Here is a 72,089-nt window from a genome sequence, read left to right on the forward strand (position 1 = left end):
TTTTTGAGGGTTTGGGGAGAATTTTTGCTGGTCAAATTTTGTGGCTAGATTTTTATTTTTTGTTTTTGTTTTTTCATTCAACAGTCAAGTTTTATTTTTTTCCAGCTTTACTGAGGCATTGATATAATTGACAACAAAATTGTAAGCTATTTAGAGTATACATCGTGGTGATCTGCTATATGTACAGGTTGTGAAGGGATTCCCACCATCTAGTTAATTAACATATGCATCACCTTATATATTACCTTCTTTTTTCAATGAGATCATTTAAGTTCTACTCTCAACAAATTTCAATTTGATAATACAGTATTATCAACTATAGTCACCATATTTGACATTAGATCCTCAGACCTTAATCATCTTACAGCTAAAAGTCCGTACCTTTTTACCATGTTTTAATTTTAAAAAATTGCATCTCTGTCTTGAATGCATTTCTGTCTAAAATTATCTTAAATCTATGTGACTCAGATCTCATAGAAATGGTGACTACTTCAAAGCAATCAGTGGGTAAAGTTGATCTTGGATCAACCTAATAAAGATTCTAATTAATTATTGCTTTATAACCATATGTTATTATGAGTTGTTTTGCTTTTAGAAGTTATAAAAAAATAATTGTGTCAGAGTCATCCAAAGGTGTTCTAGTTATTAAGAAGGAGCGTTATATAGACACAAATTTTCATGCTAAATTAAGATCAATTGTAATAACAACTTTAGACTTCTGAGCTTTAATATGACTTTAAGAATTATAAATATAAACATAAGATATATTTTAGTTGTTCATTTAAGTCTTTAGAAAATGATATATAAACTAACCATGGAGTATTATTAGATCATTATTTTTTTCATATATGTTGTTAGCTAAAATAGTAAATTTAGATTTTAGATTGTAATTATTTTGATAATGTAGGTATTAGGTTAAATTTCAGTTGAAAAAAATATCCCCCAAAGTGAAAAATATTGATATAAACATAATTCAGTATATCAAATTTTATATTGGTTATATTCTTAGAGGTCATAATCTATATAAGGTAAATTTAATCATAAATTAGTCTAAAATAGTCCTTAAGTAATTTTAATTCTCATTAACTTTAACTTTTTCCCGCTTATTTTGAGCAACATTTATTACAACAAATTCTCCTAAGGAGAAAGGAGACAATAAATTTCTTAATATTTATTCTAATCCCATTTGAACTCTCCCTCTCTTCCTTTCTGTACACATACAAATACATGACATTCTTCCTACCTTAGTTTTTGTCCAGAGAATTTCTTACTAATACTTTAAGCATAAAATAGATAATATATTAAAGTTTGTATTTATAAGCTTTTTTTCTTTTTTAGCTGCTTCATTGGCACGAAAGTTGAAGAAGCTAATGCCAGATTCTCCATTTTAAAGCAGCTTTTACAGATTGCCATTTTTCCTATTTGAATTTAACTTTTATACTGAGGAATATGTTATTATAAATCAGATTTGATTAATATTAGAAGCTTCTAATAAGGAGTGCCCCTCTCTCCTAACACCAGCACACTGGGGTGACTCACACAGCTGACTGTGGAATACGTTACCAGGCTCCCATACACAGGCCTGGCATTCTGTCATAATCATTCTTTTCTTAGCACAAATTTGTAGGTCTCTGTGATATGAAGCTATTGGTAGTTCTGCCTGTACTCAAATGAAGTGATATTGAATTTCTATTATGCATGTGCCTTGGAAACCTCACAGCTCTCCATAAAGATTTGATTCGCACAGCAGATTTGTTGTGACTTAGATGGTTTCAGACAATTTTAGATTTGAATGGACACGGCAGGATCTGACAGTATAAGAGAAATATCAGGAAAAAGAAACATGTAAAACCAAATGATATATTAAGCAACCTACAGAACAAAGCAAACTGGATTGTAGTAACCAAAACCAGAAAGCACGTCTTGGAAGGACCTCTCATGGGGGCTAATCTTTTCATACTGAATATATGAGTTGGTGATGGAACTTGTCAACTCCTTTCATCCTACAAATTAAGTTTTGATAAAGCTCTGTTCCTTATATAACCTTCATATTTTCAAAATAAATTGTTCATAATAAGACAGATTCTAGTTTTCATTTATTTTCCCAACAGTCTAGGCCACAAATACAGAATGGAAAATAAACACAATTGCAAACAAACATTTATTCCTCAACCAGAATTTAGAGGACTTAATTGGAAAAAGAAGAAAAAATTTTTAGTGGAAATATAAATATGGAGTTCAAATAATGGTGAATTACTGCATGACAAAAGGGGGAGAGAAATGAGTTAATATACTTATGGCAAAATAATGAATTTAATATGAAGTTTCTGTAATTATTGAGAGTGCGCTATGCATCAGCAATAATTTGGGGACTTCCGAAATAACACTGAACAAAGTGCATAATATCCACTATTTCATGAAGCTTATTTACTAATGGGGGAAGCAGTTAATAAAGAAGTAAATCAATTAGAGAAAGAATAATACCAGGTAGTAATAAATGCTCTGAAGAGTAATATAAACTAGACTGGTGGACAGAATTTATCTGTGATTTTAGCAGAGTATGAGGAGGCAGCTACTCTATTTTTGGTGGCTAGGAAAGACCTCAGAAAAGACATGATGTGAGTTGAGATATGAATGGCAAAAAGAAGGTAGCCATGTGAAGGCCTGAGGGTGGGGCATTCTAGATTGACATATAATAAATATAAGTCCCTTCTTAGGCTAATTAATGTTCTTATCAGATGGAATTTCTGCATATCACACACATTTACGTTATTTTAAAAATAATTTACCTCTGGACAGCATGGAGGTTCCTCAAGAAATTAAAACTAGAACTACTATATGATTCAGCAATCCCACTTCTGGGTATACAGTATATCTGAAGCAAAAGAAATTATTATCTCAAAGAGATATCTGTGCTCACATGTTCATTGCAGCATTATTCACAATAACTAAGGTATGGAAATAAGTAGATGTCTGTCGATGGATGAATCATTAAAAAAAGTTACATATATCTGTATATATACATATATGTATAAAAAATAGTATTTTATACACACATACACACACAAATACAGTGGAATATTCAGCCTTAAAAAAGATGGAAATCCTGTCATTTGTGACAGCATGGATAAACCTGGAGAGCATTATGCTAACTGAAATAAATCAGACAAAGAAAGATAAATACTGCATCATGGTATCACTTATATGTGGACTCTTGGGGGGGAGGAAAGGAAAATATGTGAGGTGATGGATATAATAATTTAGTTGACTGTGGGAATCCTTTCACAACCTATACATATATCAAACCATCACATTATGCACTTTACAAATTTGTTTGTCAATTATACTTCAATAAAGCTAAAAATAAATGTGCATACAAACATATACACACAAATATTTCACTTTCGGAAGGAAAATTAGATAGAGATTAAGGGAGAAAGAAGAGAGAAATAGAAAGGTAAATATGTAGTAGCTATATTGGGAGAAGCCAAAACACATTTGTCCCAAGAGATATTAAGAACCAGATATACCCAAGCAAAAAGCAAAATAAATAGCACATTTAATCATATACTTTTGGAAGCTTTAGTTCCAACCCAAAATTAATCATTTTTTTACCATTGTCAGTCTCTAATTTTACAAATAATGCTAATGCTTTTGATTTCTATGAGTATCCACTTTGTGTGAATTATTTAATATAATCTCAACAATATCTATTAGTTCTACAGAAATCTTTCAGGAACTGCACTCTCAGCATTCTCCTCCCTCTAACCCTCTGTAGCCCAACTTCCCAAATTTCCTATGATACCCTGGCTCCCTCATATTGCAAAGGACTATATGATGTATTATTTCATACTAAGATATAAACTAATTATCATATTTGAGAAGAAAGTGAAAGAAAGGTAATTGTTAATACAAAGTAACATATGTCTACATATGGGATTTCAATCATCCAGTAACCCTGGTGAAGATATTTCTAAGTAAAATACCATTTTATTACCTTCCAAATAACACCATTATTCATCCTGCATGTAAACCTGGTTTTGAGTGTAAATTTGCGCTGGGTTCTGATCCAGAAACTTTCAGATAACCATCATCAGTCTGGAAGACCTCTAGAATATCCAAGTTTGTAGATAAATTCAAATGTAAATTAAATGGAATCTACAATATACATTTGAAGCTTTCCTTGAAGCTGCCTTTACATTCAAGGAATAGTTATAACATTAATAATTTGTAAGATCTTTGAGGGCAAGGACAAGACCTATCCCAAACATATCTTATTTTTATTCCCTATTAATACAGGATTTGGAATTGTCAAAGAAAAATTACATTGGACAAGTTAAATAGGGAAGACTATTTTCAATACTATTGCAAAAGGGGAGAGAGAATGAACTCACCTCAACTGAAACAAAAAAATGGGAGCGATCATAAGTACTAGCGCAAGCTAGAGGAAAAGTACTGAACAGTGTTAGGGAGGAGGGGGAGGAGGGTGGTTAATGTGATTAGGCCACCTGTGTCTGCTAATTGGCACTTATCAAAGTGAAGCTCCTAGCCTCCTACAAAGACTGAAAGATAGGGATGCTATCTTTCCTTTTACTCAAATTTTAGATTCTTCTCTGGAGTAAAACAGGTTCTTTACTCTTTACAGGTTATTTCTGAGTTGCAAAATTTCTGTTTTTTATGGATGCTATCTTTCTTGATGATTATATGTCAAAGAGACGGCTGCCAGGTTTTGAGAAAGATATTCCTGGGTTGTAAAACTGGCAAGAGCTGGGAGGAGGGTTACATATCAAAGGGACAGAGAAAGAATTTATAACTGAAAGTTTTCTAAAGTAAATGCTCCATGAAAAGGGAGGTCAGGGGCCTATAGTCAGAAAGAAACCTGTCTAAAATTTTGTCAAGCTAAGGGGAACTTAAAGGCCATTTTAATCAGGATGTAGTACTTGCTTAATAAATATTTTCTGAACAAATGAATGGATTTATCTTCCAAGTATTTTAGAAGTCTAATTAGACTTTGAAATCTTTCAACTACAACATACCTGAATAAGTCAGTATAAAAGAAATGTCCCCCTTAGACTATTAATTCCATAAAGTCTAAATCTAAAATTTTCACATAACTCTATCTTCATATATTGTAATAGTCATCATATAGTATATGCTGATAGTATTTAATAGCATAAATACATATACAATGTCAGAAGCTCAAACTTTTGGGGTATCTGTTAAATGCTTGCTTGTACGTAGGCCTTCTTTTTTTGCTTGCTTTTCTGTGTTAATTTGGAGGGTGGGGGGACATTCAATTATGAGATGTTTTAGGACTAGGGTGATTTCAATTCTCATTTCAAATGAATTATTTTTCAACAAAAGTTAATGGAGGGCTTTCTAGGTGGCGCAGTGGTTAAGAATCTGCCTGCCAATGCAGGGGACACAGGTTCGATCCCTGCTCCAGGAAGATCCCACATGCCACGGAGCAACTAAGCCTGTGTGCCAAAAAAAAAAAAAAAAAGTCAATGGAGAGAAAGAAACTTTATTAAAGTGACCACTCAAGCCAAGAGTATTTTATTTGCCCTTTTCCACTGAGAACTATGCCCAATTACTTAATTAAATCTGAAATTATCAAATTGAGTGCACTCTTCAGGGTTCAGATAGTCCAAAAATTTGCAGTTCCCATTCAAAATTCAAAGAATAAATGTTTATTTTGGCATGTTAAGACCTCCTTACAAACTCAATTCATTGTTTCTTAGAATGAGAGTTGCCCTGATGGCAAGACAAGGAAAGCATCTTAAAAAGCCCTAAGAGTGATTTAACATCTCCTTCCTGCCTGAATTCCATGGAACAGAACCCTATGTGCCAAGACCTTCAAGCTCTACCTTCCCAGTGCTGCATTTGAGAAGAAATTATGGTAATCACAAAATCCTATTGATGCTCAAAGATATTTCATCAACTGAAAAAAAAATTAGGAGTAAGTGCAGATTTTTTTCTATTTAGAGGAACTCAGGTTTACGTCAATAGGTCTCATGTGAGGAGACTTCTGAAGCTAGGGACTTCAAAACAGATCACAGAGTGGGGAGATGGAATTACCACCATTCAGTCAAGCTAAACTGATCCTTTTCTTTAGAGAGCAGGCAAATGCCCATCTTTTAGTTCCCAACAGTACTCCAGTTGAATACATGTTTGTGAGGTGGCTTTGCTTGCAAGCTATTCTATGTAAGTTCCAATGGAAAGAATTTCTAAATGGCTACTAGTAGCATTTGATGCACTGCTTCATTCCAGGGGCATCATCTTTCCCTTTGCTGCAAATCTTAGGGTTTAAGCATTAAGACACACCTATTTTAACACATAGCAGATAACAAAAAAAGAGCAAAAATAGTTCATAGAGTTAGGTTAGAAAAAGAGTTGGACTTTCTGATCACAAAAACAATAAGAGTTCTGCATAATGAAGTTCCTTTAAAATTAGTATAAATCATCTAGTATGCTTAGAAACTAGTAGGAGATGGAAGGGGTGGGTATTATGTCCACTGAACTCACATACCATTGTTATCAGTTTCTTAAAAAAAAAAAATTCACATGGCATGCTTAGAAGTGAATGTATAGAAAATCAATAAGCCTGTGAAAAAAAAGGTCATGTCTTCCAGCTTCATAATTTGGTGACATATTGGTAACAGTAACAATAATAATAATAGAATTTAATCAGATATACCTCAGATAAGTGCTTAGATAGGAGCCAGGGGTAGGCTGTGGATGGACCCCATCTTCCAGATGTACAATGATGACTATGTGATATCTTTGGTCTCTCAGATGGTCTTCATGAAGGATGAAACTAAGTTTAATAATAGTTCATAAAGACCACCTAAGAATGACCAAGAAAAAGAAGAAAGACAAGCATCCATTAGACATATTACTGCTAGACCTGCAAGGAAATTGTAATGAAAATGGTAGTTGGGTGACAATGTAATATACAATAGAAAACTATATGGATATTATAATTTTATATATTTAAATTATAAGTGTTTATAGTTTATTTTATATAACTATTATTTACAATGTATAGAACATAAATGAAAAATTAAAGTGGAAACAGAATAGTGGTTCTGTGCCTAGTACTTACTTCATACATGTTTTATTAGTTAGGGTTAAAGGCTAAACCACAACAATAGAGACCCAAAAACTTCAGTGGCCTACATAACACAAAAGTTTACTTATCTCTTTTTTTTTAATTAATTAATTAATTTATTTATTTATTTATTGGCTGTGTTGGGTCTCCGTTGCTGCATGCTGGCTTTCTCTAGTTGCAGTGAGTGGGAGCTACTCTTCATTGTGGTGCATGGGCCCCCTCATTGCCATGGCTTCTCTTGTTATGGAGCATGGGCTCTAGGCATGTGGGCTTCAGTAGTTGTGGCACACGGGCTCTGTAGTTGTGGCTCACAGGCTCTAAAGCACAGGCTCAATAGCGGTGGTGCACAGGCTTAGTTGCTCTGCAGCATGTGGGATCCTCCTGGAGCAGGGTTTGAACCCATGTCCCCTGTATTGGCAGGTGGATTCTTAACCACTGCACAACCTAGGAAGCCCTACTTATCTCTTACCTCATATTCCAGGTATGAGTAGTCCTGCCTGGCTGGCTGGCTCTTCTCCACAAGGTCATTCAGGGGCTAGGTTTTTTCCATCTTGTTGTTCCACAATACCCCACGTGTTGTCCTTATTTGAACACTCAAAGTAGAGTCCCTACCATATCTGTGTTCAAGCCTGTGAGAAAGGAAAAAGAGATAAGCCAGCATATTCTACCTTGTCTTTTAAGGAAATGATCTAAAAACCTCACACATCCCTTCTGCTTATATTCCAAACTCAATCCCATGACCACTCCCACTGTATTAGTTTGCTAGGGCTGCCATAACAAAGTACCATCGACTGAGTGGTTTAAACAGCAGAAATTTATTTGCCTCATAATTAGGAAGCCTAGAAGTCTAAGAACAAGGTATCTATAGGGTGGGTTTCCTCTGAGGCCTCTTTTCATGGCTTCTCTGCTGTCTTCACTCAGTCTTTCCTCTGTTTGTCTGCATCCTAGTCTCCTCTTCTTATAAGGACACCAGTCATATTGGCTTAGGGCTCATGTGAATGACCTTGTTTAACCTTAATACCTTTTTAAAAACCCAGTCTCCCAAAACAGTCACATTCGGAGGTATTGGCCACGGGGTTCGTGGGCGAGGATAGAATGTCAACATATAAATTTTGAGAGGACATGATACAGCTCATAATACCTAGCTTCAAGGGAGACTGAGAAATGTTGTGTGTAGTTGAATGGCCATTTACCTAAGAATAACTTTACTCCTATTTCTAAAAGGAAAGAAAGGAGAATAGATATTGAGGAATATTTAGAAACATCTGTCACATTGTTCTAGAATTAGTAACTACATGGCCAAGTGTACACTAGGTAAAAACTCACCAAGAAAAAGAATGGGAAGAATAAGTAATTGATGATGGAACTCAAAAGCAGTTGAGCCCCAAGACAGAAATCCTGTTTTAATACAATAGCCTGGTTATATTAAATTAACTCAGTTTTAGGACTGGTGAGGCTATTTCAAGTGTGGAGAGTATAGCTTAAGATAAATATAGTATCTGGATAGGTTTCTTAAGCATTAGGAGAAACAGAGTTCTCAGGATATTATAACCAGACTCCTTTGACTACCACAAAAAGGTGGATATCATTGAGATATTTATAAAGAGAATTAGATCAACGCAATCACTTCCCTTTTTTAGTTAAATGTTTGATCATGCATGCCATGCATAATATTTTCTCTTACTCTAGAAATAAAGAAAACAAAAGGATTTTACTAAATGAAATAAAGTTCTGTAGTTTATGTAAACCTGATATATAAGCAAGTTATAGGGATTTGTTGTTTATAAAAATTATTGGGTTTATATAGGATGATGGAAAATGGTAAATAAGACTCTTCTGAATTATTAAGCAGAAGACTTTCTGGCTAAATTTTGGTGTTTTTTAATGCATGTTCAAATGTGTTCAATGATTTTTTTAAATTCCTCTACAAAGATAAGTCTGAAGTATTATTCAGAAACCTACATATAACCTTCGATTCCTATTCTCAATTCCCATGGCAATTCTATACCATGAAACTATAAACGTGTAAGCATAGTTATAAACGGTTAATTTATGAAATTTATTTGAGTGGATATTTTCTGGCTCCTTTCTGCTGCGACTCATGTTTGGGTACATGTCAGGAGCACCCATTGCCTTTGACTTCACACATACAGGAAGAAAATGGGAGCATAAGGCACTTTCACTAAGAAATATTGTGATTAAAAAATAGTTATACAGCAAAAAACAGTTGCAAACACATAGTATCATTCATTGCTAATGAGTTAAAAGGATACCACAGTGCACATATAAATCACTATACAGTATCTTGCAGTTTATTTAAATTCATTGTGCCTCATTATAACTGAGCTATGCACCTTTAGGTCTGAGTTGATTAGGAACGCGATAGCTCAGAATAGCTTTTAATTTGGAGAAACATGGCCTGACCTTTACCATAATCCTGTGTGAAACACACTATAGTTTAGACATTAATAATGATGCTACCTCTTTTTCATACTGGTGAGATGCTACTTAAAATTTGGTATTATTAGTTAACAGCCTTGAGCCAATACATCAAAACCAAATCACCCTTCTGTGTATAACCACAGTACTTAATTCTGAGTCTTCATCTCTCATAACTATTACTTCCTCTTTAAAAATGCTAAAAACCAAAATGTAATAGTGTCATGTCATAGCAATAAGTCACAGATACAAACTAAAGGCACTCCTCCCCATTCCCCGCGGACTGCCACTGTAGGCAGTTAAGGCTCCGTGCTTCGTGATATACGTTTTAACAGCTAAGGCATTGCTTGTCTTTGACCTTTGTCTCTCAATTTAAGAATGCCATTTCCTTAAATCACCTTCTGGTAAGTCAACTAGCACAAACAATAGGACTTTCTTACCATTCTCACTCGGATGCAGTAGAAAATACAAATCACGGGTTTAAATATTCATTTCTTTTTTTTTAAATAATTGTTTGTGTTTATCACTATAAATATAGTAAATGGCAACACATTGACAGAGTTTAATTGATCTAACGGTTCACTAGGACTCATAATGGAAATAACATTCCTCTGTGCCACCTATTTTCACCCCTTTCCACCTTTGCTTCCCACTCCCCAGAGGCAACACATTTTGACCCTCTTAGATGTTTTCTCTGTTATTTTAAACTCATATTCCTATATAATATGTTTATATTGCTAAATCTCAAAGTTCCAGTTTCAGATATTACTTTTGACTTTCTATCACAGAAAATAAGATAGAGCCCTTTATGAACACCACACCCTCAAAACCTAAGATCTCCCTTCATTATCAGTTCTGGAGGTCTCTTCTGTCCCTGGTGTTCAGTTCCCTTTCACAGAATCCTGGCAAGTGATTACCTTTGTTTCTGAGAAACAGAAATTCAACATGTGGGATCAAACGAAATAAGAGTCTACTTATCACTGGCAAAAAAAAAAAAGTGGCCCAGGGGTAAAGTGATCCTCTGATCTCATTGCTTTGCCTTGCTTGCTTTTCATTTCCCAGGACATCAGGTTACAGTGAAAGATGACTGCCCGAGCATCCGCCGTTGTTATGTGTACACTACAGAAAAGGAAGAGGAAGGGCAAGTCCATTCCCTTTCAAAACACTTCCTGGAAGTTGTACACACTACCTCCACGTAAATCCCATAAGCAGCACTTCATCACATGGCCACACCAATTTGTAAGGAAACAGGAAATTGAGGTCTTTATTTTAGCAGTTCTATCACTAAGAAAGGAGGAGGGACAATGCTGTGGGTTACTGAGAAAGAGCAAGCTAGAGATACATTTCTTAAGGCTTTGCCTCTCTTTTAAAAAGTCTTTATTTTGATATCCTCACTTGACTAAAAGACTGGCTGGGACATGAACCAGACTGTAAATGTATTTTATAGAATTTTGAAGGCGTTTCATTGTCTGCTAGCTTCCAGAGTTGATATTGAGAACTCCAGATCTGTTGTGATTCCTAATTCTTTGTCTGTGATCCTTTTGTACCCCACCCTGGGAGCTTTTAGGATAGTCTCTTTATTCTGCTATTCTAAAGTGTCACAGTGGCATGCATTATGTTGGTCTTGTTCCATTCATTTACTGTTCTCAGCTCTAGGAGGGGCTTTCATCTGGAAATTAAAGTCCATCAATTCTAGAAAATGTTTTTGCCTTATTTCTTTGACCACTTTCTCTCCTTCTGAATGTTGGGCCCTAGCATGAGTCATAATGAGCTGTATTGTGTTGCAATAAAAAGCAAACCCAAATATCAGTGGTTTAATAATACAACAAAGGTTTGTTTCTCATTGACACTGTAAGTCTAAAACAGAACAGCTGAGGACTTTGCTCCATGTTGACCTTATACAGAGGCTAAGGTGAGAGAGTCTCCACCCTCCAAAGGATCTCAAGACTGCACCAGAGAAAAGGCAGTATAGCAAGTTATATGCTGACTATTAAAAACATCCACCCAGAAGTAACTTGCATTTGTATTCACATTTTATCAGACACAGAAAGTAACATGCCTGTGCCTAACTGCAAAAGAGTGGGAAGGTGTAATCCCACAAGGTCCCTGAAAGGAAGACAACCAGAATATTGATTAACAACCCTAAGAACTATAACAGCCCTAGAAGGATACTCTGATTTGCTTTTCATTTTCTCTCTTTTTTCTTTTACTGTTGAGACTCACCTTATATGAGATAAAGTGCACACAATTTAAGTACATATATTGATCAATTATTGCATATGTATCTATGCACCATGATCCAAATCAAGATATAAAATATCCCCAACACCCCAAAGACTTCTTCCTGTCCTCTCTCAGTCAATACACCCAAAGGTAACCAGTAATCTGACCTCTATCATCACAGATTAATTTTGCCTGTTTTGAACAACACATAATCATATATCCTTTTGTGTCTGAATTCTTTCACTCAGCCATATATTGGTGAGTTGCATCAATAACACATAAAGTAGTTTTCTTTATTTCAGTGTTGCATTTGATTATATGACTATAATACTTTTTATTTATTCATTCAACTGTTATTGGACATTTAGCTTATTTCTAATCTTGGGCTATTATGAACAAAGCTGCTATAAACTTTACTGTACATGTCTTTTAGTAGAAAATTTTGAAAACTGAACAGATTTTATCACGTTTAGTGAATTTCAGTTTTTAATTTTTTAAATAGTTTCAGTTAGTGCTTTGTGTCCTAGTTAAGAAATTTTTGATTATCCAAGTTATGAATATACTTTTCTAAATCTTTCCCAAAACCTCTTTTATTGCTTACATTTAGGTCTGTGATCCATGTCAAATTAATTTTGTTGTATAGTGTACAGTAGGGGGTCAAGATTTTTTTTTTTTTAGATAAGTAAATGAAAGGCATCATTTCCTAAAACCATTTTTAACAAGTGGATTTTCAGTGGTGCCCTTTTTTGTAAATCAGATGATCATGTATGCTCCAATATTGTCTCTTTGGCTTTCATTTTCTTTCCTCGATGATTTCTTCAGCTTTGTATTCTAACCCTTATATAGTTATATTCTAAATTTCTGTTATCACATTTTTATTTTCAAGAGCTCTTTTATTCTCTGATCATTCCTTTTACATTGTAGACTTTTTAAATCAAGGATATATTATATTCTTTTACCTATGGATCTTGTATCTGTGGGGGCTGATTATGTTTTTTCAAACTCCAGAATTGGTTCAGCCTCCTCTGAGTTCTTTTTTTGGTCTCTGTCTTTCATGTAAGAGATGTTTTCAAATATCTAGTGATCATTGGCTGCCCTGTTCAGTATCCATGACACTGACTAGAGCCTTACTTTAGGTGAGGGGAGCTTATTAATTGAAGGGCCTCAATGTGTAGGACTGCTGAACTAATATCTCACTAGCTTTCTCTTGGTTTTGCCAGTTTCTGCAGAGGAAACCTCCACTCTCCACCCATGGAGATACAAAGCCATGACTTGAGTTTAGCACCATCTTGCTCAACAAGGCCCACTGTCTAAATCCAGAGTCCTTCTGGTTCATCATCCCAGAAAAGTAAACATACAGACCTCTGCTGGAGTTGAGGAGGGAGTAGTCTGTGAGTTGTTTGGAGTGGAGAAATAGAGTAACTCACTTAATTGCTTTACATGAGCAACTTGCAACATTCTTTGCTTCTACCCCTCCACCCCATCCATATATCCCATACTCCAATATGCTGTGATATGCTGCCAATCCTGAGATCCTATGGGATAAATCAGATTATTTCTTGATTGATCTTCACTACAAAATGTAAACTAAAATTTCAGGTTTTTCTAGTTTGCTAAGTGAATTGCCATTTCTCCATTTTAGTTATATTTTAAAATATTATGTTGATCTTCATTATCCGCTATTTTTCCCCCTCATTCCTACCCATTCTCTTTTGCTTATGGGATTATGATTTTTTTTTTTTTTTGTACTCTTGCCATCATTTTAGTGGTGTTTGGGTAGAAAACCATGTTTTCTACATTCATTGTCTGATTTGGATTCACTGTTGGCTCTCTTTGGCACAAGATAAATTACATTCTGGAAGCAAAACAAAACAACAAATGAGTTGTTTCTCTTACATAGAAAGTGAAAAATAATTAATCTCATTGCCTAAAATTCAACAAACTTTAGTTTATCTATTTTTTCTTTCACACTTGGAAAGCATCTGTACAAGTTTTGTGAACAACTCCCAAATGCTCACACTGACTAATTTAAATGTGACTTTAACAATTTAAAATGTGACTTTATTTTTAAGTAAAAGTTTATAAAATATTAAACAATTTATATTGATAAAGATCATCATTTTTCTAAACTTCCAACGGAACTTCTCTTTTCTAAGTCTCCTTGAATTTGGACATTGCCCCCAAAAATGTGTTATTTATTGCCATAAGAATTAAGTCAGTCAGTATAGCTGGCTAGGCAATTTTTGCCTTTCATCGTTACTTCATGTTTTACCTCTTCTGGGAAAGTGCCCCTGAATGCAAATTGGCCTCTACAAACAGACAAGAACACGTCTTAAAACTGATGTCAAATAATGGCTGACTTCAACTAACACCACTAAGGCGTTTGAGCCTCATTTTTATTATGATACAAGTATCAAACAATCAATGTGATGTAAAGCTAGTAGAAACATGATGCATTATGTTAAGTCCCAGTTTTCAAATGGGGTAAAAGCGAGGCTGATAGAGGAATCCAGCTTGGCTACTTATAAGAGAAAATTGTCATTTCCTACTCCTGTCTCTCACAATCACCTCATTATATTAATGGAATAAGTAAGTTTTCCTTCATTACACAACCACTTGAGCCAGAAAAAAACTAATCTCTCTAGGAATCCCAGTCCTCCATTTTTTTCCTCTTTCCCAATTGCTTTGACTAGTACACCGGGAATAATGTTAAATAATGGCAGTAATTTGGGTAGCTCTGTTGTTCCTTTCTCTAATAGCAACGCCTCTTGTATTACCAATTAATCATAATTCAGCTTTAGGGTTGAGATGCACATGTTTTGCATGTTAAAATACTATCATTTACTATTTTAATCAACAATGATACTGAATTTTCAGCATCTATGGAGAAAGATAATATGATTCTTCTTTCATATGTTAAATAATGTTAACAGATTTTTGTGTTAAACCATCTTTGCATTCCTGCTGTGGAGGTCAGTTGGTTATATTTAAGTACATGTTTAACATGTTGCTGGATTCTGTTTGCTAATGCTTTAAGGATATTTTTGTTCACGTTTATTAATTTACTATACTCCTTTTGTTCTATTTTCCCAATTTTATTGTTAATGTTTTGCTAGACTTATTAAAGAACTGGAAACTTCATTTATTTAACTCAAAGATTTTAAATAGCAAAGGGATTGTATATTAATTTGAGTTTTGGTAATATTCAACTGTAAAATATCTTGGTATGATATTTTAGGAGGTAGGGTAGCCCTTTGACAGTATTCTCTCTGTCCTTATTTGTTTCTATGAGCTTTAATTCTGATTTGCATAAATTTTTAAAAGTTTAATTTTTTCATAAAATCATCCAAGTGTAAAAATATATTGGCATAAAGTAGCAAAAAATAGATTCTTATGATCCTTTTAATTTTCTTTGTGTCTCTATTTTCTCATTATTTCTTTTCTTTTTAAGCTCTTTATCGGAATATAATTGCTTTACACTCTTGTACCAGTTTTTGAGGTACACGAAAGTGAATCAGCTGTATTTATACATATATCCCCACATCCCCTCCCTCCCACGATACCCTACCACCCTCCCTGTCTTTGCCCTTTAAAGCATCACCCATCACTGAGTTGATCTCCCTTTGTTATACGGCAACTTCCCACTAGCTATCTATTTTACATTTGGTAGTGTATCTATGTCTATGCTACTCTCTGACTTCATCCCAGCTTCCCCTTCGCCCCTACTTCAACCCTGTGTCCTCAAGTCCATTCTCTACATCTGCATCTCCACTCTTGCCCTGTCACTGGGTTCATCAGTACCATTTTTTTAGATTCCATATATATGAGTTAGCATATGGTTTTTTTTTCTCTTTCTGGCTTACTTTGCTCTGTATGACAGACTCTAGGTCTATGCACCTCATTACATGTAGTTCAACTTCATTCCTTTTTATGGCTGAGTAACATTCCATTGTATATATGTGCCACATCTTCTTTATCCATTCATCTATTGATGGGCTTTTAGGTTGCTTCCATGTCCTGGTTATTGCAAATAGTGCTGCAATAAACATTATGGTACATGTTTCTCTTTGGATTATGGTTCTTTCTGGGAATATGCCCAGTAGTGGGATTACTGGGTCATATCGTATAGTTCTATTTGTAGTTTTTTAAGGAGCCTCCATACTGTTTTCCATAGTGGCTGTACCAGCTTACATTCCCACCAACAGTGCAGGGGTGTTCCATTTTCTCCACACCCTCTCCAACATTTATTATTTCTAGATTTTTTCATGATGGCCATTCTGTCCAGTGTGAGGTGATACCTCATTGTGGCTTTGACTTGCATTTCTCTGATGATGAGTGATGTTGAGCATCTTTTCATGTGTTTGTTAGCCATCTGTATGTCTTCTTTGGAGAAATGTCTACTTAGGTCTTCTGCCCATTTGTGGATTGGGTTATTTGCTTTTTTGGTATGAAGCTGCATGAGCTGCTTGTATATTTTGGAGATTAATCCTTTGTCCATTGCTTCATTGGCAAGAATTTTTTTTCTCATTCTGAGGGTTGTCTTCTTGTCTTGTTTATGGTTTCTTTCACTGTGCAAAAGCTTTTAAGTTTCATGAGGTTCCATTTGTTTATTCTTGATATTATTTCCATGATTCTAGGAGGTAGGTCACAAAGGATCTTGCTTTGATGCATGTCATAGAGTGTTCTGCATATGTTTTCCTCTAGGAGTTTGATAGTGTCTGGCCTTACATGTAGGTCTTTAATCCATTTGGAGTTTATTTTTGTGTATGGTGTTAGGAAGTGTTCTAATTTCATTCTTTTACATGTAGCTGTCCAGTTTTCCCAGCACCACTTACTGAAGAGGCTGTCTTTTTTCCATTGTATATTCTTGCCTCCTTTGTCAAAGATAAGGTGCCCATATGTGCTTGGGTTTACCTCTGAGTTCTCTATTCTGTTCCATTGATCTATCTTTCTATTTTTGTGCCAATACCATACTGCCTTGATCACTATGGCCTTGTAGTATAGCCTGAAGTCAGGAAGCCTGATTCCACCAACTCAGCCTTTCCTTCTCAAGATTGCTTTGGCTATTTGGGGTCTTTTGCGTTTCCATACGAATTGTAAAATTTCTTATTCTAGTTCTGTGAAAAATGCCATTGGTAATTTGATAGTGATCGCATTGAAACTGTAAATTGCTTTGGGTAGGACGGTCATTTTCACAATGTTGATTCCTCCAATCCAAGAACATGGTATGTCCCGCCACCTGTTTGTATCGTCTTTGAATTCTTTCATCAGTGTCTTATAGTTTTCTGCATACCAGGTCTTTTGCCTCCTTAGGCAGGTTTATTCCTAGGTATTTTATTCTTTTTGTTGCAATGGTAAATGGGAGTCCTCATTATTTCTTATTTTCTTTTGTGATGGTTCCTTTATCATATATTGAATTTGTGTGTATATTTATGTAATTAACAAATATGTAACCTAGGCTGAAACAGTAATTGTTTAAGTAGCTAGAATATAGTGATGAATAAAAGAAGGAGGAGGAGAGAAAGAGAGACTGTATTTTTCTATCTGTGTGTATCTGTGTGTGTAACTTGGGTGGGATAAATAATCAGCATGTTAAATAGAAGCATTTAGTTATAGCTTCTAAATTTTCTAAAATAAACTTCTAAAGTTATAATACTGCTTAGAGAAGAGGTGCAGAAAAGAGTAGGTATGAAGCTAAGATAATTTCTTTGGTTAAAAAAAATGCTTCCTTCGGTGTTAAACAGTTGTTTTTGAGTAAATGCCTAATTTTTTCTGAATTACCTTGCTAACCTATCTTTAGTATTTTTCCCAGAAGGTACCTTACAGGTGGATTCTCCCTCATAGGAGACATCAAAATTGTCTCCTGATATGACTTCTGGTCCTTCTATAGTTTTCCAAAGTTTTACTGGTTGATCTAGTCCCTGAATACAAATGTCATATAAAAATACTGCTGGTCCTGTCTAGTGCTGAGATTCATGCTGTTCACCCTCTGTGTAAGCCTGCAGATTAAACTTGAAGAACTCTTCTTCCTCTGCAAAATAAAAGTGTGTACTTTGGAGTAAGAGGTGGGTTGTAATCTCAGTGATCCTCTTTCTTGCTAACTTGACTTTATCCAACTTATCTCTGGTGGTCATGGGCCCTCTAAGTCTTAGCCATCCATCAGTTCTTTAACCTATATTCTCTACCCATATCTTTTGCAACATAGTCCACTTTTATCTTTCAAAAATCCATAGATCATTTGAAACACCTGTGAGAAATCTATATCCCTCAAAATCTCTGGCACCCATCTAAGTCCCTCAATTTATTGATGAATTCAGTACTTGATAATCTATCTAGATCTTTAGTAGCCCTAGTTCCATCATAAGTCATGGCAAATTCAACATCCACATAGGCAATCCATCCATTATTTTAAGTCTGACATGTCAGAAATCCTGGTCTGTGGAATGTCACTTCCCCCATTGCAATAAATAGTTTATACTATTGAAAGCTCAAATCAATTGATCTTACAAGTTTTCTTTTTTTCCTTTTAGGATGCAGCACCCCTTATTCCTTTGTCTCTCACCCTCTATCCTTCTCACCTGGCAGAATCTCATGGTTAGTTAAACCTAGTGTTAGCTACTCTGTGAAAAGCTGAATATGGATGGAGGAAATCATACAAATATGCCATTCATTCATTGCTACCTGGCAACTCTCCAGTGCCACAGAAAATCTACTTATCCACTGTCCAAAGCAGACATTTTACAACTTCTCCGTTTTCATACTCCCAATATCCTTGCAACTTACTTTTATTTGATAAACTTGTCTTGTATACTCTTGAGGAAATAAAACCATCAGATAAGAATTATCTAATCTCCCACTAAGTCTACAACTTACCTGCCACACTTCACACTGTGTCTGTCTTCTTGATTCTGTCTTATATAGTTTGTCTGTACAAAGACTTGTTTCTGAAAGTATCATTATTATTACCCATATTAATACATATATTGTCCATTCATTTTTACCATTTTACAGAATTTCATTGTACAAATATACAGTGTTGTATTTGTTCCTTTCTCTGATAATGTATATATAGAGGACTGAAAACAAATAAATTTCAAACTTTTCAGATTTCACTATTCATAAGATGTTTACCTTGATTATATACACAAGTTGTGTCATATTTTTCTCTATTTCCTTTCTTTGAGTAGTGACATCTTTAGATTTTCTTTGTCTTTATGCATTTAAAATTTATGGGAATTTTCCCTTGATAGGCATTCACACTCACCAAACAGCAAGATAATTTTGCTTCACATGTATCTGCCTTTAAGAAGAGAATTCACTTTAGGGCTTATGAAATTGTCCAATACTTTTTTTTCTTACCAGAAATTAAGAGGAATTCTAGAGACTTCTCTTTCTGATAAAGATAGTGTAACAGGGACTGAATTAATTTTCTTTGTTTTGGCTATTCTATTTATTTATTTTAATTAGTTTATGTATGTATGTATGTATGTATTGGCTGTGTTGAGTCTTTATTGCAGCACACGGGCTTTCCCTAGCTGCGGAGAGCAGGGGCTACTCTTCCCGGACCAGGGCTCGAACCCATGTCCCCTGCATTGGCAGGCAGATTCTTAACCACTGTGCCACAAGGGAAGCCCAAGGACTGAATTTACCCTTCTGTGTGAAACAACTAAAATAGAGACAAAGTATATCAAGCAATGGTACTTAAGACATCAGAATTCAGGTCAAAAAAGGGCAATAAACACTAAAAGATGGGGAAAAAGGGAGATGAGCTCTGCTATTGCCTTAACTTACTGCCTGGAGAAAGTTTCTAGGTTGCAACTTCAAGCAGATAAATAACATGCAGTTGGGATCCCTGAAAAGATGTGTGGAAGTTTGGGGGTAAAAAGATATGTGAAGCAATAATGGCTGAAATTTTTCCAAATGTGATAAAAATTATCAATCAGTAGGCTCAGATGTTTAGCTAATCCCAAACACATTAAAAATTAAGAAAACTACACAAGCCTCATCATAATCAAATTGTTTAAGCCAGTGATAAAGAGAAAATTTTATAAGTAGTCAGAGCAAAAGACACGCAACATACAGAGAAACAAAAATAAGGATGGTAACCTATTTATTGTCAGTAACAATGCAAGGAGAAAAAAAAAAGACAGTGGAAAAACATCTTTAAGCACTGGGGGGAGATTTGGCCTATAACTTCTCACCTGCTCAAAATATTTTCCAAATATGAAGGAATACAATGACTTTTTAAGATGTATAACATGTGAAACAGTTCCTCATCACCAGATCTGCACTGTAAGAAACAGTAAAGAAGGTCCTTCAAGCAGAAGGAAAATATTACCAGATTGAAACCTAGATCAACACAAAAACATTAAGGCCACCAGAAATGATAACTATGGGATAAGTGTAAAACTTTTCATTATTAAATCTCTTTCAAAGATAACTGGTTGTTTAAACAAAAAATAAGAACAATGTATCTGGGGGTTTAATAACATATTTAGACACAAAACTTATGGCAATAATAGCACAAAGGTCAGAAGAGGAAAAATAACCATATAATGTTTTAAGGTTATTTACTATACGTGAGGTATTACAATATTATGTGGAAGTAGAATGTGATAAGTGAAAGATACATACTATTAATTTTAAAGCAATCACTCAAATAACACAACAAAGAGTGCTATAACTATTCTGTTATTTGAGACATTATTTTAGCATACACAAACACTAAAATATTGGTTCACTAAAATGACGAAAAGGAGATAAAACAAATCATAAAAGATAAATAATGCAATAGAAGACAGAAAATAAGGGAAGGAACAACAAAGAACAGATGGGACAAATAGAAAAGGAAAAACAAGATAGTATGTTAAAATCCAGCCATATCACTAATCACATTAAATATATGATACCATTAAAAGTCCACTTAAAAGGCAGACATTACCAGACTGATTAAAAAGATCCAACTACATGCTACCTAAGAGAAATGCACATCAATGTCTTTTTTCTCTCTGCTAACAATATTTTTTTCTTGTCTTTGCCTTTAGGTGTGTATTAGTATGATGTGCTTAGGACCTAATTTTTTGTGTATTTATCCTGCCTGGCTTATAGAATTTTGTGTATCCTTGACTTGATGGTTTTAGTTAGTTTAGTTTATAAACTATATATATATTTAAAGTCTGTGAAGAAGAGATATTAATTTTAAGAAAAGTAAGCTAAGCTTGATTATCTTATTTTTAAAGGAAAGTTGAGTAAAAAATTTTTATTTTTAAATGGAAGGAAAAACCATTCTTGTGCATACCACATACTATGTACCATATCTTATTAGATATGGTATACTTTGTATAGACATTCTTGGATAAGATAAAAATGTTATGTTTTTAAAGGGAAAACAATTTTTTTCTACCTACACTATTCAATTTCATTAGATTGATATCTTTTGTGGGAAAGAAAAATAACACAAAAAGAAAAGGCTAATTTAATAGTAAAAAAATACAAAGAAAAATATCATTCTCCATTAAAAAGAGCAATGAAAATATTACATCATTATATCTACAATTTACTGATCATATTAATGTATTGTAAAATATAGTTAAGATAATTATTATGCAGACTTTCCTGAGACCCCAAAATTATTACTTCAAGGGTTTTTCTAGGATAAAAATAGTGAGAAAGACTGTCCTGGAGATTACAGTATTCATAATTATTACCTTCCAATATAAGTTATGTCTTTTACCATTTCCCAGAAAATTCTATGGCTCTAGAAGAGTTTTTTTTTTTTTTTAGAACACTTTTACTGCATGTACCTATCCCATATTTTGTGTTAGTGTAGTAATGCATTTTAACATGTAGACTCCATAAGTCATTTTTGGTACTTTTTTTGTGTAGTGAATATTCATTCATATTGACTCACGTGTTTGCCCTTTCAGGGCTCTAACTTCTTCATGCGTATTTGTATTTCCATCTTCCAGTATTTTCCTTAACCTGAAAAATGCCCCTTAGTATTTTTCAATGTGTAAAATTTAATTTATATTGGAAAAATTCTTCCATTTTTGTCAGGAAATATTTCTTTGTATCTTCACCTTTGAAGGATAGTTTGACTAGTTTATAAAACTCCAAGTAGACAGTTGTCTTCTTTCAACACGTTAAAGATGCCATTCCATTGTTTTCTGATTGCTTTCATTTTTCTTGAAAATGCAGTCCTCAATTTTATTTTGCTTCTGTGAGATTTATGCCTTTTTTTCTCTCTCTGCTAACAATATTTTTTTCCTTGTCTTTGCATGACTTGGGGTTGGGCTGCAGCTTTTGTAAAGCTGATTCTCTACCTCTAATTCATGACTATGATTAAAACCTAGCCCTTCAGATCTAAAAGCCTGGGTCATTTAGTAGGGCCCTTCTTCTCTGGCAATTCCTGACCTATATTTTTTGTCTCCTTGGAATTTTAAACTTGTCTCTCTGCTTTTTAGAGGCTTTCTGCTTACGTTTTAACTTGTGAAACTCAAGAATTCCACAAATTCCTCGAGAGAAAAAGCTGGTGAATATTGGACACTTGGCTATCTCTCCCATTTATCTAGAACCTTGCTCCCTCAAGTCCTGATTGCTTTAGCAGCCCTGAACTTCATTGTTTTGTCTTTCCACACCTATGAGATTATCAAAAACTCTTTTGGATTCTCTTCTTCTTATAATGACACTCTCAGTCTTTTGCTTGACTCCAATCTCTGATCCTTAGAGAGCTTATTCACAAAAACATATAATAGAACATTATCAATAATAATTCTCTCAATGTTTCTTCTCCTCTGGTTTAACTTAAATATGCAGCAATTTATTTTTCCGTACCCTATTACATGGGGTCAACTTTTATTATTTGTATCTATGACTGAATACTTTTTTCTTTTAATTTTTATTATTTATTTATTTATTTGGCTGCATTGGGTCTTCCTTGCTGTGCACAGGCTTTCTCTAGTTGCAGCAAGTGGGGGCTACTCTTCATCGTGGTGCATGGGCTTCTCATTGCGGTGGCTTCTCTTGTTGCAGAGTACAGGCTCTAGGCACGCAGGCTTCAGTATCTGTGTCACTCAGGCTCAGTAGTTCTGGCTCCCACGCTCTAGAGCACAAGCTCAGTAGTTGTGATGCAGGGGCTTAGTTGCTCCACAGCATGTGGGATCTTCTCAGACCAGGGATCAAACCTGTGTCCCCTGCATTGGCAGGTGGATTCTTAACCACTGCACCACCAGGGAAGTCCCTGAATACATTTTTATTGAAGTATAGTTGATTTACAATCTTGTGTTAGTTTTTGGTGTACAGCAAAGTGATTCAGATATATAGATATAGATATAGATATGTATTAGATATGTGCATATATGTACATATATTCTTTTTCAGATTCTCTTCAGTTTAGGTTATTATAAGACACTGAATACAGCTCCCTGTGCTATACAGTGGGACCTTGCTGTTTATCTATTTTAAACATAGTAGTGTGTATCTGTTAATAACAAGCTCCTAATTTATCCCTACCCCCATCCCCTTTGGTAACCATAAGTTTGTCTTCCTTGTTTGTGAATCTGTTTCTGCTTTGGAAATAAGTTTGTATCATTTTTTAGAGTCCATGTATAAGTGATATCATATGGTATCTGTCTTTGTCTGACTTACTTCACTTAGTATGATAAACTCTAAGTCCATCCATGTTGCTGCAAATGGCATTATTTTGTTCTTTTTTATGGCTGAGTAATAGTCCATTGTATATATGTACCACATTTTCTTTAGATACCTCATCTGTCGATGTACACTTAGGTTGCTTCCGTGTCTTAGCTACTGTAAATGGTGCTGCTATGAATATTGGGGTGCATGTATTTTTTTAAATTAGAGTTTTCCTCTTTTCAGGATATATGCCCAGGAGTGGAATTACTGGATCATAGGGTAACTCTATTTTTAGTTTCTTAAGGAACCTCCCTACTGTTCTCCATAGGGGCTGCATCAATTTACATTCTCACCAAGAGAGTAGAAGGGTTCCTTTTTCCCTACATCTTCTCCAGCATTTATTATTTGTAGACTTTTTGATGATGGCCATTCTGACTGGTATAAGATGATACCTCAATGTAGGTTTGATTTGCATTTCTTCAAAAGTTAACGCCACTGAGCATCTTTCCATGTGTCTGTTGACCTCCTGTATGTCTTCTTTGGAGAAATGTCTATTTAAGTCTTCTGTTCATTTTTTTTTTTTTTGATTGGGTTGTTTGTTTTTTCGATATTGAGCTGTTTGGGCTATTTATCTGTTTTGGAAATTAAGCCCTTGTCAGTTGCATGGTTTGCAAATATTTTCTCCCATTCCATGTCTGTCTTTTTGTTTTGTTTATGGTTTCCTTTGCTGTGCAAAAACTTATAAGTTTGATTAGGTCCCATTTGTTTATTTTTGCTTTTATTTGTTTTGCCTTGGGAGACTGACCTAAGAAAACATTGCTAAAATTTGTCAGAGAATGTTTTGCCTATGTCCTCTTCTAGGAGTTTTTGGTGTCTCGTCTTATATTTAAGTCTTTAAGTCATTTTGAGTTTATCTTCATGTATGTTGTGAGGGAGTGTTCTAACTTCATTGATTTACATAGAGCTGTCCAGCTTTTGCAACACCACTTGCTGAAGAGACTTTTACCCACTGTGTATTTTTGCCTCCTTTGTTGAAGATTAGTTGACTATAGATGTGTGGGTTTATTTCTGGGATATCTACTCTGTTCCATTGATCCATATGTCTGTTTCTGCGTCAATACCATGCAGTTTTGTTTACTGTGGCTTTGTAGTATTATCTGAAGTTTGGGAAGGTTATGCCTCCAGCTTTATTCTTTTTCCTCAGGATTGCTTTGGCAATTCTGAGTCTTTTGTGGTTTCATATAAATTTTAGAATTATTTGTTCTAGTTCTATGAAAAATGTCATGAGTAATTTGATAGGGATCACATTAAATCTATATATTGCTCTGGGTAGTATGGCCATTTAAACAATATTAATTCTTCCAGTACAGAGCATGAGATACTGAACACTTTTTTAATTTGATAGTCCTTGCCACAGTAGTCTCTCAGGAGAACCCAACTGTCTGAATTCTTCATAAGCTTTACAAAGATATATATACATTCATACATATATATATATATATATATATATATATATATATATATACACACACACACACACAGAGAGACAGACACACATATATCTGAATCACAGTTCTAGTTCCAGCTTTTATCCATCAACTTTATCCATTTATATAAAAGCCAATTGAATGTAGACTATAGTTGCTCTCTTCATTTCTCTCTATGATATTCTCGCGATTGACTTAGAGACTCACTGATCTCCTGAAATTGCCCTCACAAAAGTAATGAATGACCTTTTTCATCACTAGATAAATGAGAATCTATTTTTTTGATATTTTTAGTATCTTTTCAATACCCACATGGTTAATCTTTATTCCCTTATGAATTCCCTAACATTTCTGGATTTCTGAGGCTCTATTGAATCATAGTTCTTTCAAAGCATTTTTTCTTTTGATTATTTCTACTTCGACCTTGTGATACACAATTACATAAACTTAAATTGAATGTTATATATATTTAAACTCTATTAAAGATCATTACCTCATCCTATTGACTTTTGTATCTCAATAGTGTGTTGTACGTTGCAGGTATTTAATAAGTAAATTTAAATAAATGAAAACTGTGAATCACTAAAAATTTGAGTATCTTCTATGTACAAAATAGTAGCAGAATAAGTAATTTCCATTTAGTAGCAATCTTTATTAAACATTAAAAATACTGAACTGGTAAGTAACATAATCAGAAATGTGTTTTAGAAAAATCAGTTGAGGTGTGGAATGTGGTTAGACTAAAGTTAGAAAGTTAAAAGTTATTTAATGTATTCTTATCAGGACTAAGCTGTGTCTTAAAGATAAGAAATTGCTACTAAATGTTGGTAGCAGTGGCTTTCCAGGAACTAAGGACACACCTACCTGGATGCCTTTCAGGGTCTTGAAGCTTTACCTATTCAGTACTGAAATTATTGTTTTCTTCTTCCAGCAAGCCTGCTTTTCCTATTCCAGTGTCTCTATATTGGTGAATGATACCACAATTCAGACAGTACCCTCAAATAGAAACCTGAGAGTCACAGGGAACAATTTTATCTTCATTACTCCCTATAACCAGCAAATTCTATGAATTTTACTTCCAAAATAATTCTTGACTGCATCTACTTCTCTCCATTCCCACTGCCAACTTCTTTTATAAACTCCAGTAACACTGTACCAGAATCACTGCGATACTCCCAAAATTCATGTTGCTTTCTTCCAATTTTTGCCACATTGAACAGAGTTTTCTTTCTTTATAAATGGCAAATCTGATCATGTTCTACCCCTGAATAAAATGCTATAAGGGCCCCACATTGCTTGTAAAGTAAACTCTACATGTCTTACCAGGTGCTTCCTGATCCGTGCCTCCTTCCCTCCTGAGCCACATCCCTTGCTACTTCTTCATGTTTCAGACTTAACTTCTTTAAGTTCCCTAAACCAGTCATGGTCTCTCTAATCTCAAGGACTTTACACTTGCAATTCCTCTGCTTGCAATTCTTTTCCCTATTTCTCTAATTAATTCCTACTCATTCTTCAGATCTCAACTTATATGTAATATCCTTCAGAAAGCTTTTCCAGACTCCCAAGATAGAGATAATCACTTCTCATGTATTCCCATAATCAACCTGCCCTTTCACATAACTTATAATGCATTATAATTTTCCATTCACTTATCTGTTTCCCTTAGTGACAGTACTACTTAAAGAAATCACCTACTATAATATTTTTCACTATTACCTCCTTAAAATCTAGCACAGAAAAGAGAATGTGGTAGGTAATACATATAACACATGTGATATATACATTTCATTATATAGCTGAATGAATCAACTTCAAACTTCTAATCCATATTTATTATTTTTTAAAGTAATTCAAAAGAAATATATTGCACTTAATTTTTATTCTTCTCAAATTGCAAATTTTTGTTTAATGTGTCAATAATAGTTTAAATTTAAAGTTGTATTTATGAAGCTCTATGCTCATCTTTTCTTTTTGAATCTCATTCCTTTATTCTAGCATAGGTTTTTTCTCCCAAAATGTCACCGTTTGGTATTCATAATGCTTACTAAAATGTTTCACACACAACAAATATGGCTGAAGGGTTTAAGATGCTGTCTTATCTGATGAACTGCCCCCATACTGCAATGATTCTAGACAGAAAGGATAGCGTCACTTGCCAAGTTTGTCCCTTCATGATCCTTCCCCCTTTCGTTTGCATCAAGAGTGGAGATCTGACCCATGAGCTGAGAAGATTCAATTTTCAATTATTCTTTTTCTCCCTCTCCCTCTCCTTCTCACTCTCCAGAATTTGGACTCTCAAATACAAAGCCTAGGAATCACTTGGTGGTGGTCCCCAACCTAGAAGGTCATGCTTCTCAGAGAAAGATGTGCTGTCATTTTTGTGTCGTGTGTGATGAAAAGCTAATTGAGACAGATTTGCAAAGAAAATGAAGAAAATGGGGCACACAAAAGAGGAAACTGGAGATAAGAGAATATGATTTTCCTTATAGAGAGAAAAAGAGAGATCGAGCAGCTATTTTTAGTAAGTAAACATTTCCCAGTTTCTGATTCTAGCATTTCTTGAAATCTACCTGTATTACTTCCACATGGTTTCCATGATGTATCCTGGGTAGCTCTTTATCTTAGACTATTTAATTTAAGCCAGCCCCTTTCTGGCATTCACAACCTCCCTAAGTGCATGTGTATTTTAACCATATTTACTGAATAAATATGGAAGGACGAGGGGAAGGAAGAAAGGGAGAGAGGGAGGGATGGAAAGAGATAGAGAGAAAAGGCAAGGAAAAAGAGAAGGAAGAACGGAGAAAAGGAACAAAAGTTCTTATCTTATACGGCTTGTTAAAATCTAGTTGGAGAACCAAAAATAAACATACTGAAAAGTATAATATCTTAGGCATAATTTTATAGTTTTGAACCAGAACTGTTAAAAAAAAAACTCTCAAGCTATAAAATAGATGTGCTGTATTCTTCAGAATGAGTGAGTCAATGTTTGAAGCAGAGCAGAGTTAAAGGATACATTTGAACTTTATAGCATTAAGACTCAGGAGCTCAAAATATAATTATGGCATATAAATAACTTTCTCACTTATTTTTTGAAGCAGTCATGCTTTCTTTTCAGATTAAATAATTCTATAATTTGAATATTTTCTGAGGGAAATCCCAGAAAAGATAACATGGGGTAAGTAACAAATTAACCTTATAGACAATAAATCTTCTTTTCTAGAAGGAAAGTTTTCTTCCAGAGAGTAGAATCAGAAAATTTATGAAGAAGATAGGATTTGGGTTATGTCTTAAATTATTTTTACAGGCATAGATATGTGAAGACCAAAATTCACATACAAGAAAGCTCAAATACCGTCATGTCTAGAGGGTGCTTCTTTTTGATTGAATTTTAAGATTTATGAGTAAGTGTCAGATTGTGGAGAAACTTGGAAGCTAAACTCAAGAGTTTATTATGCAATAAGGAAACTTTAAAACCTGGAAGGTAGGAGAGAATGACACATGATAAAATACAGATTGAAGAGAGATGACAGTCAACAAATGATATAAATAGAATAAATAAAAATTCTAAAATAATCCTATTTGGAATTCTTTTGATACATAGTATTCCTTCCTTGGGGACTATGCCCCCTTTCCTAGCACAAATTTCTGCATAGTAGCAGAGAGTTAAACAAAAGGCACTTCCCTGGAAAGCCTTCCCCAACTAACTCTCCCTCCACATTGAAAGAGATCCTGTGTTCCTACTGTGTGCTCTGAGCAGCTTGTACTTCCCATGCCATTTGTCAGTTTGGTGCAAGATATTATTAAGATTTATTTAATCCCCTGCCTTCCCCACTAAACTAAAAGCGCCATGAAAACCATCATGTTCTTTATTCCCAGCATGACTCATGCTGAGTAGGTGCATATTACTTTTTTAAGTCAGAGATCTTGTCACTGGGCAAGGTCAAAGAGCTCTAAAGGGTAATCTGGTGTATGCCAGGTTGATGCTACAAGGAGGGGTTGATAAAACTACCGTACCTCGCTGCAGCTAGACAGTCTGCCTAGAGCACTGACACAGTGGCACTTTGCCCAGATTCTTTCCTGCAATTCTTCCTCCTCTAAGATACTTGATTTATATTTTTAAATGAGCTGTTCTCTTAATTATTGAGCATTTGCAGAACATTATACACTTACAAAGTACTCTGACATATCCTGTAAATTATTTTCATCCCCACAAAGATAAATGGTATTCACAATATATCCATTTTTTTTAAGATGGAGAAACTTTAAGTAAAAGATTGCCATCCTGTGATACAACTAGTCAGAAAATGAGTCAGTTATTTGTATCGTCCTCTGAGATACAATATTACTCTGAAAATCACAGTTATGGACTCTGTTCTGTTGCTTCTATATAGCCTCGGAAGGCCATTCTTAGTCTATGAAAGTACGCAAGGAATACAGGGGTGCCTTTCCTGAAATACAAGCTAAACAGAAAGAGCAAAATTTCCCCATTCAGATAGGTAAGCTGAGTCTTCAATTAATCATAAACACTGAAGTAATGATGAGGCAATACATTCATTTCAGTAAATACTAGTGAGAAATACATGCTATAATACTATAAACTTCAATTTTTTTCAAAAAAGTTTTGTTCACATTTTGTATTTACCATGACACTTTTAGTATATACTGTATTTATGAAATACATCTACCACAAAACTTTAAGCTGTCCTGAACCCTAGTTTATACCCACTTGATCAAAAAAGTTATTTCTAAGTTATTATATAATATGTCCTAAGAAAATGTCTATAACCTTTCTACACCCCCAAATATATACATATAATATATATACATATATATATATATACACATACACACATATATAGTATGTAACCCAATATACAATATTGGAACTTCCAAAATAAAAATTTTATTGCTTCAAAAAATCAGATCTCTGGTATGGCTTTCATGCATAAATTGCTGTTCTTTAATCTATACATTTTTAAATGTGTTCCAAAATTTGATAATGTATATATCTGTCAGCATAAGTATTATTTGTCTTCAATTTTCAAGTTACTTTTTAACCTGCATTTTACAGATTTGTTCTTAAATGAATTGAATAATGAGGTTCACTCTCAACAAAATCAATTTGTTTTGATATACATTTAAGAAATACACTGGGGCTTCCCAGGTGGCGCAGTGGTTAAGAATCCTCCTGCCAATGCAGGGGACACGGGTTCGAGCCCTGGTCCAGAAAGATCCCACATGCCGCGGAGCAAACTAAGCCCATGCGCCACAACTACTGAAGCCTGCGCACCTAGAGCCTGTGCTCCGCAACAAGAGAAGCCACCTCAATGAGAAGCCCACACACCACAACGAAGAGTAGCCCCCACTCGCCACAACTAGAGAAAGCCCTCGCAGCAACAGAGACCCAATGCAGCAAATAAATAAATAAAATTAATTTAAAAGTTAAAAAAAAAAGAAATACAGTGATCCTCAAAGAAAAAATAGGCCATTTATTTTAAAACAAAAAAGACAAAAATCTGTTCCCTTGGTGACTAACAAGATCTATTACATGCTTAAAACGTATTGCAGTGTTCTGAATTCAGTTCTTCTGAAAGGTGAAATGAAGCTCCATTAACAATATCCCATATACAATTTCCTGATATACTCAAAACTTCAATGGATTTACCAATAATTAAGAAAACTGTAAAAATAAAATTTAACAATTATGTCATCAAAACTTTTTTTTCCCCAATAAGCGAAGTCTACTGTGCATGTTATCCATACTCACTCTCCAGCCCAAACATGAAGCTTTCCTCCAGTTATGGTCCTTTTTCCTTTTGGCCACTTCACATCAAAAGTTAGACTAGCGAGGAAAAGAAAAAAAAAAAAAAAAAACCTAGATAATTGAGAAGTTAAATTTTTTTTTAATTGAGACTTTTGAGTAGTATCTATGTCCACAAACTTCTAATCCTAGTCCATTCTTGCCTATTCCTGACAATGGCATATTTCAATTCAAAAGCACAAGACATTATTTAGTCTTTCCTTGAGGTCATGGAAATTATTTTACAAGTTTTGATGATGGTCCGAGTTACAGTAGAAAAATATCAGATGTATATGGCTTATTATTTACCTAAAAAATATTCTACTGTTAGCAAAACAGCTTTTGGTACTGAAACTAAAATGTGGACACAAAATTAAGAGACTCCTGCAGCGGATTGATCCCAAATATTTTTAAAAACCTCAAAAAAACACCTGCCATGAGAAATTTCTTTTTCATATTAATATATCTGGAATTTGTCTTAATATAACTTTCAGTTCTTATTTCTATGACTATCCTCTGAAATAACTCAAATGTCTTTTCTTCAAATAAATAATGACAGAAATTATGTCATTGAACGAATAACTATTCTGTGCCTATAGAAATGGTCTCTACTCCTTTGGAGCTTGCTCTTTCAAAACATTTCTCAGTTCTTTCAAGTAAACTTTTTAAACCATGGTTTTTAGATTGTTAGCACAGTTTCTATGTTTATCTTTGATGAATTTTAGTTTTTTATTATCCCTACTAAAGCATTAAATGAAATGAATATATGATTGAATCTCTAACTTTATTAAGTTATGGTGCATTATTTTCTATTATATTATTTATATAGACAAAACATATATTAAGACCTTATTTTACACTGTATATTATACTTTCCATTCAGATATGCATACATTCAACCCAGAATACCAAATCAGGCCTTTCTTCCTCTGGATGCTACTGTGACACATCCAGAACAATGCTTCTGGAAAGACTTGTTTGTGTTGTTATGACCACTGGAACTCAGATTAAATTAAATCACTTCGCCTCTTTACTTAAAAGTAAAAGAAGTCCTACCTTACCTATCTTATTGAGTTGTAAGCAACCAACTAAAGTTAAAATTAAAGAATAATTTTAATTAATAATAAACTAACTTATTACATAACATAAACTAGTTTGCTACACAAGTTTAACAGCAATATAGTTATTGTTGTTGTTATTATTTTTACTTCTTTAGGAGCTCAGTGTACCCTTGACATTACTTTATTTTATATAGTGTAACTGTAATTTCAAATTCTTAAAATAGGATTGGATAAAAAAAAATTTAAGTCCCTGAACCTAACCAATGTAATTGATATCTGTGTGGCTTCCCATGCCTCACTTTACAATTCACATCAACACTCATGAATCATAAATATATTTACATAAATATATATATTTACATAGGATGTTTTATTCTTTTTAATAAGATTATGCAGGGTAAGATTACATAAGCTATTTTAGAAAACATATCATATTATTGGCTTAAATGGAAACTCCATAGCTTATTCTGTTTCTTGCTTTGATTTATTTTTTTATTTTATTTTTTTTTAAGAATTTATTTTTAATAATTAATTGTTAGGTTTTTTTTGTTTTTGTTTTTGTTTTTGTTTTTTTTATTTTTATTTTTTTGGGGGTACACCAATTTCAATCATCTGTTTTTATACACATATCCCCGTATTCCCTCCCTTCCTTGACTCCCCCCCACTCGAGTTTATTTTTAATTAGTATTGATGAACATCTGCTCTCAAGCCAGGTATTGCCCTAACCTGTATTTGTACACTTGACTTTTTGAGCTCAAGTTCAGTATTTACATATATCCTTATAATATTTCCATTTGATTATTTTAGCCATCATTCATCTTCTTGAAATCCTAATTCTGTCCTCAAATATTTCCATTCCCTCTTCAAGCTTTGGTCATCCATATTTTTAATGAGCCTGCATTCCACATTTTCAGCCAAGTCCCTGATGGAACTGTAAAAAAGTACGTCAGCTTAAAGAGACACTTTCACACAGTTCAAAACTCCCTTCATCCAGATTAATACTGCCCTACTAATTGTGTGGTAAGCTTTCATTCTCTTTTCAAAAGTACAGTATTTTTAAAAATAAAACTACAAGGATGACAGGAGTCTGAATAACCACACAGTAATGATAATAGTTGTGTTCACATCCTATCCTGGTGTTCCTTTCTAAAGACACAATGTCTATGAAAAATTTGTCTTAAGTGGTTTCCTGAGAGATTGTGATTAGAGACTCACGATTTTTACACAGCAAAGCTATGGGTTTGGGCAGAGAACAGAGGGCAATGGAGAGCGTGGGGAACCAAATTCCTTTAAAAGAAGTTACACGTTAAGATTCTAGAGGAAGAGCTGATGTCATGGCCTTGCACTGGATGCCATTTTAGACAAGGGAAAAGGGAATTTTTAGAAGCACAGATGAGCCAAGAAGTTACGATAAACTTTCCATGGTCAGAGGTCTGGGCTAGGCTTCCGCCTCCAAGCTCAGTGAACCACTACATCCTCAGTTTCCTGCAGAGCTCAGTGCTTTTGTTACCACTGATCTTGCTCTGTTAGAATCATTTGTTGGATAAAGAGGACGTGGCACATATATAAAACTGAATATTAGCCATAAAAAGGAACGAAATTGAGTTATTTGTAGTGAGGTGGGTGGACCTAGAGTCTGTCATACAGAGTGAAGTAAATCAAAAAGAGAAAAACAAATACTGTGTGCTAATGCATATATATAGGATCTAGAAAAATGGTACTGATGAACCTAGTGGCAGGACAGGAAGAGAGATGCAGACGTAGAAAATGGACTTGAGGACACAGGGTGAAGTGGGGTGCAGTGGAAGGGGAAGCTGGGACAAAGTGAGAGAGTAGCACTGACATACATAAACTACCAAATGTAAAACAGATAGCTAGTGGGAAGCTGCTGCAGAGCACAGGGAGATCAGCTCAATGCTTTGTGACGACCTAGACGAGTAGGATAGGGATGGTGGGAGAGAGGCTCAAGAGGGGGGGTTATGGGGATATATGTATACATATAGCTGATTCACTCTGTTGTACAGCAGAAACTAACACCACATTGTAAAGCAATTGTACTCCAATAAAGATGAAAAAAATTATAAAGAAGAACCATTTGTATTCTCATCTCCCTGCAAAATACATAAATGAATTCACATACAGATAATTAAAGGTTAATATTTTTGTCATAAAAACAGTAGAGACCAAAGAACAAGTACTCTGCATTTTTGGGACAAAGTATGTGGTAAAAATACCTTTAGCAGGGGATAGGGTGGCAGGAGATAAATTAGGAGGTTGGGATTTACATATACACACTACTATATACAAAATAGATAAACAACAAGGACCTACTGCATAGCACAGGGAACTCTACTCTGAAAAAGAAGATACATGTATATGTATAACTGAGTAACTTTGCTGTACAACTGAAACTAACACAGCATTGTAAATCAACTATACCTCAAAAGAAAAAAAAATGGTTTAAAAAATACCTTTAGCCTCTGCTTAGGTAGGGTGGGAAGTACAATTGTAGTATCTTGAAAATGTAGAATGACCCAAAGGCCATAGCTAGACAACATGTGGCTACGGAAAACAATGAAAAGAATGAGAAACTTTAAGCTGAATAAAGCTAACTGAATATGAGAGTGAAGTGTGCATGTATATACTTTGTACCCTGAAATTCCACAATCCCGGGAAAAACGACTTGTGAACTTGAATTCCCCAGAAGGATGAAAAATATTGAATTGGATATTATTCAGGAAGGAACATGGTAGATGAGGACAAAGAAAATCTCTCACTATCATCGGATTACTGTAAAGTCTTCCCCTTCACTTTGCTCCACAGCTTCTTTCCTCCAGATTCAATTTTTGATTAAGTAAACATCCCTCCAGGCAGCTAAGGGGACAGAGTAAGAATCATTCCACTCCTTCAAGTGAGCAAAGAAGGTAACTTCCGCCTTAGTCCCAAAGACAGTGCCCTACAGCCTACCCTGAACCAACCAGATAATGAGCTCAGAGGTGATAGACCCTGGAAAGTTTAGGATAATTTGAGTGAAAGGCAAACATATAATTACTGGAATAGAGAAGACTATTGCTGAACTCTAATGATTTTGTTTAATATGATATACTATGAACTATGTATAGGGACTTGCTAGAAAATGTTGCAGATTTATATGTTGTTTGTATCTACACACACACATGTAGATATAAACTCTGTAGTTTAATAATAAAAACGCTTGAAATCCTGTTTGTTGACTTACACATCCTCCAGGCTCTTAGAATCCTAATGAACAAAGAATTGTAAACGTATAGCTACACCCTTAATGTTTGAAAGACTTTAAAATACACTTCATTACCAAAGAGTTCTAAACTCCTAAGATCAAATATACAGAGTCCAGAAAATAATGCCAAACTGTGTTTTGTTTCCTCTTCGTTAGACAATACAAAACATGTTCATCAAAGGATATTAGAGTATGTCTTCTCTCTTGCTCCCTCTTTTTTCTTTCCCTCCTTCTTACTCCTTTGCCCTCCCTGCTTGGGCTCCTCTATCTTCTCTTAGCCTCTGATTCAGTTTTTGAGAGATTCTGTTGCTATCTGATTTCCATACCTTACTGTTACAATGAGGCATTGGCCTTCAAATCCAGGCTTCAGAGGAATGCGTGAAGGAAGCAGCCTTTCCAAGCTCATCCTGCTGAGGACACACTTATGGAACAAATAAACCTTTCTACTGCCGCACTGAAGCACTTCTCACAACCAGATTCCATGTGCTACCCTATAGAGAACCACCCCATTTTCTTTTCCTTCCTAAAGACTGCCAAGTTGTTTCTTAGCGTAACTCTGGAGCTTTGCTTACAGTGTTTTCTGTTAACGTCTTCATCCGTTTCAATAATCAATTTTTATAATCCCAACAATCAATTAGGAAAGCTGGGAGGGAAGGAAGCAGAACCCTCCACAAATATTACACTTGTACAAAACTAACAACTATTTTTTCTGTCTCTATACCAATGCTTGATGCAGTTCTTAATCACACTCTTCAGTGCAATGTAAAGAAAATATATTTTCCAGACAGAAACAAAGAGGTAGAATAGAATGAGTTATATACTCTCACTTTAAATTAACAATTAACTGATAACGTCAACAAATCCATGTCCGATTCTAACCAAAATAGCCCATTTCCTCCCTTTAGCAAACCAGTGATAATTTCCCAGTGATAATCAAGTGAGATAAAGAGGGGCATATTTTTTTCTCTGTCACAGTACCACATGGCTTTTGTATGCCCTACTTGATGACCTCTCTGTCCCAAACTACACTTAACTCTTAAAAGTAAGAGCCAGATGTAGGGGAAAGAAATCTACTAGCCTGCAAATTTTTAGGTTAGCTAATCCACTAAGCATTGCCAATGGATTTTCATTCAATTTTTAGTAAAAGTATTTTCCATACATATTATGCCCACTCTCCTGCCCCCAGAATACTTATCCAATGGGGAGTATGTTCCATTTTTATTGTTGTGTAACAAATTACCACAAACTAAGCAACTTAAAACAGAACCCATTTGTTACCTCACAGTTTCTGTAGGTGAGAAGTCTGGACTGTGCTTAGCTGCGTCCTCTGCTCAGGACCTGACAAGGCAGTAAACGAGGTGTCAGCCAGAGCCACAGTCCTATCTGAGGCTTGGGATGCTCTTCCAAGCTCATGTGATCATTGGCAGAATTCATTTATCTGCAGTTGAATATCTCACGGTAACTTACTCTTCAAATCCAGTAGCAGAGAGAATTTCTGACTTCTAGGCCCTTTTTTAAAGAGCTTACCTGATTAGTTTGGGCTCACTCATAATTCTGAATGCCTCAAAGTCAACTAATTAGAGCAATCATAATCACATCAGCAAAAACCCATTCACTTTTGCCACACAATTTAATTTACTCATGGGAGAGACATCCTTATACTCAGAAGTTCCATCTACCCTCAAGGAGAAGGAACTATACAGGACATGCCCTCCAGCGAGGAGGACTCTTAGGGGACATCCTAGAATTCTGCCTACCATATGGAGAAAAGTCAAATTACTTTAATAATTCAGCAGCAGAATTTTAAAGCAATAATTTAGCATTTAAGTATGCCGTATTCCCTTGTTCTAAAACGGTTGTTTCTTACCAATTTATTCCATTCTTTAATTTTACAAATATTTCTTTCTTTCTCTCCTCCATCACTCTTTTCCCTCCTCTCCCCTTCCCCCCAAGAACTTGCTATCACTTATTTTCTCTTGCTGTGATCTTGGGCTGCTGAGAAGTTCGCCTGGGAGGGCGGAACATTGGTACTTGCACAGTCTGGCACCATGCCTCTGCCCCCATTAGTCAATACAGTTGTGCAGATTAAAGAAATAAGTCATTCTAGTGACTACTCCATGTCAGAAGTACCTTCACTTACATGAAATCAGAACATTAACATTAATGTGGGATTTGTGAAAATAAGCCTCATTCCACTTAGAATTGTTCTCCACACCAGCTTGCAAACATAATTTTCTCCTTTTAAGAGATCCTTTTCAGAACTGAATAAAATTAAATTAGGACAGTTGACATTTGAGGGTGTACTGCCCAAGTCTTCTCCATTCTGATTTATCTCACACATTGCCTTCCAATTATTACTTTCGAGTCACAGTCCAGATCTCCTCTGACCAAAAGTATCCAATAATCCATCTAAGCTACGCCACTCCTAACCTCTATGGCATCTACAAAATGCACAAAGTCAGCTTCCTAAGGAGTAAGACCATGCTGCCTGGAATTTTTTTTAAATACCCACAGATTCTAGCACAGCACAAAGAGTAAAGTGCTTGATATATATTTACTGAATAGAATCGAAGGATTCTCTTCAACTTGGCATTCAAGGCTCTCCATACATAAACTCACACACGTATTTTCCAAAACTTTTCAGCTCCTGATCTTCTTTAGTTCCTCCATGTCTCAGTCAGGCAGCAAGTCACTATGCCCTTCCTATAGGGTAATTACTATTGACTCATCCCGAAAGGGTCCATATCAGTGCAATGCCACTTGATCTGTGTAATCTTTGGTGATTCAACTCACTCCCCATCTCACCAGTTGGAAGTGATACTTCCACCTTTCAACATTCACATTACTTTTTCTTTACCTTGATTATGGGCCTTTTGTGTTCTACCAACTATTGTAGTGACTTATGTTGACATTTCACCTCTGCAACTAGGTTTTAAGATTCTTGGGAGAGATATGTGTACCTTCCTCAAACTTTGACCCACACAATAGACCCTAATAAATAAATACATCTTTAAAGAATCAAAAAGTTCTTATCAGCCATACAAAAGTTATCTTAATGCTTAAAGTTTAGTCAATAATAATTTTATCTTGATACTTTCTATAACTTTAGATAATTACCTTTTTAAAAAAAGTTACAAACTGTTAATTCTCTCTTCGTATTACCAAAATACCTTCAATAGCATAAAATATAAATTATTGGAGAAAAATATTCTAATAACAGTATCTGAAAATGTTATGTCATTTTTCACTTGGATATGATGTGCATATATTCTACATTATTTCTCATGACATATCTTCCAACTAAAATTTAAAGTGAAAATGACCCTATTTTATTGCCTCTGTTATTGATAATATGTGCCAAAGGAATCCAAGTGACCTAAGATTTATACATTGCAATTTCTCTTTCAGAATTAAAACAGTTATTTTAAAAGGAAATATTTAACAAAATTTTATTGTTTCAGTTATAATTATATATGGTGATGAGGAGGGAAAGATGAAATAAAATACTAATGGAAGTTTTCTATTCAGACTCTTCGTCACGTTCCTTGTTTTGACCTTCCTATGGCAGATATTTAAATTTTGTTTGCTTTCTTTACAGGGAACACTTAAACATTTAGCTTATCTAAGGTGCAATGACCTGAATAATAGAAGCAGAGAAAACTGCTAATTTAGAGATTTTAAATGGATAAACCTTGTAAATGGATTATGGAAATTTAAACATAACAAATCAGCTTTAATCATGCAGTTAATGAACTTCCACAATTTAACTGTGAACTTTTCAAATGTTGGGTTATGTTTATATTCAAAGTCAAGCACGCATAAGCCAAGGGTACCTAAGACACAATGTAAAGGTCTTCATCTCTTTTAGAGACTTCTGATATTTCCTCTGACTTCATAATATTTTCTGCACACAAATCTAGTAACCAAGCATATCTTAACCTATTTTACTTGAACTTCGATTGGAACTTAATTTCCTGCTATAGAATTATGAGAGGCAGAGGTGTGTGCCTTGATATTCATTTTTCTGTATACCCTTACGAGTTACATGTAGGGTAGTCAATAAACGTCCAGTGAATCAAACTGTGTGGTGCCTCGGAACCAAACTACTATTTTTCAACTTGATTACTACAGAGAACATATGGAGCATGAACCCTGCCCTAAAAATTCTCATCATCTCTCTCATCATTACCTGTTAAAGCATTTCATCATAGTTGGAATTCTTTATGTTAGAGGTTGGCTGAGGCCTGGAATAAAGAATGAAAATGTGACAAATGGCCACTTATTGGTCATTAACTATCATGATTAGAGCAGCCTGCCTCTCAGAGTGAGGGTCAGCGTTAAGAAATGAAACCATCCTTTAGAATATCCTCTTGATAGGAATGAAGCTGTTCATTATCTGATCATTAGGGTCCATGCCAAATAAAACACATCTCTCACACCACCTACGTCCTAATTGTTCATTTAGTCATTGGCTCAAATGCGGAGCAAGAGAAAAGCAAGTAACTAAGCAACTGTACAATCTTCAGATCCCACATCTAAGTGCAGGGTGATGTTTCATGCTAACAAAATAGCTCAGACCCAAGAAGTATTAAGGGCCACTCAGAAATCATATGTGGCACCCAGCCACATACGGAAACTTTAGTTATTGATTATGCTTAAAACTGTAGTAATGAGTTGCTATCTTGCCTCACTACGGATATAATAAATACCAAAGAATTAACCTCAAATGCTTGAAAAAATTCATTTTTAAAACTTACAGGGATATAAAGTAAAGAATTATCATGTTTAGGAATGAGGAGTATGGAGAGGAGTAAAATATAGCAAATGATGTTAGAGACCAGATGATGGTAATCTAGAGAGAGAACACGGACGTCAACAGTGACAACAGTAACAAATGTCTTTTTCTTTTAAGTGGTAAATATCTGGATGCCAGCAGCAAGATACAGCAAGATTTTTTAATTGCGCTTTTGAGAATTCTGAGTTGTCAAAAATTTTTACAAATTTGTTTTGTGCCCTTGGAAAAAGCAACTAAATCACTTGAACCTCCGTTTCCTTATTAATAAAAAGCAATTACTGCTACCTGCCTTACCTTATTGGGTTACTGGGAGGAATTAAGAAGTGGCTTTAGAAACTTAGAACAATTTTTGGAACGCAAAGCTGGAGGAAATATAAATGACCTCACTCCTACCCTGGGCTCAGATACTTGAACTATTGTCAGGACGAGAAGACACATTTGCCAGGAGGGATAATACTGAAAAGAATCTTGATGTGTCCTTTGGTGCCTTGGCTTTACTTGTTTGGGTTGTATACTTCAGGAGCTGAACTAAGATTTACTCTTTTAAGATGTCCTTTTCCTCTTTCTTCTGTTTAGCTGTCCTCCTCTTCTACCTTGAGAATTAATTTTTGATCTACAAAGCTAGAAGAGTCTGGGTAGGGCCCAGGAGAGAGAAAAACAAACAAACAAAAAGCCTTAGGGTTTTCTTAAGAGTTTCTGGTGACGATGAAAGGGAACCTCTTAGTCTACTTCTAAATGAATGTCTAGTCCAGGTCACAAAGGTAGAAATGAGGTCATAAATTCAGAGCTAAACCACAACCAGAAATTAAACATGCATATTTGGTTCTTAGATCTCTCCAAATCCTGACAGTAGGGAAAGAGGACCCTGAGGCTAGTGGAACCCTGGCACTGCTCTCTAGTCCTGCTGTCTAATCTGAAGACATGTGACTCATCCCAGAGTCCTCCAGAACAGTCAACAATCCAAGGCAATAAAAATGTTGGATTAAGGACAAAAAGCAGATCACACAAGGCAGGAGAAAAGCGGCTTTCAAAAAAAAAAGAAGAAAAGCAAAGAACAGTTAAATTGAAGATACACTGGAATAAGTTGTAAAAAAGATACTGTTGACAGTTTCCAGGCAGCACATGAATCAAAAATTGACAGAAAGGCAAAAATAAGGATCCCAGCTACTGAAGGGACAGAAAATACAGCTGCTCAAAGTCTATGACAAATGAGGGAATAGATGTTCCTAAGTGACTTAAAGTACAGGGGAAGAGAAGAGTTAAGAGGTTCCTGGGACAAGGAGCCAGGACCAGCTTCATAGGCACTGACCTGTGCAGTCACAAAGGGTCCTCACTAGGTTTAATGCTCTGCTGTCACCATTTTTAAATTCTTAATAATTTGTGAACAAGAAATTCTGCATTTTCATTTGCAATGGGTCCACAAATTATGCAGCTGACCTGTCAAGGAGTCTTTAGAGGTATCCTGCTGTCCCACATGTAAGACCCCTTTTAAGCTTCTTTCTGAATATGTTACAACAATCACCTCACCACATGCTGACTCTGGAGGGAAACAATTCTTCAAAGCTGGCAAACTCTTAATGGGGAGGGGAGGTAGGAACTGGAGCAAAGATAGGGATAGGAGATGGAGAAACAATAGTAAGAAAAAAAATTTTTTAATTTGTATTTTTAAAATCTAGAGTAAAGACAAACCAGGCACATTTTCCCAGGCCATAGGAATAAAAGGATGATTACATACGGAATTCCCAATTTTGATCTTTCTTGAACATTCTTGAAAATAAAAATATATTAATCCTAAGAAAATATAGTTTATCTATATACATGCCATTCTTCTGATCAGTAATAGGAGCCAATAGGCTCCAAAGAAATATACAGTTCACCTGATATGCTGAACTTTCCTAAATAACATTTTGCCAAATTAGAATTATGTAATAATCTTCAGGTTTTCACCTTAAGTAGAGCTCTGATTAATTTCTCATAGGAAAATTAAGATTACCAGGAAATCTCACATGCCTTTTCTGCCCTTCCCATGACAATGTAACAGCATATAAATACATGCAAGCCTCCGAATAACAGAAGCATGTATCATGCACCTGGAGCAAAAACAAGAGAGTTCTTACATTTATGGAGCAAGCTTGGGGGTGGGTATAAACAGGGCCATGGCTGGTCCTGCTTCCTTGGGGAGCAAGTACATTAAAAGAGGTATTATTTGAAAATACCTTTCAGTGTTTCACCATTATAATGCTTCTTTTCATAGTATGTTACCATCCACAAATTCAACATTTTCTCTTGAAGAAAGGGTTGAACAAGTGTCACTTTTGGGGAGCACATGTCAGAAAAAAAATTACTCTTTCAGTTCCTCTAATGTCTATATTTCTGTCTTGAAAGGTTAGTAGTATAGTTAGAACAATGAGCATACAACAAATAACATTCCCAAACATCATTTAAGCAAAGGCTTGATAATGTGATAGAAACTCAGCCCAAAGGATGCACTAATCCAGGAAGTATTTCATCAAGGAGGTCAGTCAGTCTTGATAGAGGTTTGTTTAAAAACAAATCAGATTTGCAGCAACAACAACACTGACAAAGAAAAAGCAGAGTTTCCTAATGGTAGCAAGGTGACTTCATATGGTGGGAAAGGAAGATTTAAGGGTATAATTTACCTATAGAGACACTTGACTTCCTAGAGTTTGGATTTGAGCTTAACTAGCCCATACAGTTGAGATATCTAAAGAGCATCTAATTTAGAGCATGATATACCAAAAATAAAGACAAACTTGATTTTACATCCATTTGTTCAATGAGTCTACAGTCACTCTCTCTCCTTTCTATTTGTATGTTGCCTGAAGTAATTACAGTTGACAAAAGGTCCTATTAAGACTTAGATTATGCTAGCAAACAGAATCCAACAACACATTAAAAGGATCATACACCATGATCAAGTGGGGTTTATCCCTGGAATGCAAGGATTCTTCAACATATGCAAGTCAATCAATGTGATATACCATATTAACAAACTGAAGGATAAAAACCATATGATCATCTCAATAGATGCAGAAAAAGCTTTTGACAATTCAACACCCATTTATGATTAAAAACTCTCCAGAAGGTGGGCATAGAGGGAACCTACCTCAACATAATAAAGGCCATATATGACAAACCCACAGAAAACATCATTCTCAATGGTGAAAAACTGAAAGCATTCCCTCTAAGAGCAGGAACAAGACAAGGATGTCCACTGTCTCCACTACTATTCAACATAGTTTTGGAAGTCCTTGCCACAGCAATCAGAGAAGATAAAGAAATAAAAAGAATCCAGATTGGAAAAGAAGAAGTACAACTGTCACTGTTTGCAGATGACATGATACTATACATAGAAAATCCTAAAGATGCCACCAGAAAACTACATGAGCTAATCAGTGAATTTGGTAGAGTTGCAGGATACAAAATTAACACACAGAAATCTCCTGCATTTCTATACACTGACAATGAAAGATCAGAAAGAAAATTAAGGAAACAACCCCATTCACCATTGCAACAAAAAGTATAAAATACCTAGGAATAAACCTAACTAAGGAGGTAAAAAACCTGTACTCAGAAAACTATAAGACACTAATGAAAGAAATCAAAGACGACATAAACAGATGGTGAGATATATCATGTTCTTGGATTGGAAGAATCAACATTGTGAAAATGACTATACTGCCCAAAGCAATCTACAGATTCAATGCAATCCCTATCAAATTACCAATGGCATTTTTCAAAGAACTAGAACAAAAAAATCCTAAAATTTGTATGGAGACAAAAAAGACCCCAAACAGCCAAACCAATCTTGAGGGAAAAAGACGGTGCTGGAGGAATGAGACTCCCTGACTTCAGACTATACTACAAAGCCACAGTAATCAAGACAATATGGTACTGGCACAAACACAGAAATATAGATCAATGCAAGAGGACAGAAAGCCCAGAGATAAACTATGGTCAACTAATCTATGACAAAGGAGGCAAGGATATACAATGGAGAAAAGGCAGCCTCTTCAATAAGTGGTGTTGGGAAAATTGGACAGCTACATGTAAAGGAATGAAATTAGAACATGCCCTAACACCATACACAAAAATAAACTCCAATTGGATTAAAGACCTAAATGTAAGACCAGACACTATACAACTCTTAGAGGAAAACATAGGAAGAACAGTCTTTGACATAAATCACAGCAAGATCCTTTTTGATCCACCCCCTAGAATAATGGAAATAAAAACAAAAATAAATAAGTGGGACCTAATGAAACTCCAAAGCTTCTGCACAGCAAAGGAAACTATAAGCAAGACGAAAAGACAACCCTCAGAATGGGAGAAAATATTTGCAAACGAATCAACAGACAAAGGATTAATCTCCAAAATATACAAACAGTTCATCCAGCTCAATATCAAAAAAACAAACAACCCAATTAAAAATGGGCAGAAGACCTAAATAGGTATTTCTCCAAAGAAGACATACAGATGGCCAAGAGGCACATGAAAAGCTGCTCAACATCACTAATTATTAGAGAAATGCAAATCAAAACTACATAGAGGTGTCACCTCACACCAGTTAGAATGGGCATCATCATAAAATCTACAAACAGTAAATGCTGGAGAGGGTGTGGAGAAAAGGGAACCGTCTTGCACTGTTGGTGATGATGTAAATTGATACAGCCACTATGGAGAACAGTATGGAGGTTCCTTGCAAAACTAAAAAGAGAGTTACCTTATGATACCAGCAATCCCACTACTGGGCATATACCCAGAGAACACCATAATCCAAAAGACACATGCACCCCAATGTTCATTGCAGCACTATTTACAATAGCCAGGACATGGAAGCAACCTAAATGTCCATCGACAGATGAATGGATAAAAAAAGATATGGTACATATATACAATGGAATATTATTCAGCTGTAAAAAGGAATGAAATTGGGACAGTTGTAGAGACATGGATGGACCTAGAGACTGTCATACAGAGTGAAGTGAGTCAGAAAGAGAAAAACAAATATCATATATTAACACATATATGCGGAATAAAGAAGAATGGTACAAATCAACCGGTTTGCAAGGCAGAAATAGAGACACAGATGTAGAGAACAAACATATGGACACCAAGAGGGGAAAGCAGGTCCGAGGGTGGGGGTGGGGAATGAATTGGGAGATTGGGATTGCCAATATATACATTACTAATAAGAAAAAAATATCAAATTGTAAAAAAAAAAAGACTTAGATTATGTTAGATAGCAAAATCTTAATATCTCAAAGTCCCCAGGTAGTGTTGAAATGTGAGATTTTGTCCCTTTCTCAAATTATAACCATAACCAACTAATTATTCATACGACACTAAAGACATGTCAGCTTGGAAAGCATTTTATGAACACAAGCAGTGCTCAAGTGAAGAAGAACCAAAATGTTCCATGACTCTTGGTTGCTTTGCAGGATTTAAATAAAAGGGAATCATTGCATTTAGAAACAAGGAAAAAGTCATGCAATTACATGTGAAAGAAAAGAGAAGAGCAACGGCTGTAGTATCGCTTGGTCAGACCAACTCCATGCTCCTTCAATTGTATTTTTCATATATTTACTTTCTAATACCTGGAATGAAATAAGCATTCTTTAAAAAGAGAGAGAGAGAATTTGAGTATATCTAATTCACTTAGATTATCTTGACACCCTATTAATTAGGTTGATTTTTCACAATGTAAGTATGATATTTATTCACAACCAGTATTTATTGATCCTTTATTTCCTAAGCAAAAGAAAATCATAGTGAACAAAATATACATTCTCAAGGATTTGCAGTTTAGATGTAAAGACAATTCAGTGTGTAGCTTTAATGACATCTTATTTTTGTGAACATAATTCATGTCTTGAAAAAAACAGACATTTCGCTACTCCACAATCTGACTTCAAAATTAAAGTGAATATTTGCTTTTTTGAAATGTGAAAAAAAAATGTAAAAATAATTTTAACTGATACAAGTAAACAAGTGTGTTGTTATTAGATATAAACATCCAGAAGGATGAAAGTGAGAAGTGATAAAGACAGCTCCATTGTGAGGGACTGGGCTGAAACTAAAGAGACATTTCAAACAGTTCCAAGATGAGCAGGTCACATGTGTCAAGGAGTTTATGCTCAGCATTCTTGTTGCCATGACAGATTTTTGAAGATTTATTCAGATGCCTATGTAGATCAATGCCAGCCAAATGTTGTATCAAAAATGCCTTTCATGTGTATATACCCATGAATTAAAGTCCAAGGATTGTTATCAAGATCAAAAGACCAAAAAAAAATAAAATGTCTCCCACAACAGCCATTAAAGAAAATTTAATTAGCTCAGGTCTTCTCTCTCAAGGTTCTTTCTCTTAAAATTGTTCTTAAATCAATGGTATTACCTCTGTATTATTTTTCTCTGACATCTTGTTATAAAACTAGATTCTAAAATTTTTTCATGAACTTTAGAAAGCCTCGTATTATTTTTGGCATACAAACTTGGCATTTTGGCCTCAGAAGCATTTATTCATTGTACTTATTATATACCATCTATATTCATTATATAACATCCACAAGAAATAGCTGGACTTTCTTTTTTTAAATGTGGATTAAAAGAAACAATATTACTGAACATTGAGAAAAAAAAAGAAAGAAACAATATTGATTATAGAAATTTTGGCAAATTCAGATCAACAAGCTGTGGCAGAGACAGAATCTTTGGGAGTAAGCCCATCCCTGAGAAAGAAGTAATATTTATTAGCCAGGGAGTCAATCCCAATTTTTATCTATTAAAATGATCATATCCTATAACAGTTATATATTCAAAAATATTTTAGCAGCTGCATAATATCCCATTATATAGATATAACATTATAATAAATTTCATACAGTTGAATGTTCATTTTGTAATAGTTTTTAAGTATCATTAAAAAATGCTGTGATGAATAGTTTATATATTAATACCAATGCATATCTCTAACACCTTCTTTGAAAGTAGAATCATTTAATAAACTGGATACTTTAAAAGTTGTATCACTCCCTTCAAAAGTATATCAATATTTTTTCCCACAAGCAATATAAAACGTTGCCAACTACACTATGTTCAGCATGGATGTCATATTTTTAATATGTTCCAGTAAGACAGACAAAGTGGTATTTATTGTTAATTTGTATTTATTTCATGAATATTAAGAGTAAGACTTTTCCCCACTTAGCCATTCAGCAACTGCATGATACTGGCCAAAAAGAATAGACTGATCAAAAAAACAGGATCACTCAAGCAAAAAGTTTTAAGAAAGCAAACTTCTATGACTACAAAGAAGCACGTGGGAAGTTTTGGGATGACAGACAATATTCTGTACCTTGATTGTGTGTAAATTATAAATCAGTAAACTTGGCTTTAAAAAAAAAACCAGGGAGATTCTGACTATACATATTGCTAACACCAAAGATGAGATATAAGACAATGAGCCAAAATTTTAAATGTATAAATCAGGGAAATCATTTCAAAACAAATATACAGATTTATTGTATACAGATTTATCTGTGTACTTGAATAGATGGATCAATTGTTTATTAATTAACATACAGGATAAATTGACATGGAATAATCAACACAAATACCTATTTTACCAATGAGCTTTAACATAAATAAATGTAACATGGATAAAAATTGTCAACTATGTTGCAAGAAAATTAAGCTATTAAGTAAAAAAGAAACTATGGTTTCATAGTAGTTAATCCATATAATTTCATAGTAGTTAATCCATATAATTTCATAGTAGTTAATCCATATAATTTCATAGTAGCTAATGTGTAGTACTTACTTATTTAATAACTATTTGTTCAACATATTTTTTTTTGCAGGACACTTACTATAGGTCTAATATTGTCCCATGTAAAACAGAACCTTTTCATTTGTGACACCTAAAGAGAACAAAGAGCTCATGTGATAACTCTTGGTAAACAGAACTTAAAGTATACACAAAAATATGAATTTTTACAGATGCAATAGAAACTTTTCATACAATAAGTGAATCTCTCATTGTTTTCAGAACATGTAAACTGGTTAGAAGGACAGCTAATAGCAGGATGGCCCATCTAGCAGGAGGATATTTTTAAGGTAGTTAAGAGTCTAAGAACTAAACCTAAATGTCCCAGCAAAATCAAATGAACCGAAGACATATTTTATTTGGGGGCTTCTTATTGGCTTAAGTAGAATTCAGATAGATGGAATTGTGACAAATTAGAAAGTCAAAATGGAAATCAGGAAGCATGTGGTGCCAGTGTTGGTCAGGTTGGTCCTCTGAGAAACCCTAGATGATATAGCATATGTAGGTATCACATCAACACCTGGGCTTCTTGTTGGGGCTCTGACTACCAGAGCAAAAGAGCTTTCGTCTAGAACCCTCCTATACTGTGGGTGGGAATTTAAGTTGGTGCAGCCACTATGGAAAACACTATGGAGGTTCCTCAAAAACTAAAAATAGAGTTGCCGTATGATCCAGTGATCCCACTCCTGGGCATATATCTGGACAAAACTACAATTCAAAAAGAAACATGCTCCAACGAAGCGAGAGAGTAGCACAGACATATATATACTACCAACTGTAAAATAGATAGTCAGTGGGAAGTTGTTGTATAACAAAGGGAGTCCAACTCAAGGATGGAAGATGCCTTAGAGGACTGGGGCGGGGGGGGGGGGGACTCGAGGCGGGGGGAGTCAAGGAAGGGAGGGAATACGGGGATATGTGTATAAAAAGAGATGATTGAACTTGGTGTACCCCCAAAAAATAATAAAAAAAGAAAAAAAGAAAAAAGAAAAAAGAAACATGCACCGCTATGTTCATAGCAGCACTATTCACAATAGTCAGGTGGAAACAATCTAAATGCCCATTGACAGAAAAATGGATAAAGAATTTGTAGCATGTGTGTGTGTATTGTGTGTGTGTGTGTGTGTGTATATATATATATATACACACACACTGGAATACTACTTAGCCATAAAAAAGAATGAAATAATGCCATTTGCAGCAACATGGATAGACTTAGAGATTATCATACGAAGTGAAGTGAGTCAGAAAGAGAAAGACAGATAGCATATGTGGAATCTAAAATATGACATAAATGAACCTATCTTCGAAAAAGAAACAGACTCACAGACACAGAAATCAGGCTTATGGTTGCCAAAGTGGAGGAAGAGTGGGAGAGGGACGGAGTGGGAGTCTGGGGTTAGCAGATGCAAACTAGTACATCTAGGATGGATAAACAACAAGGTTCTACTGTACAGCACAGGGAACGATATTCAATATCCTGTGATAAACCATGATGGAAAAGAATTTTAGAAAGAATGTGTATATGTATAACTGAATCAGTTTGCTGTACAGCAGAGATTAATACAACACTGTAAATCAACTATACTTCAACTAAAAAAAAAGAAAGAAAAAAAAAGCTTCCCTCTACAGGCACAGTTCTTCACCTTGTAAAAGACCTGTAGTCAACTCCCTGAGAGGAAGTCATCTTCTTGCACCTCAGGTAAGTAAGCTTCCTTGAGAAATATGGGAGTTTCTGTGCTTCTTAGCAGAAGATTTCAAACTCCAATAGATTTTGTCAAAAGGCTAATCTGATTAACTCATCACAATTAATGATGTTGACCTTTACTTTTCAGTTCTTCCATTCCACTCCAAAGACATGCATCCTATTACTGTATTTAAAGCTGTCACTGCATTCCAACTTGCCCCTTTGTTTCTTCAAGCAGCTAGAATTACCTCTCTCTGTACTTAAAAAGAGGTGCATGTATATTGTGAAACATCATTGTCTAGATATAAAATTTGACAACCCACATTTTCTCCATTTCTTTCTTTGATAGGTTGGGTTGGCATATTACCGTTCTGCTTGCCTTTATTCAGGGCATTTTCAATTTCTCTTCTGCACAGGGAAGTGATGTGATGTTCCAGGTGACTGGGTAGTTTGCCATCCTTAAACACATAATTTCCTACTTGGCTTCCTTATGCCAAGTAGACTTGAACACATTCAATACACTGAAGTGCAAAGGATTTCCTCCATTTGCATTTTAAATATTTCATTATCACGTTTACCTTCCATAAATCTAGATAATTCCCTCTGTCCATCTAACATAAGGTTGTGCTCTCTGCAAGGCCGTAGAGCAAAACCACAGTTAAGCAAAGAAGTCAGATATGAGGCATTCTGGCTGAACTAGATATAACCTTTAAGTTAAACAAACCTTTGAATTTCACCCCATATTGTTTACGAAAATCCACTTTACAGCCACAGATACTATAGAACAAATGTGATATTGCTTTGATTCAACATTTCATGCTGTTTGGGGTCATCATTATGAGTATCAATTACCTTTATAACAGAGGTAATAGACAATAGTAAAAATTTAAGTATATGTGTAAAAACTTTAAAACATTTATTTAAATAGAAATTAAATCTGAAGTAACTTGTATTATTAGGATATGCCAGCTCTTAGGGGGAGAGCAGATTCAGAAGGGCCTGATAAGCTCAGTCTTTCAGTGACCACAGTTTCTCCTGGGCCCAAAATTTCTTCTACATTTACCCAGCCTGGACCATCACTGAGCCACACAGACTTCTGACACTACCCGGATTCCCGCCTGCTTAATTAACAAAAGATTTCAGGGATATTTTTGTTTTGGAAAATCTTGTATCCAAAGGCAGGTGGCAAATATGCTGAGGATTCTGCCATAATGGCTTCAGAAAATGATACATTTCCTTTTTAAAAACACCGATGGAAATGAACTTTTATTGCTAAGCTTGCACGAATAAATAGCCACCTCAAAATATCTGTATATTTCACTTCTTAGTCAGTTGCTAAAAATCACATGATGTTCAAAAAGACAATTTCTCCTCTGGTTAATGACTAGGTTACAAGAGGGAAATCAGAGTGAAGGATCAAAAGTAGGGATAAGAACTCAATACCAGCTAGAAATATGGCAAGCAATTTATGTTCCCCACTTAGTTGGTGAGAGGAAAATCCCTCCATAAATAGAAGAGGACTAATATAAATAGGCATACTATCTCCATTAGTCAAAATCCAATAAATAGAGAAAAAAAAAAAAAAAACCTATGGAAGACCCCATCAGAAAGGCACCATGAAAAGAAATAAGCTAAGCTAGAACTGTAAACTTTTGTTTTTCTAAACAATTTGATCACATGGTGAGTTACAGTGGAAAGGAACTCAGACGTTTTAGTTACTACTGACTAAACCTCTGACAAAATGAAAAGAACCATCAATAATGAAATTAGGAGCTTATTTCTACTCACATAAAATTTACCAAAAGCCATTTCAGACCTTCTCATCATGGCCTGTCCTTAGTTCAAAAATGCTGCCACCCTAAATCACAGCCACATACAAACACAGAAACTCACAAGGCAGAAACCTCTAAAACTGAAACAGCCCTTTGGCCTGAGCTGACATGCCCTTTCCTGAGTTTTATGCCACTTTCTCTCTCTGCACTTGGATGTTGTTTATAAGACCTGTGTCTCTTCTTGATCCTACTTTACCTCACAGACTGACTGATACTTTTGCTCAAAGATCAAATTTAAGGAAAGTATTTTCTTCTCTGACTCAACATGTCTCAAATGGAATTAATTACCTTCTAACTAAAGTTGGTTCTCCTTTCTTCCAACAACACTGACTCTGTCCGTGTCAGTCACCTATTGCCCATTTCGATGCTGAAATGTTTCTCAGCTATATCTTGCATCACGATTGTCACTTCTCCAGCCCAAGCATCGCTTCTCCCCCAGCCCATCTTCCTAAATTCATCTTTGATAAAGCCATCAGAGAGATTTTATAAGATGTGCTGCTAGTCAAATTACTTACTCTCCTAATTACACCCTAATTCTCACACCGAAACTCTTCATGCCTCCTTAGAAGGCACATAAATTTCCTAAGCTCCAGGTTCAGCCCATGTCTCCAGCGTTAACTCTCATATGCTTGTCCTCCCAGTTTAGGCTTCAGCCAAATCACCCCACACACACTTTGCAGTTTCATGCCCCCTGCCTCTTCTAGAATGCCCCTCAGCTCACCTCCCACACCCACTGCTGCCCTACCTTCTCCAGACAGATATCATTGACCATTCTTAGCTGTGCTAATGTCATCCCAGCTTCCTCACCCCCAAAGCTAACCCATGAGCCCACTAATGACTCTAAAATAGCTCTTATCATATAGAATTTTAATTACCTATCCATGGTTCTGTACACTCATTAGGGTGAACATTGGGTGACTTCTAGCTCAATGACCCCAGCATCTATGGCATGATCTAGCCCTTAATAAAACTGTGTTTAATGAGACTGAACTTTCACCAAAGTTTCTGGCCTATGAGTTAGGATTCAGTGGATTTCCAGATGAAAATCCATTGTTATTCTAATCCTATACAGCCAAGATCTAAAATTCATCCACAGTATTCAGAAAAGGTCCCAAAACTTCCAGAGTTGTTTGGTCTTTCTTAGATAATCTATATGTGAGGTCTTCTATTTTTCCTGAGCAGAGAATTGAAAGCAAATATGCAGCTAGGTTGTAAGTCCTTACTGCTGGCGATGATCTACTGCCCTGTGATAATCGTGTGAGTCAGAATGACCCTCTTCTTTAATCACAGGAGTAATATGACCTAAAAAAAAAAATGTTTCTAACATGCTTTCACTACCCCAAATATGCCATTTGTTCACCAAGCACTCCACTCCCTCACTAGCTTTCTGCCCTGCCATCTCACATATCTTTTATTGCCCTCTGTGGCAGGTGTGATAGCAGCTTTTTACTCTTCCTTTTCTTTCTGTCATATTCCTGGAAGTGCCAACCCCCTTGCCTCTTCCTTGTTGATAAGCAGTTCTATAGACCTGTCACATCTCATGCAAGTCTTTGCTTCGTTGAAAGAACTTGGGCCTCCGTCCATGGTGCTCTGGCAATAGCAACATCAGCTGCATAAAGAAGAAGGAAGCGTCTGCCCTCTGAGAACCTTTCCACACAGAGCAGGCAGCAGGAGGGGTGGTCGGCCAAAGGCTGGGCCAGCCAGCAGAAGCCTCTGTCCAACCTAAGCTGAAATTTCCAGCTTGACTCTCAGCCCTAGGGATGCATATTTGGATTAGGTAGGCCAACTAGAAACAAGAAACCATGCTAACACAAAAGCTTGTGTGAACTTCCATTCTCGTTTACCTGATAAAATTAACGTGGTTCAAACCTAATCAGGCTACTTGATAATGCTTGGTTTGAAACACACAGCAGCGTTAAGGATTTTTTTTTTTAATAACCTTCATTTTTCCATTTCTTATATTGTTTGTTCCAGCACTTCTAGACCCATTAACTGTTGTCAGAGTACTCACTAAAGTTTTGCCCTCCCTGAGTCCACAGAGTCAGTCGATGTATCTTCTATGTGCCTCTCCCTCTGCCTTCTCGCGCAGTGCCCCAGGCTCCAGAGGGACCCTCCCCATCCCTTAGCTGATCCAGGGCCCTCTGGTCCCCTTCCCCTCTCAACCAAGCAGCTGAGGGTCACCTCTCCTCAGAGGCCCTTAGCAAGCCCTCTGAGGAGAGGTGACCAGGAGCCTGGGTGCAGGGAGCAGCTCTCCCGGGGGCAAAGGACTAGATCACCTGCCTGGGCCGTGGACATGGTTATATGCCTAGGGATGCAGGGCTGCAGCGATGGCCCCAATCCTACCTCTGTTTATTCGGTAAACTACAATCTGTAAATAATATTTAGCATTCCTATTGCAACAAATTAATTTTTATGAAATAAATATATTTCCTAGTCTAATAAAAAATTCAGGTTATAAAATTAAATTAAATTAAAGTAAATTAAAATAAAATAAAATGTAAATGAGACAGTATCATTCCATTGTTTAAATACTGAAGTGACCCACAGATGCCTTTAGGATAAAGCAATCTTCCTTACTTAATGTAGCATCCAAGGCCCTTTAATGTCTCATCTTCCCAGCCTCTTCTGCTATAACTTCATACGTGCCCTTTAATCTAGAATCTAGATCAACAAGACTCTTTGGAAGTTCCCCATGTTATACCACACTCTCTATTTGCCACTCTGTTGCAGAAGTTATTCTCTACCTGTAATGCCTTCTACCCACGTTCATCTACCAGCTCCTCAGGAAGCAGGTCAGGGGGCACCCTTTCTAGGACACCTGTCTCACTGTGTTCTCCTCCCACCTCTAATCCTATCCTATTCTTAGGCTCTCTTAGCTGGCAAAGCACCTCAAATATACCACTATTAAGACATTTACTCCTCTGTCCTCCAATCTTCTGCCTATTGGTTTACATCTGTCGCAGGAGTATGAATTATTTGAGAGAAGAAAAAGCCTCATACAGCTGAGTTATTATAGTACTTGGTAGCATCTCAACAAATGTTGGTTGAACCAATGAATGCATGGTGATAAAAAAAATTCACAAAGTTAATTTTTGTGATTTGAATACCCTACCTGGAGAAAATATAGATAGTTATTTTTGCAAAAATAGATAAAAGAAAAAGTAACTTCTGCTCAAATAAAGCAATTTTCAGTTTAAATAATGATTCACCTCAGGGGTCCTTCAAACAGCAAGTACTTGTAGTGCATTTAAGGGCTTAAATGATTAACTACTTGACAGGAAAACTAGAAGGAAGAGAGAAAGAATTTTAACAGGAAAATCCAACACTTACTGAAAATAAACCAAATGAAAAGAACATGCAGATAGCAATAAAATGTGCTTCTGACGCCTTTATCGAGGGAAATATGATTCAGTTTACATGTTTGATTTGCACACACTTCAGAAAAATGTCCATTGTGTGAAACAATGATGAATTGGTATATAACTTCACATACAAACCCCTAGAAGTAAGATTTATGGTGTGTTACTTTTCCTCTTGTGCATATAGATTCTAATGAAATAATCTGTTTGTATCCATTCTCTAAGCAAGGTTATAAAGTTTTTAAGACCCTAGCCCTTGCCTTATTCATGTTTATATCACTAGGACTTTCTATAGTACCTGGTACCTAGAAAATATTCTATGTTTATTGCACTGAACTCTATACTGAAATTTTATTCTTCTATTTAATGTCACATTCTGTAGACAATAAATTTCTCCCTTCAAAAGGCATGTTTTTAAACACAATATATATTTTGTATCTCAAAACCCAGAAATTATGACATATACCCGAAAATACCCAAAATTGGAGAGTACATATATTTGTTTTCCAACTTTTCAAGCTTCTAGAGAAGAGTCTTGACAACCTCATTGCATATAATCATAGCCTCAGGTTCTGATGACTATGAAGATTGGAATTGTCTCTTAAGAAATCACATTCTTAATGTGTAATGTACAGTTCAAATCTAAAATACCAGACCTCAAGAAATGCAACGTTAGATTTACAACCTTTATTTTCAACTTCCTACTTTGAACACTAAATATTAAATAGTGTCTATTGAACGCATTAGCAGGGCACAAAGAACAAACACGCCATTGCAGCTGCCTCAGGGTATCAAACCATCTCTAACCTATTTCAGACTCCTCCTTTTAAAACTGTGGGTGGTAACAATCTGGATACATTTGTTGCTTAAATCCTTTGTAGATACAACATCTGTCAAACAGCCAACATGCCTGACCCAGCTGTATTGAGTAAGCCCTGCAGATTATTTGTCAAACAAACTCAGTAACTCAATATTTGTTTCTTTATTTTAAAATTTAATTGGTATGCAAAGAGGGCAACAAGACAGCATTTGTGCTGGATACAGTTGTCACTTCAGATTCTGGGAATGCTCATTATCATGCTTACAGATGTTTTTTTCCCACCTAACATCTGCCAATACTACCTACACCCCAGGAAGTCCACAAACCTGTGCAAACTTCCTCTCACTGTGGATCTTTCTCTGTTATCTGTTCTACGCACGCTAATTTTGTGCATCTGAGGCCTCTGTATGCCAGAATTATGCCTGCTTCCTAACACTTCTGCCTCCAGAGCTTTACGTTTGAAATTGAATAGACACAGAGCCAATTTATCATAGGATGACACGTGTCATGTTCTTGGTGTTACCAGAGGAACCCTGGTATACACTGTATCTTTTTGTTGTCAGCGTGGACCAAGACAACACAGGATACAGAAGCTATTATGTTTTTAATAATATGATATATACTTGAAAAATAAAACATTAAATACCATCATCTTCGCAATGTGGTGCTAGATCATTCTGCTTAAGACCAGAATTTCTTTGTCAAATAGTCATCTGTCATTCAAGAATACATCGTATTGAAATGAGAGTGACAATAACAAAAAAAGCGTTGGAATACGTTTCCTCAAAGAAAAAGATAATGCTTTGTTCAAACCAACAATTTATTTCTTCTATCGCTCTCATTTTCACATCAGTTCTAATCATGCCTAACGATGGCTTCAGCTTGAATACAATATAAATTCACATCATGTGGCTTTCGTCAACAAATATAAATATTCACAAGCATCCTCATTCCATCTTCTACTCACTAATATATGTACTTTTAATATCATAGTGATGCATTTCTCACTGTGTTTCTGGATCAAACATAAAGCAAATAAATTCAGAGATAGCAATATTTCAAGCATAAACCTAATAGCCGAATGGAAAAAACTTTTTATTTGAACCAAGTTTAATGAAAAGCCCAAAACTTGAGGCAAAACTTTCAACTGAAACTGGCTGATCACAGAGTGACATCTTCTTAACGCCTCTACAAAGACCTACTTTTCATCAGGAACAAACATTTTTTCATGCCAAACCTGGCATCTAGTTGCTCATTTCAATGTGTAATTAATTTTGATTTCCAGCATTCTTCCAATTACTTTTTTACCATTTGCAAATCTGTTCCTCAAAATAAATAAGACCTAAGTGCTAGCACTTTTTAGGTTTTATTAACATGTAATAATCAAGTAAGAAGTACAAATATGCAACACTCACTATTGAATCTATACAAATAGAGTAACAAACTTTAGAGCAACAAGCCCTGCCTCTCAAATCTGATGACGGTTTGCCTCACTGAGCACAAGACTTTACTAAACAGTGCTACTCAAGGAATATTTTATTAATATTAATTCTCTGTAGTGTAGCTTTCCTCCATCACCAAACGATATAACCACGAGGTCTGATAATTAGAGAATGTCTTGAATCTCTTCCTATGAGATTCACATAAACTCCACAGGTTAAGACCAAGAGTTACTATCTGTACCAGAATTTGAAGAGAAAACCACCATTCTCTCAAACATGTGCATCCTCAGTAGGGACCTCCAGAGCCGCAGAACCAAGCTGCCAAGCTCCTATTGGTTGTGAACCCTGGATGTCTATCTATAGCGAAGGAAAAGATGCAGTCTCACAACAAATCAAGGCTAGGGATTTGCAGCCATAGCAATGTCTAGATGAACATTATGAGCTCAGTTCTTATAAGACACAAGGACTGTTTCTGATGGTGCTGATATATGGCTTGAGTGGCCCCCAGAAGTGCATGTAGAACAATTTTTAAATACCATATAATTCTTGACCCTAGGATCAAATACCATGATGGCTTCAACATCTCCTTTCTGCTTCCAGCTTGCATTTTTTAAAAACATTTCAATTAAGAACTTTTCACACTAGGCACCTAATTAGGCATTTTGACATTCTGTCTTAGTTTGGGCTACTGTGGCAAAAACACCATAGACTAGGCAGCTTAAACAAGAAACATTTATTTCTCAAAGTTCTGGAGACTGGGAAGTCCAATATTAAGGTGCTGAGAGAGAGAGAAAGAGAAAGAGAAAGAGACTGGGTGTGGCGAGGAAGAGGGGGAGCTCTCTCCTGTCTCTTCTTATAAGGAGACTAATCCCATTCATAATGGCCCCACCCTCATAACCTAATTGGCTCCCCAAAGCTCTGCATCCTAATGCCAGCATATTGGGGGGTTATGGTTTCAACATACGAATTTCAGAGAGGACACAAACATTCAGTCCATAATATATACATTACCTCAATTAATTCCCATAAAAAACTTGGTGATGGATATGAAATTTCTCATTTTATGAGTTACCATCCGACTCTCAGAGAGGTAAAGTAGCTCCTCTGAGTTTACAGAGCCATGGCTTGCTGTCATGAGTAGAATCCGCATTCCATATTTGTGGTCTGTGCTTCGAGCCACAAGAATCTCATGCTATCGCTAGGTAGGTCTAGGAACCCTTCCTTGTTCAAACAGGCAGTGCAGTTTCATAACTCTGCACACCTCATGCTTTGATCTATAACTTACTTTCTGCCATCTTCATCTGACAGGCTTTCAACAGAGATTCTTGAAACACCTACTTTGTACCAGTGTGCTAGGCAATAGGAATACAAAAACAAATGATCATGAAATCACTGTGTTTAAGCAACACTGGACTAAAGGTGGATACAAACTATTCTTGAACAATCTGCTCGACTTCTTTCTCCTGGGCGAATGCTTTTCCAGGCTAAAGTGAAATCTTTCCCCAACTAATCCTCAGAGGATGTGTGTATTTGGCACTAAGCATTCAGTGAGTGCCTTGTGCCTTTTTTGCATATTTACCATTTCAACAGCTACATTATGTTGAGTGGCATACATATCTTTACATCCCTCACTAAAATTTTTCTCATTCTTCCTTACTTACGGTAAACACTTCATAACAAGACTTCATTCAGGAAATTTACTTTGTGCTTGTAAGGTACCAGTTCGGAAATAACTTTTGGGGGAAAAAAAGCATATGTGCACCCTCTCTAGGAACCTCTCTGAAAATTGTATAGTTTCTTGAGATGTATAGACATGGAAATAGGCATTTGTAATACAATATGATAAACTAGATAATTTTAAAGCAGGTATTTCTGGTTTGTCTCCATAACGCCATAAAAGGGGCCAGAGGGCTTTAGAATGGGTATGAGCTAATGAAGAGGTTATTGGTTAAGTGAGGAAACTGAAACCAGAAGGGAGTATTTTCTCATAATCTGTCCTACCACCTTCAACATGCATCACAGTATTAGGGCAGAGAGTGCCAAGTATGTCACAATAAAGCCAATGTCTCTAGAGCTCTAATGTTCTAAATTTGTTGTCTTTCACTTAAATTCAATCTCAGTGCTGTTACAAAGGGATTAAAGGTCTGTTCTTCACAAAGACAAAAATATATATTTTTTTCATATACTTTGTATTTTTAATAATACTATTTATTCTATAATTCAGTGAATTCTATAAGTTCTAACAGGTGTTCCTATGTTTCCTTTGATAGATGCTTCTTTGAAACACTGAAGTCTATAACAGGCTGTGAGGCTTCGACACAATGAATCTTCTATTCTTTCTGGGTGGACAAGAATACTACATTAATTATACACATGCCAAATAGTCACAGACTCATCATAAAATTTCTCACAACCTTTCATATGATAAGCCACAGAAAATATAACATTTTTGAGCAAAAAAAGACATGATACATCCCAAAATTCAAATCTGTATCGTAAAATGTAAATATGCCAGATTAAGCTGAAGCCTAATATTTTCAACTTCATTCACTTACTGCAGATGAACATTTACCACATTCCTTGTTCTAAGCAATGATTTTCATTCATTAAGCAGCAAAACCATTTCTTTCTGCAAGAATGTCCTGAGTCAGAAACAACAGAAATGTGTATTTGTATTATTATGCATATAAGCTTATTGACTTCAAAAGGATTAACTTGTGGATCAATAAAGGAGAAATTCATCACACCAATCAACTCCAAGTAGCTAGGACTAAACAAGACGCATCAGTCCTAAGTTGAAATGGAATTCACTTCAGTACTGCTACAGCCTAAAACAAACCATAAAATGAAATCAACACATTGTGCCAGGAAATTTTGCATAAACAATCTGATAGATTCTAATACATTAGGGCTGCATATATAGCAGCCTCTCAAGCTGTATGAAAAATGTTGAGATCAACGGATGCTGATGAGCAATACTTAAATGAATTTCTAAATGACTATAATAAAAAATTTAGTTGACTCAACTCCTGTTGTTCTGGTCTGTGAAGTTATGAGCTCTATTTACCTGAAAGCATGTATGCCTATTAGACTTGGTAGGAGTTTCTCAACCTTGCTATTAAGTAGAATATCTATTTAAAATGAACCAAGCATCAGGCTATATCAAGTCTGTTACTTCAGACTGGGATAAAGCAGCATGCTAACCTCACGTACATGAGGCAAAAGCAGAAGAGAATAAATTTTCATGGCCTTCTTTGTGAGCAAAAATTTTTCTTCAGATGTGGGCAGCCCTGACTTTCATAGGTGTTAACTATAAAATGACTAAATAAAAAGTGACACAAGAAAATGCAAAATGAATTAAAAGTATATAGAACGCAGTTAAAAATGCATCTTTCAAAAAAGCTTCCACACCTTCCTGGAGGCCAAGAAAAATCTGTGGGTCTAATGAAGAGGTTATTGGGTAAGTCAGGAGACTGAAGCCAGAAGGGACCATTTTCTCATAATCTGTAAAAGAAGAAAGAAATGGAAGGAGAATAGTGGGGGCGGGTGGAGATTTAGCACTCAACGCCAAATCACTCAGATGTGATACACCAAAAACTGGTGGGAAACAATTTGATTAAAACTCAAAGAGTGGAACCAAAACATACAAATGAGCAAATCTGGAGGCAGGAAAGAATCATGGTGAAATAGGGAAGTCTGTGGAAATGGTAATGACAAGGATTAAATCATTGTAGAGACTGCACCAGAGCTGGTCTTCTAATAGCACCAGGGGACACTGAAAATACAAATGTTTATCAGGTTGCAATAAAGGCAAGATCAATCCACTTGAGGAAACAAAAAGGAGACAAACATTCTTGCAAAAAGAAAAATATATATAGTTAGTAGAAACTGCTGTACTGAAATTCAGCATAGCAGGGTTTGCTTACAGACCAATTCATTCCTAAAACATTAAAGAAATTCAATACTGCAGTTACAGGGCAAATGTAAAAGGATATGAAATACACTATTTCCAACGTATAAGAGTAGAAATCTGCATCTATAAAAATGCATCTTTCAAAAAGCTCCCACACCTTTCTTGAGGCCAAGAAAAATCTGTGGAGCTAATGAAGAAGGAAGCGAAATCTGTAAGACATTAGTCTAGTATTTATCAACAGCGATTAAACCGGGGCAGAAAAAAGAATTTAAAAATGATATGAAATATGGCTAAAGAGAATTGTTTATAGTAAACTCAAAAACAAGAGCTGAAGATGCAAAGAGATGGTACGTGTGAAAGTGATTTGTAAACTCTGTAGTTTATGCTAACACTGAGCTTTTTCTTTTTTCAAATAGACCAATCAACAGTGAGAGGAAACAAGAAATAAATAACTCTAAAAGTGAATTTTTGCTTTCACCTTTAGTGATATTAATTGTGAGAGCTGGGAAATTATGTAGATTTTCTTTGTTTTGCAGACAACGAACAAAAGAAAAATCCCAATTAACATTTAAAAATCATTCAACCAAATGTCAAAAATTGATATCAGATCCACAATCTGTCAACACCTACTTATGGATTGTCTGCTCTGTGTCCTACATTCTGCTTTGTGATGTGAAAATATTATAAAGCCCCTCCCCAAAATGGAAAAGGACTGGCAGATGAAAGGATAAGGATGGCTGAGAACCATTCCTCATGCTTCATCTGAGGGCTGTGGGGAGAGCAGTAACTCACTGGGAGATCCGGATGATAGGATTGGCTGGTTGATCAATCCATGTAGGAATCAATATTTGGGGAAAGAAAACAACAACAAACCAACAAGCAAACAAACAAACAAAAAACCAGCATCGCAGAGGTAGGAAGAAGAATAAGACCTGGGTACGTATTACTCTGGCGTCTCTCCACGTGGCTGTGTCCCTCCACCAGTCACAGCTACTCTCTGGGCTCTGGGAACAGCTCGCTTTACTGGCCCCTCAGGCCAGGGTATTTGTGATACATTCCCCTTTTGTTATAGCCCCAGGATGCAGTGCCATCCCTTTGCAAAAAGCCCCTTCATTAAAATCTTACAATTTCCCAGTCTGAGTGGCTGACTATTTCTTTCTGGGGCCTTTACTGACATAGGATTTAACAACCTCTGTTGTCAAGGAGCTTCTGATTCTGAGAAAGCAGGAATCGCTCCTGTAGAACAGTGGGAGAGCAGTGTAAGACGTCTTTAATGAAGTACTATGTGATGCAACAGACACTAAATTTTTAAGAGAGGAGGTGTGAACCAAATAGTTAGGAAAGCAGTAGGGAGAATTTCTTATTTTTGAAAATTAGGATGGATTTCGAGAGAGAGAGAAAAGATGGCAGGGATGAATTCCAAGCTAGGAGAAGAGTCATTGTTAAAGAAAATTCTGCAGACAATCATAGATGAAAAGCAAGGGGGACCTTATATGTCTCAGGTTGTCCAAGATATCCCCAGTTCATGCCTATTGTCTCCGCGTAATTCATTAATAATAATGATGGCAATGCTTTTCTGAATGCATTACACAGTACAAAGTCATTCTGAATTTCTAAACGAGGAATTACGACAATAAAAGAGGTATTTTACTAAGATACGTTTGTCAATGGAATGCAATATGAACTTCAGATAGAACGGGAATTTCAGAAAATAATATACTTTAGAGAGAAGAATCATTTGATAAAAATAATGATAATGTGAATGAAAGGAGAAATGTTAAGAAAAATAAATTGCTTTCATAACAAAATCTTATGTTTATTCAAAATATAACCAGTGGTTCTTTGTAGCCTCAACTTTGCTGAATCTCATTCAAAGAAACAGTCCTAACCACCCAAAGAGGTTAAAAGGAACTAAATCTTTACTTCGGGTAGCTAAAGTTGTATCTATCAGATATACGATTGACATCGTTTAGCCAATTACTCTTGTCCTATAAATAACTTGGAAGTTGTATCTATACCACTTAGAAAAATAGATAACAAAAAATATATATTGTTTAATGTTTAATATAACTTAAATATTATTTTAACTTGGTGGTATGCCTAACTATCTGTACTTAAGTAACAGTTCTGTACAACTTTTTCTGTATGTAACATACCATTTTTACCAGGCAAAATATATTTAAAATTGGTCAGTAAAATATCTATAGCATTTATGCAATTATTGTGTCAAACAATGCCCCACAAAATAAAATTATGGTTTTGTTTTTCCTTATTGGAAAAAAAAAACTATAATGCCTTAAAAAAAAAGATTTTCTAAGCCATATCTAATTTATTATTGTCCAAACTATCTCCCTAACTAGTCAGAAAGTCTCTTAAATATAGATTATGCCATATTCCAAACACATAGTGTATACAGGTCAGCAATGTAAGAACTATTTTAAAAAATGAATCCAAATGCTTTGCCTTTTGATTCTGGATTCTTTCCAGATGTTGAGAATAAATATTTCATGGAAATTTTAAAAAATTTGAAAATTAAAATAAATAAATCTTTACTTCATGTATTTATTCATCAAGTTAATCACCTTCTCTCACTAGCAGTCTCTTACCCTCTATATTGGATTCTCACTCTCAATTCACATGTTCCCTCTGTCAGAGAAGTAAAGAATCTTGTCCTTCCTTAAGTCACCTCTTCACTCCAATCCCAGAATCCTTGTGACTCAAGCTTGATCTTAAAATGGAAAAGTTTTAGCTTGCTTTATTTGAAGTTATCACATCAGAAAGCTGTGGCATTTTCAGATGATGTTTTTATAGACACTTTTAAGTTGTTACTAAAGTGACATAGGCACAAGGTGATAAAATAATCAGAATTGACATGGAGACCCAAATTTCTCCTACCTTATTCCTTATTCATCCCACCTCACCCTGCAGAGTACACCTCTCTTAATTATTTTTGGTTTGAATTCCTCATACAGCTACTGTGTGACTTTAAATAATATGCTTGTGCTATTCGTATTTTATTAACTTCATGTAATATCTAATGAATCCCTGTTATAAAACACAAGGATTGAATGCACTTGCAATGTCTCCATTCCTCCTCCTCTTATCCTGCAACATCTGATAAACAAATTATTATTTTAAAAATTTTTGTCAGGTAGCTTAGTAAATTTAATAAAGCATTTAGACTTTTTTTTTTTAATTCCAGTGTCATTTGACTCTTTTCTATGTAAAATGATGATGTCAGTAACTAAATCCTTCCTTCCCCACATTCCCTCTCTATTTTCTTCCTTCTGCAAGTTACACTTTCACTTTTGACTTTTACACTGTCCATGTTGCTTGTATTTAAATGAATTTTTAAACCATGATGGGCTTTCATCATGCTTTGATTATAGGTTGATTACAAAAAGCCAAAGCCAATGAACTATATGTATTTAACATTAGCATCTTCACTGTAAGGCCACATGGTAAGTGAGCACTATATTTCTTCTCTAAGTGTGAAATAACAGATTTCTTGGTACCTTGAAGAATATTCCTAGTATCAAAGACAAATAAATGTCCTGTTCTTGCATTCCTCCAAGTGATTAAAATCATTCCATATTTTAGTTTATTTTGAATCATAACTTTATTTCAGAGGTAGAATATTTGATTGTGATACATTACTTTTTTTGGACAAAAATTAATGTGTCTTTCGCACATCCTCAAGATTATTCAGACTCTCAATATATCATTTCTTACCTGGGAATCCATATTTTCCTAAAGACTACCCTCCCCAGCATGTACAAAGTTGCCAACAAAGCCTCGAAAAATTATAGTATAGAACCTTGAAATCAGTCAATTCCATCATGTTTCTCCTCCCAACCACTTATACTGAGCTCCCTTTTCAATTCCTATACATGTATGGATACTATAAAGTTGCTGACTAATGGTGATAAAAAAATACAGTCCCACTTCCAGTTATGATAGAGCAGCTTATAGTTAGCCAAGCAATCTCCTGCCAATAACCCCCACCCAACTGTATAGAAATATTGAAATTATAGCTGATCAAAGGCACAGGACATCAACCAAGGCAGTTAGAATCTCAGTATCCAAGACATTCTCTTTTGATTTTCCAACAGACATGATAGAAGCCAGAAAACAACAAAGGGTTCTAACATGCGTATTAATCAAAATTTTATATGCTACAAAAATATCCAGCAACAGAGAAGTTAAAGTTAAAATATTTTCAGACCAAAAGAAATAATTTTTTCATCAGCAAACACAAAAAAGATTAAAAATTTGACCTAATTGGCATGCAGTCAAAAACAACTCAATATACATTCTTTACAAATCATATAGAATTTACCAAAATTGACTGTGTGCTGCACAAAAACATGACTCATTTTAAAGTATTAAAAATCACTAAGAATATATTTTTAATTTTAAAAAGAATTTGAAAAGAAACATGCACCCCAACGTTCATAGCAGCATTATTTATAATTGCCAAGATACAGAAGCAATCTAAGTATCCATCAACAGAGGAATGGATAAAGAAGATGTGCTATATATAAAGAAGATATGTGTGTGTGTGTATATATATATATACATACATATCACATTCCATATATATATATGGAGTATTCCATATATATATACTCAGCCATAAAAAAGAATGAGGTTTTGCCATTTGTAAAACATGAATAGGCTTGGAGGGCATTATGCTAAGTGAAATAAGCTAGAGAGAGAAAGACAAATACTGTACAGTATCACTTATATGTGTAATCTAAAAAATACAACAAACTGGTGAATATTACAAAACAGAAGCAGACTCACAAATATAAAGAACAAACTGGTGGTTACCAGTGGAGGGGGGCAGTTTAGGGATGAGAGAGTCGGGGGTACAAACCACTGGGTGTAAGGCTCAGGGATGTATCGCAAAGAAATTAATTAACTAAAAAATGATAATAAATTTAAAAAGCCAACAAACCACTTGAACCAAACAAACAAGCAAAAATAAAAGGATGTATTGCACAACACAGGAAAGTAACCTTTAAAATTGTAAAAAAATTTTGTAAATAAAAAAATTTAATTAAAAAAACTGGTAAATATCCAAATATTCAGAATTAAAGAAGTTACTTTTCTGTATCATCTACTTCTACCCACTGCTTAAATGTTGAAATTCACCAAAGATTTCTCAGTCCTTTGATTCACTGTTCTTGATTCACTGTTCTTTTAATCCTTTGTGAGCTTTACCTATCCACAGTTTGAGCCAGATACTGAAAATTCCTACCTCTGTATTTGCAGCCAGACTTCTTTCCTGAGCTCTAGGCTACCTCTCAGTGAAACCCCAAAAGAGTAGGCTAAAACACATCTCCCACACATCTCTAGCTGCCTCAAGCTCTGGTGAAATAGAATGATCACAGTATCTGGAACCAGAAATTTGGAGTTCTAGTATCCATTGACTATTACAACGTTGGCATGACTGTGATGTGAAATTGGTTAAAGGAAATTGTGATGGATGATATTTTCAGTTTAATTGTGGAATAATATCCCAAGGGAATTTGTGAGTGGTTTAGGACCAGGAAGCTGGCATGTGGGAAAAACAGAATGGAGAGAAAGAGCATTTATATATCAGCAAAAGTCAAAAAGTTCTCTAGTGGGTACAAATTGCTAGTCTGAATACCAGTGCTAGATCCGGTGGTTAACCTAAAATGGTTAACATATACATATTAGGGCTCTGCAAGCAGAGACTATAATTTCAATGTGTCTAGGGTATAACAAAAACTCTATCCTTTTTAAAATCTCCACTAGAAATTTTGATATGTTACATATTTTAGAACCAGTGGGTTAGTGTAGCATTTCACAATCTGTAGGCCATAGACCACTGGAAGTTACGGCCAAGTACAATTTTTTAAAAAGTATTCTCTGGGGGCTAAAATAATGAATGTCTTGCAAAAAATTTTTAATATTTTTAAATGAGTTACTAAATTTAGGGTAGACTTTACCGCCTCCCCTACCAATCAAAAACTAGAACTACTTTTTTTTCTTTTTAATTGAAAGGAGTCTTTGAACTTGAAAAGTTTAGAAATTACAATCTACAATACTTCAAATATTTTAGAAATGTGTTCATTTTTATTAGAACTTCCAATTTGTCCATTTCACAGATAAGAACGTTTGTCTCCATTATTGCAAAACAGTTATATTTTAAAAGAGAAACAAAGTAAACAATTTATGTATTATTACTTTTAAGAGAATTTATAAGAAAATCATGGAAAACATTGGAAAATGAAAATCCATTAGTCGTGTTGTGAAAATTTTTAATTTTTTTAAATTTACCTTATCTAGCTTCATAATCTAATTAAGTGAATATTTATTTCAGAACCAATTTTTAAAGGAAGACCACACCAACGTTAAAATTTGTGTGGTTACAAATTGTTATATATTTATAATTAAGTCAAGGCTGTATAAAATCTAAGCAAATGTCAATCTCTTACAAGCAATTTATTATCTAGAAATATTTATAAAGATTGATTAAATTCTGCCTGCCTAAATTTCACCTAATTTAAATCACAAAGCACAATGTTAGTGCTTTTAAAATCAATAGTATTCTTTAATACTGAACATTCTAATTCAGTACATACATGTTGATAGATTGATAAGGTTTCAGTAATCATAATGATACTGGGTAATCTCTTATGCATAGCATCAACATTTGGAAGGATGCTCAGATGTAGTTCATAATCAATAAGTAAAGAAGACTGGGTTATTAGAAGATTGTGAATATCCTGGTGTCTAGCAGATAGTTCAACATAGTTTTGCTTTTCCCATTAAGTAGTTACTATTTAGCTGCAGTTCCCCCAAGGCAGACTTTAGGATGAGGGTTGGGATACAAGTAGTTTATTTGGCATATAATCTCAGGAAGCACAGTTAGAGAGTGAGGGAATGAGACAGGGAAGGGAAGAAAGCCAATAAAGGGTGTGTTGATAAATAGTTACCATGGGACACTGAGGCTCAATTCTGCAGCATACCTTCGGAGACAATGTAGAACATGCCACAGAATTGTCCCACTAAAGAGAGAAGAATGTGAGATATTTGTGAACTTCTGTTCTTCATTCTTAACTCCCTGGCACTTCCCTCCTGCCCAATGCCCAGGCTGAGCATGTTCCTTAGCTGAGAAAATGTCTTTAGGTAGAAAGATTCCAAAAGTCTTGGGGATATATAAAAACTGTCTGCAGGTGGTAGACAAAGGAGGTTTGAGCAGGAAACCATGAATGACAGCCTCAGTCACCATTCTCTTGATACTATGTCCACCTCAGCTGAGCAACCAGTCGTTCCTCTTCTCTGTGGTCTCCACTTCCCTCATGCTGCAATCCATCTTTTCTATCTCTCCTCTCCAATGAACTCAAAGGGATAAGAAAACTACCTAGGCATTCTAACATGCATTTTTATTGACCTGAGATTCGTTTGTTAATTCTAAGTGGTTTTATGCTCATGTTTAATAATTATTCACTAAAAGGAAATATAGCATACAGGAAAACATAAGTGGCATTGATAGACGTGTCAAAGTAAGAAACAACACAGTTGTTTGTTTTTGTTTTTTTTATACCTAATCTGCCCCAGCCAATCCTTGGTCATCTTTATACAAACACAGTTTCTGTGCTAAAACCCAACTTCAAGAATAACTCCCTCGGGACTTTCTAGGTGGCTCAGTGGTTAAGAATCTGCCTGCCAATGCAGGGGACACAGGTTCGAGCCCTGCTCTGGGAAGATCCCACATGACATGGAGCAACTAAGCCCGTGTGCCACAACTACTGAGCCTGTGCTCTAGAGCCCGTGAGCCACAACTATTGAGCCCGTGTGCTGCAACTATTGAAACCCATGCACCTAGAGCCTGTGCTCCACAACAAGAGAAGCCACTACAATGAGGAGCCCACGCACCACAATGAAGTGTAGCCCCCACTCCCAGCAACTAGAGAAGGCCTGTGTGCAGCAATGAAGACCCAACGCAGCCAATAAATTAAATAAATAAATTTATAAAGAATAACTCTCTCACCAGCTCTTGACCAGATCCCTCACTTTAGCTACAGACATCTAACTTTAATACCCAAGACCTCAACATGTATGAGATATGTGTTGCTCACTAAAACAGATGATATTTTAGAATCAGATTCATATTACTGTTCTCTAGTTGCTGGTTCCTAGATCAGACTTCTCTATCTCTTGGAATTCAAACTTTTACTGATTTGACCACAATTGTCAGTCTAACTTTCACTTTTTACTTATATACCTGGATTTCTGCCATCCTGATTCTTTCTGAACTTGGTAATTAAATAATCCTCAACTCTTTATTTTTCTCATCTAGGGTCTGTTCTTTGAAAAGTATTCCAGTACACCGTGTAGTCCTGGCATCCATGTCTTGATGACTGCCTCACTAGTACCCATATAATTATTGTCTAGTAATTCAAACAAGTATTTATTGAGTACGTATTATGTGCATTACATTGTTGTGGAGCTGAAACACAGCTATGAATAACAGATCAACTTCTAGCTCTCAAAGAACTTAAATTATTGTGGGAGGACTGGTCAGGGCAAATGCCCTGTTTAAACATATATACACCATTTAACACTGCAGAAAGCAACTAAAAATTAATTTAAAAGACTTGAAATGCAAGACTTCTACAGCTAAAATGCAGACAATAATCATTAATTTTCAGATTATTCCAAAAAACCCTTTGCCAAAAGTCTTTGAGAAATAAACAAAAAAAAAAATGAGAAAAATATTTGGCATGCCTGTGGTTGATAACTTTTTTAAACCAATATCAAATACCTCAAATTGTACATCCTAATTGTTTTTAGTTCAGAAATAGAGTGATTTGGGGCTTCCCTGGTGGCACAGTGGTTAAGAATCACCCGCCAATGCAGGGGACACAGGTTTCATCCCTGGTTCGGGAAGATCCCACATGCCACGGAGCAACTAAGCCCGTGCGCCACAACTACTGAGCCTGTGCTCTAGAGCCTGCAAGCCACAACAGTTGAGCCTCTGTGCCACAACTGCTGATGCCCATGCACCTAGAGCCTGTGCTCCACAACAAGAGAAGCCACTACACTTAGAGGCCTGCACACCGCAATGAAGAGCAGCCCCTGCTCACCGCAACTAGATAGCCCTCACGCACCGACGAAGATGCAACGCAGCCAATAAATTAATTAAATAAAAAACAAATACAGTGATTTGTTTGTTTGTTCCTCCCTCTACTCATTCAACATACTTATTTTGAATGTCTGTTATGTGTCAGAACAGAAGAGGCCACTGCTTTATGGAGCTAATTTTCCAAGCAGAAGGACCCAGATTAAGTAAGTGAACAAATAATGTATAATAGGAAATAACCTGTGTGCACTGACACAGAAAGAAGGGCTGGGGTGGAGGACAATTATTCACATAAAATAAACAGAGAATTTCTCCCCAAATAGTTGAACATTAAGGAGTGAAACTCGTTAGCCATTCAAAATGCAAACATAAATATAATATGTGTGACATATTCTCATATCATTAATATCAGTTATAACACCCCTGCCCTTTATTTCTCAGTCTCCCACAAAATTCACCTTTGTTCTAAAAATGTGACTAAAATTCCCAAAGTTAAAACCCAGAGAAAGTTTGAATGGATGTGAAACAAGGACTTGGAATATAATCGTTCTTTCAACATTAATTATACCGTACATTTTGAGAAGCTATAATCAAGAATTGAAAGCTGCTTTTTGTCTTAGGTTCAAAATCATGAAGCAACAATTTTACACAGTGAATGTATCTTTGTAAGAAATTCTGAAACAGAAAATAATGACCTGGTTACAATTTCCTCCATGAAAATAAGTCCAGAAAAGGGATATTGCCTACTTGCTCTTTTTCTAGGTTTATTTTGTTGATGCTCTTCTGGGGGCATGGGAGGTTAGAGGGCAAATAGAGGAAGGTGCAGTAATATCAGCATTCAGCACAAATAAATTTTAAAGGAGCTTTTGAGAAACCAATATGGCTTTAAAGCATGAGAACAAAAAATCATGGTTAACCAAGACAATTTACAAGAAAATCATTCTGTTTTTATCCACCAAACAATAAGCAAGCTATCTATTGCTATCTCTCTATTGACCTTATTGATATATATAAACGCAGATGTTGTTATTACGTGGTGTCCTCCTTGTATTTTTATATTTTTTTAGTAATCCTACCCAACTAGATTTCCCCAAGTATCATTTTGGTTCCTTTTCCTACTTCCTGATACTTAAATGAAAACACAACGACATAGAGGCCAAAGACCATGCCTTTTTAATCTTTGTTTCATTGGCACTTACCAAAATATTTGATTCACAAAGATCAATAATGAACAAATTATTGAATGAATGAATAAAGGAATGAATGAATTTAAAAAATCAAAAGAGCATTTGACTCCCCAAAGAAATAACGCCTTGAACACCTACTATGGGATCATTATAAATTATATATTAATATTCAGGCACTAGCAAATATTTAATTGTAGTGGCATAAATTCAGATGAAATTACCTTGGGAAATTGTCATACTGAATAATTATATTTTATTTAAACAAACCGCAAAGGATGGTATTTTTTCTGACTTTTATTATTTTATTCCCACTTTTTAAAAAATCTTCACTGACCTAATGTTTCAGATGGAGAAGTTAGTTTTAACAAATTGTCTTCTGTTTTTTAGTATGTATTATGAAAACCAGCAAACTTACACAGTGCCATTGATATGCTCCTCTATCTTATCCCCAATTGTAATGATAACGTAAATGAGCAGAGATTTCATTTTTTATTCGAAGAATTAATAGTTTACAAATTTTTTACCAAGAATAGATTACCCCTGATTAACTCACTTCCCTGTCTCTTTTTAATATTTCTTGGAAATCTGATGGTTCTAATTACCTGACTATAAAATATAGACCTCACTTTGCTATGAGACCCTCAAAATTATTCTGGAAATAATTCTAAGCAAGAGAGTGTAAAACATTATGAGAAATGTCAGCCTATAGGTAGAAAAAACATCATTTTGATGTTCAGATGGCTTTTACTTACACATACACATACCATACAAGGATTAATAAGAATCTTCCCTTTTAAAAATATTTAAATTTAATAACTTTAATTACTAAAGTTACATATTTTAAAACCAAATTTTTCCTTAAATTTATAAGCCTAATTTACAAATATCATGATTGTATTTAAGTCTAGCAAATTTTAGTGATCCATTTTAAGGAAGGCTTTTTTTTTTTTTTTTTTTATTAATTATTTTTTTTGGGGGGTACACCAGGTTCAATCAACTGTTTTTATACACATATCCCCATATTCCCTCCCTTTAAGGAAGGCTTTAATTAATATGTGTTCCCATTTACAAAT

The sequence above is a fragment of the Hippopotamus amphibius genome, chromosome 1 (genome assembly GCF_030028045.1).
Source record: "Hippopotamus amphibius kiboko isolate mHipAmp2 chromosome 1, mHipAmp2.hap2, whole genome shotgun sequence".
In the NCBI taxonomy this organism is placed as follows: domain Eukaryota; kingdom Metazoa; phylum Chordata; class Mammalia; order Artiodactyla; family Hippopotamidae; genus Hippopotamus; species Hippopotamus amphibius.